This window comes from Gossypium raimondii, chromosome 5, assembly GCF_025698545.1.
Source record: "Gossypium raimondii isolate GPD5lz chromosome 5, ASM2569854v1, whole genome shotgun sequence".
In the NCBI taxonomy this organism is placed as follows: domain Eukaryota; kingdom Viridiplantae; phylum Streptophyta; class Magnoliopsida; order Malvales; family Malvaceae; genus Gossypium; species Gossypium raimondii.
The window spans coordinates 42,133,664-42,205,752 of NC_068569.1; the positions used below are offsets into that span (position 1 = coordinate 42,133,664).

General features: G+C 33.1%; 3 protein-coding genes across 8 annotated transcripts in view; 2 read left to right on the forward strand and 1 right to left on the reverse strand.

The window, feature by feature from the left end:
• Window positions 1–41,367: 41,367 nt before the first annotated feature.
• LOC105766123 (TORTIFOLIA1-like protein 4) lies at window positions 41,368–46,392 on the forward strand. Of its 4 annotated transcripts, none has more exons than XM_052631777.1 (6): window positions 41,368–42,334; window positions 42,447–42,552; window positions 42,792–43,372; window positions 43,928–44,126; window positions 44,232–44,446; window positions 45,895–46,392. In XM_052631777.1, exons 1-5 carry the CDS (start codon window positions 41,519–41,521, stop codon window positions 44,438–44,440), a joined length of 1,911 nt encoding a protein of 636 aa, XP_052487737.1. In that variant the 5' UTR covers window positions 41,368–41,518; the 3' UTR covers window positions 44,441–44,446; window positions 45,895–46,392. The 4 variants fall into 4 exon arrangements, with proteins under 4 accessions (XP_052487737.1, XP_052487738.1, XP_012440904.1 ...); XM_052631778.1 differs by having other exon boundaries at window positions 44,235–44,446; XM_012585450.2 differs by having other exon boundaries at window positions 41,369–42,334; window positions 42,798–43,372; window positions 43,928–44,446.
• Window positions 46,393–67,613: 21,221 nt separating this feature from the next.
• On the forward strand, window positions 67,614–69,893 carry LOC105766125 (glycosyltransferase family 92 protein RCOM_0530710). Its single transcript, XM_012585451.2, has one exon. It carries the CDS (start codon window positions 67,878–67,880, stop codon window positions 69,693–69,695), a length of 1,818 nt encoding a protein of 605 aa, XP_012440905.1. The 5' UTR covers window positions 67,614–67,877; the 3' UTR covers window positions 69,696–69,893.
• Window positions 69,894–70,408: 515 nt separating this feature from the next.
• The window catches only part of LOC105766127 (protein COFACTOR ASSEMBLY OF COMPLEX C SUBUNIT B CCB4, chloroplastic), a 5,805-nt gene continuing 4,124 nt past the window's right edge, over window positions 70,409–72,089 (reverse strand). Inside the window, exons 8-9 of one of the 3 annotated variants that reach the window (XM_012585455.2) lie at window positions 71,587–71,737; window positions 70,409–70,725 (exon numbers count right to left, since the gene is read on the reverse strand). In XM_012585455.2, the coding sequence (XP_012440909.1) occupies window positions 71,654–71,737 (84 nt within the window). In that variant the 3' untranslated portion in view covers window positions 70,409–70,725; window positions 71,587–71,653. The other 2 variants (XM_012585453.2, XM_012585459.2) reach the window with 2 other exon arrangements.

Consider the following 72,089-nt stretch of genomic DNA (forward strand, 5'->3'; position numbering starts at 1 on the left):
TTGGACAGGTCTGAGAATTTTCTTCTAATTACAAAACTGTCCAAATTGGGGACCAAGTCAACCCAATTTTCGGCTGTACATGATGTCATAAACCATTTTTTTGGTTTAATTATACAAAGTACTTGAAGAGTTAAAGAAATCAAAGATTTTCCCAAAGATTTGCTGATGATCGAGTCTTAGTCCTGAGTTGTTGTGGCACTCAAATTGACCAAAAATCAAGGAAAAATTAGCCACCTTTCCTCAATTCATGGCCAGCCACTCTTGGAGGAAGTTTCAAAGGATGGACACTCCTATTTTTAGAAATCTAGCTCCCTTGCCTCACCTATAAATAAGAGCTCATTTCTCACTTTTTCAATCATCCCTCATCCCATCATCTCTCACTCATTCATTATTCTCTCAACTCTTTTAGCTATCTTTCCCTTTCATCATCCTTGCATAAGGATTTTAGCAATTAAGCTTCTTAAAGAAACCTTGGTCTGCCACCTTGGAGAGCCATAAGCAAAGAAGCAATGCAAAGAAGCGAAGGAGCCTCGTCAGTCATAGTCTTGGGTAACAGCCACTCTGAATTGGGTTTAGTCTTTCTTTTCTTTAAATTTAATTTAAAGATGTTTGCTATGTGTTCTTTGTTCTTATTTACAACAATGATAGCTTAATTTTATTTAAGCTAGGATGATTATTTTGATTAAATAATATTTATTTGATTCATGTTTATAATGTTTGTGTCTCAATTGATCATGTTTTCAATTAAAATCAAGTCTGTATTTCGTTCATATGTGATTGAAATGCACCTAAATTAGCTGAGCTATCCTAACCAGACGACGACTAATGGACGCATAATTGAAATGTGCATGCTCAATTTAGATCCTAACTCAATTGAATTGTAGGTTGCATAACAACTCTAACCAAGCTCACACATCCCTGTTAGATTTGTGCGATTAAATTGTTTCAAACCTAAGACATCCCTGTTACCTCACACGAATTCTAAGAAGCCCTTAGTAAATAAGGATCAGTAAATGCGTATTTACTAAGGGTGGGTTTGGATGGGCGATTAGGTGCGGTGCGGTGCATTTAGTTTACACTAACTGCAGGTAAATGCACCGACCATCCAAACTCACCCTAAGTAAAGGATTCCAAAAGGACCTAATGTGGTTTCCAAACTCATGAAAGATCGAGTTGCCATGGAATGTTTTTCCGAATGTTATTAAGCATGTTGATAATAAATTGAGTTTAATTAAAGTAATTGTCCTAGTTTATTTGTGTTATAATTGTTGCAAATTGTGTTTAATTTTACTAAAATCTATTTCATTCATATAGTTTTCATACTTAGGATAATTTGCATTAGGGATCATTGCATTTAGTTTAATATATTTTAATCACCAATTCTCAACTATATTGTGTTTTTATTTACCAAATTGTTAATATAATTTTACAAATTAAGTGACTAGCACAAATACAATCCCTATGGAGATGATAACTCAATACTTACTTATTACTTGATAACGACTGTGTATACTTGCACAAACCCCAGCATTATAGGTGTATCAATGATTAACTTTTTGGTAGGGATTTCTTAGCGGATTAACTATTTAGGAAATGAAGAATTGAAACCCTAGGCTTGACGACTCTAGGAAGTAATCAAGGTGGGAATTATCCAAAATTTGGTATGGTCTATCCGTAAACACCTTAACCCTGAATCAGTCTGGACTATGAGGTCGAAAGATAAGTAGTTCTTACCAACTCAATATTTTAGTGGATGTATTGGAAGATCTTGTTGGGGTATTAACTAGTTGGTTTAACAAGAAAGCCCGAGATGACAGTTGATTATGATTACTGAAGCAAGCTAATCACCCATGCCTAGATTTGATACATATATTCGAATTTGATTTCCTGCTTTTAATGTATTTAATCTTATTTTATGTTTTTAGTATAGTTTATTAAAACCTTTCTTTTTATCTTTCGTACTATAATTTAAAAAGTATTATTAGATCTATGTATGTTTAAATTAGAATTAATTTAGTGTGCGCCTCTTTTGGGTACGATCCTCGAAGTACTTACCTACTCTGTTGTAATTATATTACAACTTGACCCTTATACTAGCAGATATCGCTTGTTTAGATCTTTTGTGCAAGATTTCTACTCTAGACATTGGTTCATCCGGAGGTAGTCAAGGACCTTCTCAAAGATCACATTCCATGAGTAATACTTTCTCTAGGATCTACCCTGGTGGGATAATGAAAAGTCTTAAAAACCCTTATTCATGTTATTTTCCTTGGCGAGGATTTGAAGGATTAGACATCTTTTTTCATCCCGATGAAGCAACTAGGAAATGTCTGGTTGGTTTCATCTAAACTGATTGAGAGTCCACCGATAATGTACCCTATGGATTTATTGAAAATCGTTAACAACCTGGAATATAAGAATTTTGCTCACCTGTAGTTGGGTAGATCTTTAAAGCATCAAGAAGTTCAACTGCAAAGTTTTAATAATAAAAGGAAAAAACTAGTTACTAAAGTTACCTCAAGGGAAGTTGTTTTGAAGGAAAAAGTTAAACCCTTTGAGGAATAAAATATAAAACTAAAGGAAGAGGCTGTGAAGCTGATAGCAAAAAATGAAAACTTGAAGAAAGAGGAATTAGAGTTCGAAGCTCGCATACAAAAGTTGACTTCAAAGCATGCGAATGAAATTGCTTCGTTGAAGAGATATCTTTGTCAAAGTTTCTCAACTAAAAGATAAACATAAGGAAAATATCGATACCATTAAGGAAGATATGAAGGAGAGCTTGCATAAAAAAGATGATAAAGTCAAATCTCTTCGAGCTGCCATTGAAACTTTGAAAAAGGAGAAAGATATTGATGTCACTCTGGTTAAGGCAGAGTAAAATAGAGCCATTGAGGAAGCCATAGCCACTGCAAAAGTTGAGGTCAAAAGTAAATTTTAAGGGGCTCAACATGGTGTTATAACTTCCATTAAAGTGGCCTATGGCCCACTCGATATTTATAATGTTCTGTTGGGAAACTTGTGCGATACTGCAGTGAACTTCAACATACTTAATCCAATTGGTCCTGAATAGGAAGCTTTTAGAGAGGATAAATGAGCTATTGTATTGCTTCCTCCTGGTACTCCTCCTAATTAAACCTTTGGAGAGCAAGAAACAAATGGTGGAGATGGAAAAGAGTCAGCTAGACCTACTCATGGGCCAGGCCATCGAGCCCAAAAGCTCGCCCAAAAAGTGGGAGGTTTTAGGATAAAACATAGGCCCAAAAAATAGGCTTAGGCAAAAAAAAGGCTCGTTTAAAAAACCAGTTGGGCCTCGGGTAAGGTATTTTTTTCCCGAGTTAAATTCACAAAAGGACAAAAAAATCTAATATTTTTTGTTGTTTTAATGTTATTTCCTTGTTGTTTTCTCCCTATTTTGCTACCATTTCACTATTATATTACTACTATTTTGTTGTTATTGTTCGGATATTGTATGACACTTGTTTTATTGTTAATTTTGTTATTATTTTAAAGGCATTTACTTGTTAAGTTGCATCTATCTTTGTGTTATTTAAATATAAATATTTTTAAAATTTATTTTCAATTTGTTGAGAAATTTTTATTTTAATGTTTTTAGTATTTTTTATGTATTATATATATTTAAAAATTATATAAAAAATTAATACGGGCAGGTCGGGTCGAGTTTTAGCCTTTTTATCTGGGCTAGGCATGGGCAAAATTTTAGGCCCATTTTTTGGGTCGAGCCTGGTCCTAGCAAACTGGCCTAAATTTTTGGTTGGGTCTGGCTCAACCCATGAGCACCTCTAGAGTCAGCTGTTGAGTGATATTATTATTAACTTTCGTTGTTATCTTTATAAGGCAATGTAATTTGTATTTCAATTTAATTAATAATTAATGTAATTTTTGTAACAACCCATTTTTCAATGGTGTCGAAAACAGTGGTTTCGAGACCACAATTACGACGAGTGAGTATGTAAATATTAAATAATAATATTTATAAGTCAAGTATTATAATAAAGTGAATTTTATTTGATAATTTTTATTTAATTGGATAATTAGTTAAGTGCAAGTGGGTTGTCCCTAAAATCAAGTGATTTTAAAAAATGAGATATCGGGACCTCGTTTCCATAAATTGAGCTCATAAATATTTTATTAAATATTTACGGAGTTATTGTATAGGTGTATTAAATTTTGGTCTTAAAATTTTAACGCTTGATAGTTAATTAAAGAAAAGGACTAAATTGTAAAGACGTAAAACCTAATTGCTATTGAATTATATTGATTAGATGGTTTAATTAATAAATATAAGAGGACTTACGAGGCAATTAGGCCGTTATCATGGTGGATGGACGATTAGTGGTGTTTTTGGATTAAATTATTTGTTAAAATTATATGTTTATAATAATAAGAAGAAGTAAAAAACATAATAACATTTCATCATCTTTTTCTTCTTCTTTGAAAATCAAAACATCGTGGATGAACATTCAAAAGCTTTCAATGATATTTTCTTACTTTGCATAGTATGAATCTTTGATCCGTTTCTTGTCATTTTTATGTTTTTGAGATCGTTGCAATTAGGTCTAGCTAACTTGTATCACTGTTTTCAAAACCTTTAAAGTTTATTAAAATTACCATTGATGAATTTTGGATGTTCTTGATATTAAATGGAAAATTTTGAAGCTTGGAAATGTTTTAGAACTATTTTGTTAAGTTAATTTTGTTAGTTTTGCATTTAAGGACTAATACCTAAATATGTTAAAATTAGCATGAAAATATTGTAATTTTCAAGTGATTGAAGGCTGATTATGGGTGGAATTAGAATCGGTTATGTGTATTGGGGATTAAATGTGAACTTTTTAATAGTTTCTGTTTTAGGGACTAAATTGAATAAAATGTAAAAGTTTAAGGGTAAATTTGTAAAATGTGATTAAAAAGGCTTAAAAGCATAAATTTTATTTTTTATGTGGTTTAAATTGATTTAATTGAATTAAACTATACTTTGCATGATCAAGAATCTCATCGATCGAAGGACGTACGAGGAAAAGGAAAAATTGTCGATTAGTCCATGATGGTTAAATTCCTTTAATAGGTAAGTTCATACTACTATCCTCGGTTATAATTCATTATTAAATGTTGTTAATTATATATTTAAACTACTGAAATGGAATTTGTTCTATGTGAAATAAATTGAATTCTCAGATAGTTTTGATGGATCGAGTAAAAGTTTCATACATGATATTTCTAAATGATTCTCATTCTGAATCGAGCTCCAACATTTGTTCCAGACTTAGATATACATGTGACACAAATTTAGCCTGGACTGGTAATCTGTAACCTTACATGTATACATATAGCTCTGGCCAGGCTATTTTTCTATGTTGTCAATGAATTAGCCCGGATGGGTAACCTAACACATATATTTTTGTACTCGACTAGCTCGAATGAGCATTACATGTTTCCCGTGCTCGTGTAATAAGTTCTTTTAGAAAGTTCCATAAAAAATCAAAGGATATACAGTGTGAAATTGTATCGTTAATGTGGATGAAATATGAACTTTGAATATCTGTATATTCATTATTTATTGACCCAGAATTGTTGAACTATGTCACGATATGAATTAAGTATGACAAAGATATATGATGCAATTTTTTAAAGGATGAAAGTGATGCAAAGTGATAAATTGGAAAACGGATTCATGGTGAATTTTGAGTTAAATTTGGTATTTTACCATTTGAAATTATATATGTGGTTTGGACTAAATCTCATATGGTTGATGTTTGAATCCTATGATAGGTGAATTTGTTCCATATTGATTCATGTAAATATCGAAAGGTTAAGGTAAGCTATTTGATTATATTGTATGAGCGTACTAAGTATTTTATATACTTACTCGGGTTACTACTTTTCTATAGATTTTGAACTGTTTGGAACGTGTCGATCGGATCAACAAGAAGGATACACCTTTTGTCTCCTAATTTGGTAGACTTTTGATGTTGCGAGCTTGGTTATTTGTAGCATGTAGTTAGGAGGATCAAATATTGAAATGTAATGCTTGTGTTTGTGGTTTGGCACGGTTGAGTTTGGATGAATTTAAGTATTTAAATATATACATATGGTAATTTATCATATAGATGATTATGGCAAAGACATGGATAGTATTAAGTATTTGTTCAAATGATAGCATGAAATGGCAATGGACTTTGATATGTTAGTTAAATGTTTACATTTGGTGTAATTGAGTTGTGATATGAAATGATTAAGTGTATTAGTAGTTATGGTATGTTTTGTTGATGAAATTGGTATAAAGTTTTAGGTTATATTTTAAACTTTGCCTATTGATATTCTAGTTAAAGAAATAATACTTGCATACGAATGTTTATGTATGATTAACTTGTCATGAATGGTAAAGTTTCCTTGTTGTTTAATGGTTGAATTATAGGTTCCAATAAGGGCATATTGGTTGCTTGTTTTTATGATTAGTAAATTGATGTTTTGGTATTGTAATGTACATACTTTGGAGTAGGTTTGAATGCTATTAAATGGCACTATAGGTCATTTGGTATGATTAGTATGCAAATTGCATTATTTATTCTGTACACGAGCTACCACACGGCCGTGTGTCACACATGGGTGGTTGACACAATCATATGTGCTACATGTTCATGGTAACTTTAGGTCCACATGGCATCAATTAGTTATACGGTCTTGAGACACGGCCGTGTGTCTCCTTTCACATGGTCAGAGATTTGTCACACGGTTGAGCCACACGAACATGTCCTTGCACCACACGATCCTTGCCTTGTCACATGGCTTGGCCACACGACCGTGTGACCCCTGTTTTCATTATTTTCCTATATTTTGTAACGGTTTTGTTTTAATCTAGAATCATTCCCAATTTGTTTTAAATGTTTTGTAAGTTCAACTTTGGTTCTGATATGATTGAATAACATGGAAATGATTATAATTTATTATGAATTGATCTTTTTGGTTATGTTTGAGCGATTGGTAACCCTTGTGTTGCATTCTTTTTTTTTTATTTTGTAAATGTTTTATATTGGTTTTGATTTAGTTCTGAGCTTGTTCAAAGGTTATCGTAAGCCCGACTAAGACTCAGTGTTGATTGTAATGCATGTTTAACATGGAATTAACTTGTATTTATTGATTATTGAATAATAATGAATAAATTGCTTGTGAATGTTCTGGCTTACTATTGTAGTATCCAATAACTTGGGTTCAATGACCAGACCGGGTATAGGGTGTTACAACTTTCTTCAATTGGCCTCTTTATTTTTTTCTTGAAGTAACATTTTTTTACCCTTTTAGGATAATAAAATTCTTTGAAGAAAACTTAGATAGCCCATTTCTTTAAAGCGGTTGTATCTCTTTAAGGTAATGCATTTCTTGAAAGTGAAATTAGATATAACATCAGTTTAAAGTGGTTTTACCTTTAAAGTAATGCACTTCTTGAAAGTGAACTTAGATAACACACTTCTTTAAAGTGGCTTTACCTTTTTAAGGTAACACATATCTTGAAAGTGAACTTAGATATTACACTTCTTTAAAGTGGAACTACCTTTTTAAGGTAATATGTTTCTTGAAAGCAAACTTAGATATTACACTTCTTTAAAAGAGTTAAAGTAATATGTTTCTGATTGAGAATTATTTATAAAATCAAACATAATATTTCTTTAAATGTCTCTCCTTCCATGTTTGAGGTACAACTTTATCATCCATTTCAACTATTGTAAAATCCCCAAAGGCTAGGACCTCTATGACTTTGTATGGTCTCTCCTAAGTTGGTGTCATTTCCCCCTTTTCCAATTGGTTTGCTTGCTTCTAAATTTTGCATGACCAAATCTCCAACTTGGAATTGTTTATTTCTCACTCTACAATTATAATATCAAGTTGTTTTTTTATTATTGGCCTCCAATTGAATCTCAGCTTGCTCTAAAGTTTCCTATAACATATCCAAATTCGCCCTCAACGACACATCATTTTCTGCAGTATCATAACACGTAACTTGATGTGTATGGAGTCCAATTTATGCTTGGATTATTACTTTTGTTTCAAAAAAAAATTAAATGGAGTTTCTCCTCTTTCGCAATAACATATCATAGAATTTCTAAAATCATTGACAATTTATTCAATAATTCTATATTACCAATAACTATGTGAAGCCATACCTTACTTATCCTAGTATGGGATGTGATTCTTAAGATCCACAATATACCTAGAAATTCATCCATCCATACTCCTTTGGCATCTCCTACTTTCTTCTTTATCCTTAAACTTTCCTTGAAACTATGTGTCATTATCAGTCATGAAGAGATTTGGAATTCTATAGCGACAAATAGTAGATTGCCAAATAAACTTTTCCATATGTTTTTATGTAGTTTTCGTTAATGCTTCAATTTCTATCAATTTGGTAAAGTATTCAATGGTGACAACTATAAAGTTCTTCTGAGCTATTGAAATTGGGAAAGGTCCCAAACTATCAATTCGCCAAGTTGAAAAGGGCAATGGACTAGTTATTTATTGGAGTGGTTCTAATGGTTGTCGTGGGATAGATGAAAACTTTTGACATGGTTTGCATTTTAAAACCAATTCCGCAACATCCCTCTGAATAGTTGGCCAATAGTATCCTTGGCACAAAACCCAACATTTGTAAACCTAGATGATGCCCGCATATCCCCTCATATATCTCCCTAAGCAAATAATATGCTTCTGATGGTGCGAGGCATCTTAAAAGGGGATGAGAATAACCCTTTCTATGTAAGATACTATCTATTAAGATGTATTTGTGCATTATTTTATCACTAAAGAAAAGCTTATCATAACTATGAATTAAACAACTTAAAGTTTATTATAGGCATACCTAACTAGTTTTTGTCGAAATTTTATTTGTGCCTTCTTGTCATTTAGGAGTTCTCTTTCTGCCAAATGTTTGAAAATAGGTGTCATCCAAGTCTTACAATAATCAATTTTGCTAGTTTGTTGTGCAAGCATGTAACTTGGATGCTCTCTGTATTCCAGCAAAAAAATCCTTTATTCTAGATTTCTAAGGATATGGCCAACTTAGAGAGAGAAAATGCTCAAATATTATCTATCATTGGTACTTGTTGTATCTCATAAGATTTGAGTTTAGATAATAGCCCTATAATATGCAAGAAACTTTTGAAGGTTAGATGAATAGGGTCACAAGATATACAATAACTATGTATTGTAAATTGAACTACCATTATATAGCTCATTAAAATTTGTATAAATAAATAAATTAGATTTAACCTGATACTAAGGTGCGATATTTCATCAAATTTGGATCACGAACTTTATACTCCCCGAACAATTGTTTGGTGACCAAATGAGAAACTGTGAATGTTTGGAGTTCGTTAACTGTCAATCTTTCTGCTAACTCTAGCCCTACCACCAACGCCTCTTTACCTTGGGAATCCACCAACAAAATTCCAGCTCTTACTCCACTGTTCTCCATAGAGCCATTTATATGCAATTTCTTTGTAATTACAAATCTTGTAAGTACAGGAGTACTTAGTGGGCTCATTATGACAATACCTTGATAGATTCTTTGCAATCTTGTATGAACTATTGGGTGCCAATTATTCTGTATCATTTATTTCGATAGATACCACCATAGAATACCTTAAACTCCAGATATCCTGCTCTTGTCATACTCCATCTTCTTATCTATCTAATTGAGGAATCATTCCAAACGTTTCATAAATCTCTTGTCCCATAATAATTTCTTAACAGTACATACCCTCAGAAACCACTTTAACTAATCCTCACCTTAACTCATACTCTTGTCTCAAACAGTTGTTCACCAACATTTATCATGGGCGGATACATATATGTTTGACGAATACTTACACAGAATATAATGCCATCAATTCATACTCAAACATACCCGATTCAGTGCCACAGATATCCATACTGATAAATCACTGCATAGACCAATCTGACGAATTTCATATCATGATATATCATAATCTCATAATTCAAGATAACATTAACTCAAACTCAGAATAATTCTAGAAGAAGATACAATACCCTTCACTTTCCATATTTACAAATCATCATAACGGATACCCTTCTTAACATACAAATACATATATATTTTTCAGGGAAACCCTTGAAACAGTCTCTCATAACCCAGAACATATCATATAATAATGTTTAGATTCAACTCTTACTAGACATTCCCGAAAGTTCATGCCACATAGGTCTAACAGAGCATCCCAAAACTGTCGTGTTTGCTATATGGATTTGTCTAAACTCACATTTTGTGAGGTTTTAAAATCATCGCCCTAGGAAACGCAAAGAAACCCATTAGATAAAATACAATTCAATAGTTCTTTTTTATAGTATGCCATGACCATGGAATTTTTCCTTTAGAGTTTCATATCAAAGTTCATGTTTACAATCCCGACGGACTTCCTTATTTACCACCACGGTGACTCAACTCACTTTATAAACTCTACATACTAGACAAATCCCAGACCCAAGATTTCATAGCACTTTTCATACATCCCATAAAACTTATTTTCAAGCAGTCTAACTTATCTCTTAATCTAACCATAACCTTATTCCTGTAGTTGTATAAGTATCATATTCATACTATACTATCCAAGATTTACATATTCTAGTTTGATCACTTTTATATAGATATACTTCATTATGAATAGTATACATGTAAGAGTTAGAGTAAAGGCTCACCTGATTCTCACCTACTGCAGTTCAAAACTCTAGATCCAGATTTCCATCTCGAACCAACAACAACACTGCTTAAAAATATAATTTCACTATTACTACTCTTGTACATACAAATTACTTATCATCTAAATCGTTGACAATCTCATGCAAAAACCTTATACATGCAGTCTTACTGTTCGATTACTACATACAGATTTACTCATTCAGAACTTAACATGCAGAGCTGAAATACTTACTCTGGTGTGAAATAACCAAAATCAATCTTATTTTCAAAATTAAAGGTATTTAAAACTCATTTTAAGAAATTGATTTAATTTCTAAAAACCATAGTAAAAAACATTATCGATAAACCATGTAACAAAATTTAGAACACTCTAAGGCTAAAATCCTTAAAATACCCCTAAAACTCTTAGGCCCTATTTTGCAAAAAAGACTAATATGTTGTCTATCGAGTCCAATTGGGGAGATTCCTTGTCGACATCGAAAGTGGATGACTCTCAGAAGATAGAGACATAAATGTGACTGGCTCAATTGACAGTACATCGGATAGGACCCAAATAGAGTAGATCCTAAATCTGTTTATGGATTTATTCAATTGTGACATTCATAGTGTGGCATACCTAAATATTGAGTGGATGGTGGACTATGTATGCGTGACTCGTACACTTTGTTGTAAATAAAAGCCTGAGTTCAAATAGATAAGGAACCAAAAGCTAGTGCGAAAAGTGTACGAATTTTGTAATATGTAGCTTCATTCACAATAGTGGAATTCATAGCCCAAAACATGGGTAAATGATATCTTTCAATTGGCATTACATGGTTGATGAAAAGTAAAAGTGGCCAATGGTTGTCCATCTTTATGAGGGATGACTTGATCACTATTTAATAATGACTGACTTTTCATGATTGAAGATGTAATTCTTACCATGAGAGAAAATAGGATCATATTAAGAGAATATATATTATCCCAAAGAGATCAAGGATATCCTATGAGGGTAACACACTTATGATAAGGTCATTAGACGAGCACTAAATAGTTGCTTTTGTAATGGTATATCGTTGGGGAGAGCTTAGTCACGATACTATAGTAGAATGATTTTGTGACAAAATGAGTTAATAATTAATAGGTGAAAATTTGAAACTCAATTATAAATCATTTGAGCCTCAACTACAGGTGTCTAATTGGTCCCTTCACTAGCTTGTTGAAACCAGAAATGAATTGTGTGTTTGAATAGAAATGAATGGAATGAATAGGAAAAGTGAAATGGGAAACAAATAGAAATGAATGGAATGAATAGGAAAAGTGAAATGGGAAACATTCATGAATGATTATGGTTTTCTCCAAAATTAAGAAACGAAATCATTTGGAAATGAATGTAGATTTATGTAAATGGAAATGGAACTGAAAATGAAAATGGAAATATCCATTTGCAATCCTATATGGATTACTTAAAAAATGATTGGAAGAATGAGTTAATATTTTTGGACTGTTCTAAAGCTCGAAAATGAAAATAAATCATTCGATCATAATGAACATGTTGAGTTGTGAAAAATTAAACATATTTTCTCAGAATTTTATCAAGGGAAAAATTGTCAAAATTTTACCAAGGGTAAAATCGTCAAAAAAACTTTGGGGGGAAAATAGACCGTGGACTATCATCTCCATGTCGAGTTATTTTTTATATAATTATTATTTTTTGCCAAGGTTGTAGTTATTAGGAAATAGACCGTAAACTATCATCTCCATGTAAGATTATTTTTTATTTATAAAATTCTTTTGAGCAAGAAACGAACATAGGACATAAATGTAATTTTTTCAAAAAGGAGCCCATGATGAGGAGAAGATGGAGTGATGACGGTCGGATACACAAGGAATTCTGTGTGGTGAAAAACTATGTAATTTTTTTGGTTTTTCATTTTTTTAGAGATAGAACAATGGAAACATTGGCTGGCAATTTTATTTTATTACCCATCTATTTATATATTTGTTTGATAATTATTTTGGATATAATTGTGATATATATATATGAGATGATCCACAGTTGATCCATTAAAGATAAGAAGTTTTGTAATAAGAAAACATGTGTTGTAATAAGAAATCACATGTGTTGTATTGTTCCATTCACTTCTTTAGGTTATTCGATTACTTTAAGAAGTATGGTAATGGGAAGGTGCATGTCTAGGATTGGATCTGGTAAGGAAATGCTTGGTTTTTAAGTGGTCAAATAAGACTCACCTCCCTATCTTAGGAACCTACCTGGTGCACGATTCACATTCACTTATTCGATTTTTCCCTTAAAAGAAAAATTATGGATAATCAAAATTGTTTTATTGACTCTTATGAATAATTATATGTACTAGTCATGATCCACCAAAATTACATGATTGATCATACATGTACTAGTCATGCATATATTGATCATACTAATTGAAATCGAAAATTATAAAACCTTGCATATTTTTAAAATATTGAGTCGGCATAAATAAGACTTACGGCCTCCATCAATGATCTTTTGTGATAGCATGGCAAGTGCACTACCCCAAGGTAGGATTGCTATGTAGATTTCACTAAGGAGATTTCCTGAAAGTAAGAAGAATTCTCTTGTGATTATTGGACTGGTCCTTGTGGTAGGTATTATCATGTTATAGGTCAAGAAATTCTATCTTTAAAAGAGGAAAACTAGTCAAATCATGCTACTCGGTGATATTATCCCACGATGACTCATTTGTAGTGCATGATGCTACAGGTGTTGAGTTGATGGTTATACACTCAAGATTTTTTAGTTAAGTAACTCCCACGGAGCTCTGTTTAAGTTAAAATGATGGTCAAACGTTACATGATTATTAGCACATGTGAATGCCTAAGGAATTAAGTTCCTATACTAATTGGATGGAAATTCATGTTTTTACTAGTTGATCATGATCACCCCATGATGACTTGATTCAATGGGTATGGGAATTATCGTTGTAACTACTTACAAATGTTTCCAAGGTTTAATGTAAGACACATGCATCATCTTAATTCATATTATAATGTTATAAAACATTTTCAAACGTTTGTTTAATACAAAGATGTTAATATATGAATGTTTTTATTTTTAGTTTGAAAATGGCACGAACTCCCTTACTGAACATACTCACCAAAAAAAAACTAACCGAAAACAACTATAAAGAATGGGAAAAGTACCTGATAATTGTCTTGAGCTATGAGAAGCTTAAAATTCTTGATACTAAGTGTCCTCCAACCACTCAAACTGAGGCTAGAAAATGCTGGAAAGAGTTTGATGAGATAGATTCTTGTTATATGCTGGCAAGAGTGAACAGCACTCTGTATAAGCAATTGGAGAGTTGTAAGACTATTAACGCGATTCTAGATAAGTTAGAAGACATGTTTGGAGGCCAAGCTGCCTTGGCTCAACAGTTTGTTATAACTAGCTTAATGAATGCCCAGCAAAAGCCTGACACTCCAGTCAAAAACCATATGATCGCTCTTATGGGTTACCTTACCAAAGCCGTGAAAAATGATGCAAATAAATATGGTTTTCAGAAGCTTTTCCAACAATTTTTTTGGTTTTTGAGCCACATATAACCTTGAGAAAAAAACCTGATGCTTACACAACTCATGAAGGAGCTACAATCCTATAAGTTGATGTTGAACAGGGGTCAACCAGTCCGAAGAGTAGAAGCAAATATAGTTACTATTTCTTCCTCAAAAAGGAAGGGAAAACGTGCCAAGAAAGGCAAGGCTACAGTCTCTAGGCTACCACAAGTGGAAAGGAAGAGAACCAGAAAGCTTAAAGACTTATCTAAGTTTAAATGTTTCTTCTATAGCAAGAAAAGACATTTCAAGGAAAATTTTAAAGAGTGGAAAGTGTAACAGCTCGAATTTTGGGCTAGTCGGAATAGTGGTTTCGGGACCACAAATTCGACGAGAAAAAAATTTTATTTTCATTATAATTTTATGTTCTACGATTTCACAAAATGATTTCATCAAAATTTCGTTGGAAAATGTTGACGTTTGGGCACTCAATTTAGTCAAAAGGACTAAATTGTAAAAAGTGCAAAAGTTGAGTTCGACATGTTAGAAGTGCACAATTGTTATGAAATCTTAAATTGGAGGTCCTTAAATGGTAATTAGACCATTGGTTAACTTGTTGGACAAAAATGGATAAGAGATAAGTGAAATAGGAAATTTTTAAGTTGGGGGCATTTTGGTCATTTAGTAATTAAAAGAATTAAAAAGGTCAAAATAGCCAAAAATTTATCCATCTTCCCCATGGTGAACGAAATCAGCAAGGGGGAAGCCATATTTAGGGTTTTGAAGCTTCCAAGCTCCATAGTAAGTGATTCCAACCCCCCGTTTTTAATGTCCTTTACGTTTTTGGAGTCCCGATAACTTGATTTAGCTTATTCTAGCAATAATTTAATCTAGGGTTCATATTTGGAAAAATACTCATAGGTGAAATATGTTTATTTTGATGTTTTATGGTAGAATATGAAGCTTGAAATTATGTTAAATAACTTTTTCTAGCCGATTTTAAGTGAAAACGAATAAATTGACATAATCAGTAAAAATACCTAATGTTCATAAGTAAGTGTTAGAGTGAGAATTTGATGTTTCCATAGATGGGAAAAATGTTCAGCATGTCATAAAACATAAGAAAAAGGAATAAAGTTTAATTTCCGAGCCTAGGGGAAAAATCATAATTTTGTGAAACTTTAGGGGCAAAAATGTAATTTTGTCAAAATGTGATTTTTGGACTGGATTGAATAATGTGAGTGTTAAATAAGTTAAATGTGTTATTATAAGTCAAGAAAGACAAGGAATTGACTTTGATTAGTGAAAAAGGAAAAAAATGAGAAAAAGTGAGAAATTTCCCGATTGAACATTCGGAATAAAAAGGGATACGAATGAAGTGACAGAAATGATCATATGTGTGGCATGGACTATGTGTAGGCCACTATGTGAAAGTGAGAGTGATGGTCACATGTGTAGTACTATGTGCAGGCTACTACGTGTACCAGAATGATAGGTCGCATGTGTAGTACTATGTGCAGGCTACTATGCCTACCGGATAGCTTCGATCACGTGTGTAGTACTATGTGCAGGCTACTACGTGTATCGGATAGTGATGGTCACATGTGTAGTACTATGTGCAGGCTACTATGTGAACCGATATCATTAATTATAAGGTGGTTGCTATGTGCTAATCCCACCGGATATCATTGATTACAAAGGGTGGTTGTTGTGTGCTGAATCCACCGTGTATATGTTATTATTCCGAAGTATTCACCGAGAAATTGACTAAGTGAAAATACATGAGATCATGTAACGATTAAGTGTGATTGAATGATGAATATGTGTGGAATTGAATTGAATAATGATTGAAAGTGAAAAAGTGAAATTATGAAAAAGTAAAATTAGCAAGAAAACAGTTTTGGACAAGAACAATAGTGTGACTTTGAAAAATCACCAAACATGGTGGAAATTGAATTAGAGAGTGAATAAGATATTAAATGAAATCTTAATGAGTCTATTTTACATAAAATAAATAGAACAATCTAAAGAGTTATATATTTTGAGATATTTGAATTTTAGTGAGGCGGGTCGGATTGATTTTAGAATCCCTTTTTTGACTTTGTAAAATAATTAAAATTGTAAAAAATAATTATGAGTTATAATTTATATTCTTGGAATACCTAATGAGTCTATTTTCAAAGGAAATAAACAGAAATATCATCCAAATTCGTACAATGAGATAATTCATTTTAGTGAAGAGAGGTCAGAGATGTTGAATAGTGAAACAAGGGTGACTTTAAAGAATAAACTGTACTAATTGGCTAAGAAAAAAATTCTTAAAATTTTATGGTAAGAAGATATGTAAGTCTAGTTTTGGATAAAATTAACAGAACTTAATTTGGAGCTCTGTAGCTCTAGATAAAAATAATTTAGTGACTGTAACTTGACTTGACAGCTTTGAATTTAAATATAAGTGAATAGTAAAATTATGTATAATGCTATTTAAGCATGTTATATACATAAAGGATGTGGGATGGAGAGGAGGAGGACAGTAAAGTATATGAATGAATTTTTTATAATTGGTTAAATTTTTTATTATAATCGATAAATGTTGAAATAGGAGTGATGCTTATATTGGTGTATTAATGGTCATGGTAAGCTCATGAGAGAAAATAGAGTTTCATAGCATATGCGTGTGGTATATTTGGCATGAAATGATGTCATGAGTGGCTCATGAATTAACTCATGTTGGTAAGTTGATGCATAATTATAGTATTCAAATATATACATATTTGTAATATTTTGCTATGTGATTCGGAAAAAGGGAATAAATAGCATACTGAAAATTCGGCCATGGTGCTAGTTTATGTTAAAGGAGTGTTTTATGGCATATCTTAAGTAATGGAAGGTTATGAATTTTGAGATTAATTTTCTAGTCAAATAAATGACAAATGAATTGATTACATATTCGTAATTTTGACATATGCTTGGTATATGAAACGTAATAATATATGCTTGAATAAACTTTAAGTATTCGAATGACATGGATTTGATGGTGATAAGATTCGAACATTGAATTCATGAAGCACAGGTGATGTATTATTGTTGTGTGATAGCTTGGTTCGAGAAATTGGTTAGGTAAATAGTAAGTGAAAGCATTTATGGATATAGAAGAAAATTTGGAGTGAATATGAAATTTAGCTCAATTAAATGATTTCATCAATTAAACATTGTGTATACCGAATGTGTTAGTGAATTACATATTCTAAATTGACATTCAAAGTTCAGTTAATGATATATGAAAATAACATGAAAAGATTTATGATTGTGATTAATATTGATTCCAACTTAAAGTGGATTCTTCAATATTGGATTGATTTAACGAATATATTGAGCATATGAATAGGTATGTATTGGGCCTCGTAAACCCTAATTAGTGACTCAAAGATAATAATTTGAAAGTTTTTAATTTGGATGAAATTTTATAACTCGTTTTAATATGTTTATAAGTGTATTTATTCTGGTAATGCCTCGTACCCTATTCCAGCATAGAATACGGGTAAGGGGTGTTACAATGTGACATCACTAGATTCGGCCCTAATGTTTAGGACGGGTTTGGGGTGTTACAGAAAGAATACGTAGCTACCAAAAGCAAAGGTATGGAACTCTTGATGATAAAACCTTGTATAGTGGAAGACTCAATAGACCACTGGGTCATTGATTTGGGAGCCACTAATCATGTTTGTGTTTCTCTATAGGAGTTTGAGGAGATGAAAGATCTTAGAGATAATATCTTATCATTGCAAACCGAGAACTAGAAAAATGTGGCAGCTGAAGCAGTGGGAGATGTATATCTTTGTTTTGATAATTTTAGGAAGATTATTTTAACAGACGTTTTCTATGTACCAAATTTTAAAAGAAACTTAATTTTCGTTGCATATTTATATAAAGACGGCTTGGCCGTGACTTTTAATAATGGAATTGCAATATTTAGAAATCACAAATGGATGTAAAATAATATCTATTTTATCAAACCAAAGTTGTAAACACTACTTGAGACTGAAATATCGAATAAAAGACTTAAAACTTCTCACTCTAATGAGGTGTACATTTAGCATTTGAGACTCAGTCATATTAACTGAGAAAGAATCACTAGACTTGTTAAAGACAGCATATTAAGTTCACTTAAAGAAGTTGATCTTCCACAATGTGAATCTTGTTTAGAAGGTAAGATGACAAAGCGATCTTTTAATGCAAAAGGAACGAGGGCCAAAAAAACCTTTAGAAGTTGTGCACACTGACGTATGTGGCCCCATGAGCATTAGTGCAAGAGGTGGTTATGATTATTATGTAACTTTTATTGATGACTATTCCAGATATTGGTATGTATACAAATTCAAAGATTTTTTTGTGGAAGTGGAGAAACAACTAGGTTTACCCATAAAGGCACCTCGGCCTAATCGAGGTGGGGAATATTTATCTGACAAGTTCCTAGAGTACCTCATAGAGAATGGGATTCTATCCCAATTAACTGTTCCAAGCACTCCACAACAGAATGTCGTGGTAAAGAGAAGAAATTGAACATTTTTAGACAAGGTACGTTCGATGTTAAGTTACTCAAAGCTGTCAATCTATTTTTGGGGATACGTTGTACAAATGGTTTGCTATATTCTAAATGATGTCTAGCTAAGCCAGCATAAAAAGCCCCATGTGAATTGTGGCATTGTAATAAGCCACCTTAATCATTTTAGGATTTAGGGATGCCCGACCCACGGACATAATTGTGCATGTCTGTATGATTCCAAAGGAAACAAAAGGTGGTTTTTTTTTATAACCCGAAAGAGCAAACTGTTATAGTTTCAACTCATGCTACTTTACTTGAAGAAATTTACATGAATGACTTCAAACCTCGGAGTAAAGAGGTATTCGAGGAGCTTTCTGGAAATATACAAAACCCTATAAAAATGGTTCCAAAACCAACTCCTAAAAGTATACCTACAAACGATCAGTAGCATAGGAGCCTCATCATAGTGGGAAGGTCTCTCGTAAGCTTGCATTCTTCCAATTTGGCACAAGTGTTTTTAACATTCAGTCTGTCGGACAAAAAAGATGATAGCCCACTCACATATGACGAAGTGGTGCAGAGCGTTGATTCCAAGCTCTGAGAAATAGCTATGAAATTTAAGATGGACTCTATGTATTCCAACTCAATTTAGGAACCTATAGACTTACTGGAAGGGATAAAACCTATAAGGTATAAGTGGATCTACAAGAGGAAAAGAAATACGGATGGAAAAATTGAAACTTATAAAACCGGACTTGTAGCAAAAGTTTATTCTTAGGAAATAGGTATCGATTACGAAAAAACCTTATCTCTGGTTACCATGCTTAATTCAATCCTCATATTACTATCCATTGCTACGGTTCTCGATTCCTACTTATCTACATAATTCAACCCACGGGATATATAGCTAAAGGAAATGAGTATAAAGTATGCAAACTACTTAGATCCATATATGGACTTAAGCAGGCGTCCCGCTTGTGGAATCAAAGATTCGATCAAGCATTCAAGACTTTTGGATTTGAGTAAAACGTAGATGAACCTTGTGTTTATAAATGTTTAGGGGATGGAAAGGTAGTTTTTCTCGTTCTGTATGTCAATGATATTCTACTCATTGGGAATGATGTGTGGACATTGTCATCAGTAAAACTATAGTTAACCCAACAGTTTAGCATGAACGACATAGGAGAAGCTAATTTTGTTCTAGGTATTCGAATCCTAAAGGATTGAAAGAACAAAGTGATAGCATTAGGCTTCATACGTAGACAAGATATTGGAGCGTTATGCAATGACCGATTCGAGGAAGAGAAATCAACCCTCTTAATCATAATTTCATCTCTCTTTAGAGGATTGTCCTAATACAGTAGAAGAAAGACAGAACATGAGAAACTTTCCTTATGCTTTGGCAGTAGGCAGTCTCATGTATGCTATGTTATGCACATGCCCAAATATTTGTTTTATAGTGAGGTTGATAAGTCGAAAATAGGCAAATCCAAGACCAAGACATTGGCAAGTAATTAAGTATATACTCAAGTATTTATGGAGAACGAGTGATTATATGTTCATGTATTCCAGAAGAGATCTTACTTCTATCTGATACACTTATTCTGACTTCCAAATGTGTCAGGATTCAAGGAAAATGACATCAGGTTGTGCTTTTGTCCTAAATAACGGGTCCATAGTGTGAATAATTGTCAAGCAAGGTTACATTACTAACTTCACTATGGAGGGCCAAATATGAGGTATGGAAAAGCTATGGCACTATAATAGTGCGGATGTAGCTAAACCTAAAAGAAACCACATAAGGACAAAACCCATTAAGGGAGATTGGAGTGTTTCACGGATTAGTGGATTTAGTCAAAAATCGCATTTGAGGACAAACCTGGGGAGTTTTTTAACGAAGACTCTTATCGCTAGATATCTCTTTAGGAAACATATGAAGGGCATAGTAATGCAAAACATAACTCATCTACTTCATTAGGGCAAGTGAGAGACTGTTGGATTTGGTGCACTAACTGTAGCATTTTTGTCTAAGTACAATTTTAATTTTTTTTGAACAGATTGGCTAATAAAACTATTCATAAATTACATTAATACTTTGTTTATTGTCCTCACATGGTTTTTTCACGCAAATAAAAATGGAAGCAAATGTTGCTTATTGGTTGTCTAATGTTTAATTGATACTAAGCGGTATTACGAGGTCAGATCGTAATTCAAAAAGACAACTTGTACTAGTAGATGAACCCAAACATGTCCTTAGTCTAATAAAAAATAAGCAAACTAATTGAAAGACTAATATGTCGTCTATTAAGTCCAATTTGGGAGATGTATTGTCTTGGTTTCGGAGCGGATGACTCCTAAAAGATAGAGACATAGACGTAACTAACTGAATTGGTAGTACATCGGACTAGAACCAAGAAGAATAGATCCTAATTCTGTTTATGGGATTTCACTTGTGGTGTAAATAGTGTGGCATACCTAAATACTGAGTGGATGGTGGACTATGTATGCGTGACTCGTACACTTTGATGTAAGTAAAAGCCCGAGTTCAAATAGATTTCAAACCGAAAGCTGGTGCATTGGGTGTACAACTTCTGTAGTATGTAGTGTCATTCACAATAGTGAAATTCATATTCCAAAACATGTGTAAATGATATCATCTAATTGGCATTACATGGTTGATGAAAAGTAAAAGTGACCAAGGGTCGTCCGTCTTCATGATAGATGACTTGATCATTATTTGATAGTGACTGACTTTTCATGAAGGAACATGTAATGGTTATCTTGAGAGACAATAGGATCATATTGGGAGAATAGATATTATCCCAAAAAGACCAATGATATCTTATGAGGTTAACACACTTATGACAAGGTCATTGGACAAGCACTGAGTAGTCGTTTTCATAATGGTATGTCATTGGGGAGAGATCAATCACGATACTATAATGGAATGACTTTACGACTAAATGAGTTTATAATTCATAGGAAAAAATTCAAAACTGAATTGTAAATCATTTGAGCCTCAACTACATATGTCCAATCGGTCCCTTCGCTAGCTCGTTGAAACCAGAAATGAATTGTGTGTTTGAATAAAAATAATTGACATGAATAGGAAAAGAGAAATGGAAAACATTCAGGAATGATTATGGTTTTTTTTTCTAAAATAGAGAAATAGAATCATTTGGAAATGGAAATGATCCATTCACAATCATATATGGATTACTTAAAAAATGATTTGAAGAATGAGTTTATGTTTTTTTTACTGTTTTGAAGCCTGAAAATGAAAATAAATCATTCAATCACTCTGAACATGTTGAGTTGTGAAATCTTGAACATATTTTCTTAAAATTTTACCAGGGGCAAAATAGTCAAAATTTTACCATGTGTAAAAAAATTGTCAAAATTTTGGTGGGGGTAACATAGGGATGAGAAAATTGCCTTATATATAAATATTAAAGTTATTTTTGGAAATAGAAAAATTGAATCGAATTGGATCACATTACAGAGTACTGGGTCAAAAAGGCCTAGGAAGTACTCGTAATTGAACCTAATGTGAGAGAGGCTGAAAAACCCCTCATGGACATGAAGAGGGTGGAAACCCTAGTAGGAATACTAGGGTGTGTCGTCCATCCTATACCTATTCTAATTAGGATAGTTTTTTTTCTATTTGAAATAAATCACTACAACTCAACAAGGGTCCTACCTTCTATTCCTATAAATAGATGGCATCGGTAGAGCTATTAACACAACTTTTGAGAAATTGTTATTCTGTCAAAAAATAGAGAAAATTTATTCTCAACTATTACATATATTTTTTTTGGAATAACAATTATAACGGTTTTTATTAAGAAGAGAGAATTTTTGTTTTCACCCCAAAAGGAGAGAAAACTTTTTCTAGTTTTGTGTTTCAATTCAATTGGTTCTAGCCCAATTTGAAGAGGTCGCGATACGAGAATAGAGGAGAAAATTGTGAGGTTGAAAGTCGGGAACAAAAAACATCCGCTAAGTCGAAAAAATTAGTACAAATTCGATTAAGGTTTATTGCTATAAATATCACAAATCGGGTCAGTTTTCAAAATTTTAATTTTCGTTGTGCAAGAAAATTATTTTCAAACTTGGATTTTTTGAACAGTAACACCATACCACCATGGTCTAACTCAGTATTGTCCCCATATTTAACGTCCTGATAGGCTATCTGTTCTTATGTCCTAACGAACTCATTTGGTTTCCTTAGCCGAGCTAAGGTCTTACACTTTTGTCACCACGTTCCATGGTCCTGGCGAACCATCCAGTGTTTAATGTCCCGGAAGACTATCTGTTCTATGTTTACTATCCCAGCGGATTTTCTATTCTGTGTTTACTATCCCAGCAGCTTATCTGTATGGATGTCATTGAGTCTTTCGTCATGGGCTTACACCGATCTACAATCCTGGCGTACTACCATATGATGTCATGGAGTCTTTCATCTATGGTCTTACACTTTTACCTTATACATTGTACCATGATGCCATAACATCTTTCATCCATGGCCTTATGCTATGTACCTCATACTAGATTGCCATAGCGTCTTTCATCTATGGTCTTACGCCATATACCATCGTCACAGTGTCGACCCGAAGGACTAATTGATACCTCTGTCGTGATAAATACATTTCCATGATTTTTATTTCTTGAATCATCCTCCCATTACCTCATTTACGCCACATAACATTGATGCTCGAACACCGCAATGTTCCATCTGTAAGGCCTAGAGCTTCGTCTGTGGCGGTAACTAACAAGTCGAATGCTAGTGTCTCCTTAGACTTAGTAGCAGTCCCTCCATTTTTTTCTCCTTCTTGGACATCCATGCCTACGACTGCTGCAACATGCAAAGCCTCCCATGGTTACAACCTTTTCTTCTTCAAAATGATTGAAGAAGAATATAATGATTTTGAAGAGAAGAATGTGTAAACAGGATAAAGGAATCCCCCTTCTCTCGTCCTCCTATCTATATATATACCTTCATGGCGTAATCTTTACAGACTGTCACCACCACACAGTTCTAATTATTATGTTTCCCACTATGTAACTAGTTGGTCTCAATCTACCCAAAACAAATTTGGAGTCTAAATTTCTCCTAACCAGCCACTTAATTTTCTAAATTTCTCGCTAGTACCCCCAAATTTTCCATTCCTATTCAATCAACTCCCGACTCCTCCTTGAGTTTGGGTATTTTGGAAATTCGAGTGTGACAAAAAGTGTGATTAAATAGTATATGTATGAAAGGTGAGAGTGAGATTGAATTACAAAGAATAGTGAATTTCAAGATAAAAAGGACTAAATTGAAATAAGTTCAAAGTATGCAAATTTTGTTCTAAAAATGAGAAAATGAAATTAAATCTAATGTGGTTGCCCAAGTAGACAAGATATGAACTAATAGGATAGGTGGCATGACATTAAGGAAAAACGTAGTGGGCTCTCTATTCTGATTACGCATTTCAGTGTTGTCTTGTTCTAACATAGCACTCCAGTGCTACTCTGTTATGTTATTGCACTTTGGTGCATTACTGTACTATTTTCATATATTATATGCATTATGTTAAGTCTACGTTGCGCCTCTATTGAATAATAAAATATAATTATAAAATAAAAAGTTATGGTAAGTAAGTTCTAATGAAAATTTCCTATTACACAGTGATATGACAGGTAAAGGATTCTGATAGTAATTTTCGTTAACCTTTGAAGTGATAATGTAGTAAATTAGACTGGTAAAAGCTTTGTTCCGGTTAATCCATGAAAAGATAAAAGTAGTGAATTATGGTAATAATGAATTCTATAAATACAAAATGATTTGTTAATTATTAAAGTATACTCTCTTGATTATTAAGATAAATTCAAGAATTATAATAGTAGTAATATATTTATATATAGCATTCAAGGTAAAAAAAATGAGATTTGGATTCCTAGGTACATACTAAGCTTTCACGAGCTTAATGCGTGTTTTAAACTTGTAGTTGAAAATTTTAATTGAAGCTCTAGTTTCAGGTTAGGATTTCAATGCATCTCATCACATCACCAAGGCTTGAAGAGGGTACGAATTTGAATTTTTGGTTATAGAATATGGCATGTACATAAGTTATTGCAAGTGTTTTCATATAATTTAATTTTATAGAGATTAATTGACGTGAAATTGCCGAAGTCGCTATGGAACCGAATATAACATCCTAGTGCTTTGGCTCGATGTTCGGGGTGGGTATGGGGGTGTTACACAACATGCAAATTCCATTCTATTTGCATGTTACAAGTTATCCACGAATAGATCAAGTGATTAGACAACATTCTCAAGTGGAGCCTGAACTACTTATTTTCCTTTTGTAATGACTTTTATGTTTTTAGAAGAATATGGCATAGATTTAGGTCATAAGTTGGATTTTGAGATATTTGTTTAAGTATTGGTGTTGTTTTTGGTTATTTGATGTTTTAATACATGTTGACACAGAAATGTGGAACACTTTTATGATGAATTCATGTCAAGGATTGAATGATATGCAAATATGCTTTAGCCTTCGCATTTGACTTGTATAGTCAATTTATGATTTAATTAGTTATTGGTTGTGGAATTGCATGTTTTGAACTTATTTTGAAGTGTAAATTTTTCTTATAAAACTTTGATATCATGTTTTACATGTTTAGGAGTGTTTAGAGGCATGATTGTATGACTTACAATATTATTTTTCAGCATTTCTAATTTCATATCTCAAGACAGGAAGAACAAAATTATTTAGTTATGCTTTCTTATGTGCATGTCAGAAGACATTCCATGTTTGTCACCCCATGTCTCGAGACATACAACTTTGAAGATAAAATTTGAAAAATAGGGGAGGCATGACACTGCATGTTGATATTTTAGCCCAATATTCGCAACCGGGCCCCATATTTGACCCTAAAACATTGTAATTGGATCTATTTGAGTTCGATTTTAATCTATCATGATCTATAAACATTCAATAAATCGATTAGCATGTTGTAACTTTAAAATATTGTGTAAAACGATTATGATCATTTGTATGCGTTGTTTTGGAAACAAATGTGGTGTTTTACATCTGATCGCCTCTTGAGCTAGGTATAGGGTGCTACATCTACGTTAGCTTTAAGAAAAAGATAGGGATTGTAAATGTTATTATTTATGTAACAACTCGTTTTTTAATGGTGTCAAAAATAATGGTTTTAGGACCACAATTTCGACTGGTGAATCAGTATTTTTGATTTATTTAATATTTACAGGGTTATTATTGTGTCATATAAAATTTGATTAGAAAATTTTAACGTTTAGATAGTTAATTAAGTAAAAAGGACTAAATCGTAAAAACTACAAAATTCAATCGTTATTAGTTTAATTGTACTAAATGGCTATGGAACCATGAATTGAGGGTTTTATTTATTAATTAGACTATTTAGGTTGTGGTGGACGGCTAGTGGGTTTTAATTATGAAATTTTGGTTGTTTTTAAATGTTAAAATAGTAAATTAATTAATAAATCATAAAGGAAAAAAAAAGGTATGTGGTCATCTTCATTCTTCATTACCATCGAAATTAAGAGTGAAAAACACTATTGTTGCATCCATAAGGTTCGGCCAAGCTATATTCATTTGCATGGTATGGATTTTTGATCCGTTTTTAGTAATTTTTATGTGTTTGAGATCGTTGTAGCTTAACCTAGCTAACCCGTAGACTAATTCGTAAAAATGTTAAATGCTTAGAATTTTTCCCTGGATGAATTTGTGATGTCTTTGAAGTTCGATGATAGATTATTAAGTTTAATAGTTAAATAAGACTATTTTGTAAAGTAATTTTTGTTAATTTTAAAGTTTAAGGACTAAGTTGTTAAAATAGTAAAATAACAAAAATTCTTGTAATTTATCAATAATTATCAGTTGTTTATGCTTAGAGAAAATTTCAGCTGGCCTTGTTTAAGTGAATTTGTTATTTAATTGGTAGTTTCGGGTTTAGTAATTAAATTGAATAAAATGTAAAAGTTTAGGGTAAAAGGGTAAAATTTTGTTAAAGGGTCAAAATGCAAATTTAAATGTTTTATGATATTGAATTGGTTAATTGAATAAAATTATTATATTTAGATCAAGAAACGGATCAATCTGTTGATAAACGGTGTAAAGGAAAAGTCGTCGTGTAATCGTCGACACGTGTAGTTAGCTATTGTATTTTGGTAAATTCGTATTACCTTTATTATGTTGTTAATGTTTTAACTTATTTCGTGTTTGATAATGTGAAATTTGAATGATGTTATGTTTTATTGGATGATTAATGAAATGGAAGAATAAAGTTGATTATAAATGTCTTGGAGAAATAGAATAAGCCCGTGTGAACTTAGTGAATAACTAGGATACAAATGACATGTCATTAGGGTGTAGTAGGCTTTATGCCAGTGTATATCTAGCAGGCTTTGTGCTAGTGCATATTTAGCAGGCTTTGTGTCGGTGTATAATTTAGCAGCCATTAGTTTTCGATGTTTTATTTAGCAGGGTACTATGTACCGGTGATGGATATTGTACCGATGGCTTCAGGTCTTGCATGTGTTGCAAATTCTCCAAAGTTTGTATGAGCAGCATCGCATATCGGTTAATATCCTTATGTTAGCTCATATGAATGTTTCCCTCTCGTGTATCCAAACTTGATTTACGATTGTTCTTTGGACAAAATAGTTAACTATTATGATGGAAATTGATTAAGATGATGCGATGAATTATATCTTGGTACATGATTATTTGACATGTTTTGTTTTCATTATATGAATCATCCAGGTTTAATTGTTTCGAGTAATTGTAATAATGAGATACGATAAAGGAATTATTAGTTTCATTGTTATGTACGATTTATATTTAATTTGATAGATATGATATGTTTGATTTTACGAGCTTACTAAGCTTTATGAAAGCTTACTTTGTTTAGTTTTTTTTCTTTGTAGATTTTCTGACTTTCACTGTCGATTGGAACATTATAGGAGATCACACTATCCGATAACTTATTCGGTAGCTATTTTTTTTATTTTGGCTCAGTTATAAGTGGCATGTACATAGGGTTTTAGATATGTAAATTATAAGTATTATGGTCAAATGGTGTGCACTTTGAAGATTATGGTGTATATGTTGATGTAAATCCTATTTGGTAAATTGGTTGGTTGTGGTTTGTGATGGTGAATACATGAATTGATATCTAGATACATTTAAATGGTTGTTTTGGTATGTTGAGGTTAATAGGCAATCTTGGAATGCTTTGAGTTTGATGAATGGTCAAATTGGTTATGTTAGGTTATGCATTTAGAATATTATATATGAACATTTAATGGTTTAGTTTATGGATGAACTTTGGTAGTTGCTATCTAAAGTTTGAATGATGTTTGAATGAAGCTAATTTGTGGTACGTTTTTTGATTGAATGGTTGTTGTATAAATGTTTGAATTGTGGTGCCGATGAGGGCATATTAGTTAGGCACATAGGTTGATTATGAATTGGTATATTTTGGCTTATTTTGGCACATTTTGAATAGGTTTGAATGTTTAGCTTGGTGTATAAGTTTTGGTATGTGAAATAGCTTTGTTAAAAGGTGTTTTTGGGCACACATTGCCTGGGACATGGTTTTCCACACGGCTGTGTGTCCTATACTGTTGCATGACACAGCCATGTGGCCTCTTTAATTTTTTGGTGCATGACTGTCTACACGGTCTGGCGACATGGTCGTGTGACCTTGAGTTACACAAGTAAAAATTATTACACGGTTTTGTCACACGACCGTGTTCTTGTGCCACACCGGGCTGTACCCTGCCATACAGTCATGAAACCCCTATTTTCTTTTTTTACTCAAAATTAATTAAAAGTTTCATTTTAATCCAAAATTATTTTTGGTATGTTTTAAATGTTTCGTAAGCTCAATTTAGGTCACGAGTTGATTGAATAGTATAGAATTCAATAGTTACAAGTTATTTGTTTGTTTTTGAATAATTTTATGAAAGATGTTCAAATTTTATTGTCGTAACACCTTATAACTTGAATCGGGGGACCGAACTGGGTATAGGGTGTTACATTTAGTGGTATCAGAGTTACGGTTTAGTCGATTCTAGGACTGAACATAGCATGTATTGAGTCAGTAATACATGCCACTTTATAACATGTGATATGTGATGACTCCTAATCGGTTTGACTTATTTTCTTATAGATTAAAGATGTCAATTAATTCCAATTGTTCAAATTCCGACGATACCTAGAGTAATATTCCCGCCACCAATTAAAGGGCTGCTCATAACGTACCTAAGTTTCAAGAGCCAATAGAAGAGGCTCCCAATGCCTTTATCCATATAATGCAAGATATGTTTAATACGTACATGAGAGCTAATCTCGTAGCTTGACAACCTCCACCCCCTCATCCTCAAAGTCCTATACGACCGAACATGTAAATAATTTCTATTGATAAAGTTCGAAAGTATGAAGTTGAAAAGTTCCGTAGTAAGGTGGGTGATGATCCAGCCAAAGCTGAATACTGGTTAGAGCATACTCAATAGGTTTTGGATGAGATGTTGTGTCATCTAGATGATTGTTTGAGATGTGTTGTGTCATTGTTAAAAGATGAATTTTTTTACTGATGGACGACTCTAATTACGATTGTACCTAAGGAACGAGTGAACTGGGAATTCTTCAAAACTAAGTTTCGAAATAAATACGTTAGTAAAATATATCTTGATAAGAAGAAAAATGTAATCCTCGAGTTGAAACAGGGTAACAAATCAATTGCAGATTATGAGCATGAGTTTGTTCAACTCAGTAAATATGCTTGTTAAATGGTATCTTCTGAGGAAGAAATGTGTATATGGTTTGAAGATGGTTCAAATGACGAAATCAAGTTGTTAGTTAGTGCTATAGAAATCAAAGAATTTATGGTATTATCTGATAGAGCTCAGAAAATGGAAGAAGTTTACAATCACAAGAAACAAAAAGAGACGAAAGCTCGTGACTTCCATAAACTAACTCAACCAGAACAATTTCTGCTACCCCCACAAAAAAAGATGAGAGAATCGAGTAGTCTTTTCTCAGCACCATTTAGGTTTTTGGGCAGAGATCAATTCAAATAGAACAGCATGAGATCACCAACGCCTTCGATTGCCAAAGCAAGCAACGTTCAAAATGTAAGCAAACCTGAATGAAATCAATGTGGTCGATATCACTTTGGAGAATGTACGTTGAAAGTTGGAATCTACTTTATTTATGAAGCTCCCGATCATTACAAAAGAGATTATCTGAAATGAACTTAGCCAAAAAGAGATCAGAATGCAAAACCTGTTGTTACTTCTACCGGAGACAAACGGCTAGGAAATAGTTGTGCTACAGGAGTCAGCAAAAGTGGGACCAAGGATTCAGTGGATCAATTTCAAGCTCGAGCTCCTGCTAAAGCTTATGCAATTCGTGCACGTGAGGAGGCTTCAACTCCTAATGTTATTGGTGGTACTTTTTCTATCTTTGATGTTACTATGTATACATTAGTTGACCCTATATCGACACATTCATATATATGCACTATGTTAGTAACTGAAAAGAATTTACTAGTTAAGTCTACCGAATATATCATTAAAGTAACAAACCCATTAAGCCAAAGTGTCGTAGTTGATTCGATATGCAAACAGTGTCCACTGAAAATTCATGGTTATGATATTCCTGCTAATTTGATGTCACTGCCATTTAACGAATTCGAAATTATCATGGGAATGGATTGGTTGTCTATTCATGATGTTGTTGTGAATTGCCGTAAAAAATGGATTGATTTGAAATGTTAGAATGGTGAATTGATTTCTGTTGAATCCACAAAGTCTAATTGTGTTTCAAATATAATTTCAGATATTTCAGCATAGAAATTGATCCAAAAAGGCTATGATGCATTTTTAGCTTATATTCTGGATTCCAGAGTATCAGAAAAGAAAGTTGATCAGGTGCCGAGAATATGCAAATTTACAGATGTTTTTCCTAAGGAATTGTTAGGTTTACCACCAGAGCGAGAACTTGAATTTCTTCTTGATTTAAAGCCAGGGAGTGTTTCGATTTCGACCGCTTCATACCGAATGGCTCCAACCAAACTAAAAGAACTAAAAGATTAGTTGCCAGAACTAATTGACAAAGGTTTTATTCGACTAAGTACACCACCTTGGGGTGCACCTATTTTGTTTGTGAAAAAGAAAGATGGGTCAATAAGGTTGTGTATAGATTATCAGTAATTAAACAAAGTCACAATAAAGAAGAAATATTTGTTGCCTCGTATTGATGCTTTATTCGATTAGCTGAAAGGAGCCACAGTGTTTTTGAATATCAATCTTAGATCTAGTTACCATCAGTTGTGAGTGACAGATGTCGACATGCTGAAAATAGGGTTTAGAACCCATTACGAACACTATGAGTTTCTAGTCATGCCTTTTGAATTGACAAATACCCCGACAGTGTTTATGGATCTGATGAGTCGAGTTTTTCAACCACACCTCAACAGGTTCGTTGTTGTTTTCATTGACGATATTCTGATTTATTCTAGAAATGAATTTGAACATGCTCAACATTTAAGGATCGTATTACAGACCTTGCGTGAGAAGTAATTGTACGCAAAGTTTAGTAAATGTGAATTTTGGCTCAAAGAAGTCAAATTTTTCAGTCATGTGATTTCGGTTGAAGGGATTCGAGTTGACCCGAGCAAGATTTATGCTAGTTTAAACTGGAAACCACCACAAAACATTTCTAAGGTATGTAGTTTCCTAGGACTAGCTGAATATTATCAACGATTTGTTAAGAACTTTTCAATAATAGCATTACCTATGAAGAAATTGTTACAGAAAGATGTTAGCTTTGTATGGTTGAGAAATGTGAGCAAAGTTTTGATCACTTGAAAAATATGTTGACAGAGGCGCTACTGTTAAATAGCCTGAATCCAAGAAAGAATTTATTGTTTATAATAATACTTCTTTGGAAGGTTTGGGATGTGTTCTGATGCAGGAAGGCAAGGTGATTGCATATGTTTCTCGACAGCTTAAAACTCACAAAAAGAATTACCCAACACATGATCTTGAGTTAGTTGCGGTTGTTTTTGCATTGAAAATTTGGTGTTCTTATCTATACAATGAGAAATGCCATGTTTATACTGATCACAAAAGTTTGAAATACTTAATGACAAAAAAAGAGTTGAATCTGCATTAACAGAGGTGGCTAGAGTTGCTAAAAGATTACGATTTGATAATAAACTATCATCCGGGAAAAGCAAATGTTGTTGTCGATACTTTGAGTCACAAATCTCTTTTTGCTCTTCTATCGATGAATGCTCAACTTCAGTCAGAGGTGATGGCTCTATTTTAGCCGAGTTGAGGGCTAAACCTTTGATTTTAAGAATATTCGGGAGTTGCAATTTGATGATCCGAATTTGTTAGCTAAATGGAAAATGGTCAAAAATGGTCAGATAGCTTATTTTAGTATTAGTATGGATAGCAGTTTATATTTCTATAACTGGTTGTGTGTACCTGATGATTCATAATTGAAACAGAACATTTTAAATGAAGCTCACAATGGTTACACCTGGGAACCACAAAAATGTATGATTTGAAAAAAAATGTATTGGTGGTCACGAATGAAACGTGAAATTTCTAAATTTGTATCTAAATGTCTTGTGTGTCAATAGGTAAAAGCGAGCATCAGGTTCCATCTAGGTTTTTACAGCCTATTATGGTTCCCGAGTGGAAATGGGAGTGTATTAGTATGGACTTTATATCAGGGTTACCGTTAACGCTGAAAAAGAAAGATGCAATCTGGGTTATAGTTGATCGGTTAACGAAGTCTGCACATTATATACCCATATGTACGAATTACTCACTTGATCAATTGGCATAGTTGTATGTTTCGAAAATAGTCCGCTTACACGATGTTCCACTATCTATTATTTCTGATTGTGATCCGAGGTTTACTTCTAGGTTTTGGGGTAAGTTACATGAGGCTCTAGGTACCAAACTGAAATTCAATACAACTTTTCATCTGCAAACAGATAGAAAATCAAAATGGGTAATTCAAGTACTTGAAGATATGCTCCGATGTTGTATATTTGAGTTTGAATGTAGCTAGCAAAATTTTATTCCATTAGTTGAATTTGCTTATAATAGCAGTTACCAGTCGAATATTAAAATGGCACCGTACGAAGCTTTGTATGGACAAAAATGCAAAACTCCATTGTACTGGACTGAGTTAAGTGATAGAAATATTTCTTGTACAGATTTTATCCGCGAGACCGAAGATAAAGTCGAGATTATTCGAGATTGTTTGAAAGTTACTTCAAATTCTCAGAAATCGTATGCCTATGTAAAAAGAAAAGACATCGAATTTTAGGTTGGCAAGAAAGTATTCTTGAAAGTTTCACCTTAAAAGAAGGTTCTTCGTTTCGGTCGGAAAGGAAAACTCAACCCAAGATTTATTGGTCCATACGAAGTTATTGAAAAAATAGGTCCAGTAGCTTACTGTTTAGCATTACCAGCAAAACTTGAAAAGATTCATAATTTTTTTCATGTATCGATGTTATCCTTCGCATGTGGTTTCTCTGGTTGACAGAGAATTGCGTCTTGATTTACCTATAGTGAAGAACCAGTTAAGATTTTAGCTTAGGAAGTTAAAGAACTTCGAAACAAATAGATATCATTGGTGAAAGTTCTATGGCAGTGTCAAGGTGTTGAGGAAGCCACCTAGGAACCCGAGGAGACTATGAAAATTTAATACTCGAACCTCTTTTCTGGTAAGATTTTCGAAGACGAAAATTCCTTTAGAGGAGAGTTGTAACAGCACATTTTTCAGTAGTGTCGAAAATAGTGGTTTCAAGACCACAATTCTAACCAGCAAGTCAATGATTTTTATTTATTTAATATTTATAGGGTTATTATAGTATCTTATTAAAATTTGATTAGAAAATTTTAACATTTAAATAGTTAATTAAGTAAAAGGACTAAATCGTAAAAGTCGCAAAAGTTAATCGTTATTATTTTAATTGTATTAAATGGCTATGAAACCATGAATTGAGGGTTTTTAGTAATTAAACCTATGAAACCATGGTTGTTTTTAATTATGAAATTTTGGTTTTGAGATAGTTATAACTTAATCTAGCTAACTCATGGACTAATTCCTAAAATGTTAAATTTTAGAATTTTTCCATTGATAAATTTGTGATTTTCTTGAAGTTTGATGATATATTATTAAGTTTGATATTTAAATAGGACTATTTTGTCCAAGAATTTTTGTTAATTTTAAAGTTTAAGGACTAAGTTGTTAAAATTATAAAATAACATGAAATTCTTGTAATTTATAAATAATTATTGGATTTTTATACATAGAGGAAAATTCAGCTAGCCTTATTTGAGTGAATTTATGATTTAATTGGAAGTTTTGATTTAGGGATTAAATTGAATAAAATGTAAAAATTTAGGGTAAAAGCGTAAAATATTGTTAAAGGGTCAAAATGAAAATTTAAATGTTTTATGATATTGAATTGGTTAATTGAATAAAATTAGTATATTTAGATTAAGAAATGATCATCTGTTGATAAAAGGAGTAAAGGAAAAGTCGTCGAGTAGTGTCGTTAGCTATCATATTTTGGTAAATTCATATTACCTTTATTATGTTGTTAATGTTTTAATTTATTTCGTGTTTGATAATGTGAAAATTGAATGATGTTATGTTCTATTGGATGATTAATGAAATGGAAGAATAAAGTTGAGTATGAATGTCTCGGAGAAATAAAATAAGCCCGTGTGCACTTAGTAAATAGCTAGTATACAAATGACATGTCATTAGGGCGTAATAGGCTTTATGTTGGTGTATATTTAGCAAGCTTTGTTTCGGTGTATATTTAGTAGGCTTTGTGCCGGTGTATATTTAGCAGGCATTAGTTGTCGGTGTTTTATTTAGTAGGTACTATGTACTAGTAATGGATATTGTACCAATGGCTTCAGGTTCTACATGTGTTGCAGATTCTTTGAAGCTTGTGTGAGCAGCATCGCATATCAATTAATGTCCTTATATTAGATCATATGAATATTACCCTCCCGTGTATCCGAAGTTGGTTCACTATTATTCTCTGGGCAAAATAGTTAACTATTATGATGGAAATGGATTAAGATGATGCAATGAATTATATCTTGGTACATGATTATTTGACATACTATGTTTTGATTATATGAATCATCCAGATTTAATTATTTTGGGTAGTTGGAATGATGAGATATGATAAAGAAATTATTAATTTCATTGTTATGTACGATTTATATTTAAATTGGCAGGTATGATATGTTTGATTTTATGGACTTACTAAGCTTTATGAAAGCTTACTTTATTTGGTTTTATTTCTTTGTATATTGTCGGACTTTCACTATCGATTGGAACGTTGTAGGAGATTACACTATCCAACAACTTATTTGGTAGCTATTTGTTATTTTGGCCCAGTTATAAGCGGCATGTAAATAGGGCTTTGGATATGTAAATTATAAGCATTATGGTCAAATGTTGTGCACTTTGAAGATTATGGTGTATGTGTTTATGTAAATCCTATTTGGTAAATTGGTTGGTTGTGGTTTGTAATGGTGAATCCATGAATTGATATCTAGATGCATTTAAATGGTTGTTTTGGTATGTTTAGGTTAATAGGCAATCTTGGAATGCTTTGAGTTTGATGAATGGTCAAATTGGTTATGTTAGGTTATGCATTTAGAATAATACATATGAGCATTTAATGGTTTAGTTTATGGATGAAATTTGGTAATTGCTATCTAAAGTTTGAATGATGTTTGAATGACGCTAATTTGTGGTACATGCTTGGATTGAATGGTTGTTGTATAAATGTTTGAATTGTGGTGTCAATGAGGGCATGTTGGTTAGGCACATACGTTGATTATGAATTGGTATATTTTGGCTTGTTTTGGCACATTTTGAATAGGTTTGAAAGTTTGTTGTTGCATAGCTTGGTGTATAAGTTTTGGTAAGTGAAGTGGCTTGTGTTAGAAGGTGTTTTTGGGCACACACGGCCTGGGACACGGTCTGGCGACACAGCCGTGTGACTCTGAGTTACACAAATAAAAATTATTACACAGTTTGGCGACACGGACTGAGCCCTGTCACACAGCCTAGCCACACGGCCGTGTGACCCATATTTTCACTTTTTACTCAAAATTAATTAAAATTTTCATTCTAATCCAGAATTGTTTTTGGTATGATTTAAATGTTCCGTAAGCTCGATTTAGGTTTCGAGTTGATTGAATAGTATAGAATTGAAGGGTTATGAGTTATTTATTTGTTTTTGAATGATTTTATGAAATATGTACAAAGTTTATTATTGTAACGCCTTATAGCTCGGGTTGGGCGACTAGACAGCGTATAGTGTGTTACAATTTATCATTGATAAGTATCAATTCAATAGAGTGGTGTTGGGATCGACCCGATTAAGCAACAAGTAACAAAAAATAGTGGAATAAATTGAGAAATTGAACAAACAAATTTAACGTTGAAAAACCCCTCCAAAGAAGATAAAAAAACCACAAGAAAAGATAATTTTATTATAATGGAAAAAGAACGAAGAGTACAAAAGATGGAGATAAAAACTAAACCCCGAAAATAATGAACCCTCAAAATGTAAACACAAAATTCTCTAAATGTGTTATGAGTTCTAATCTCTAATGGGTGTATTTTCTAAGGTTGTAAAATAGTCTATTTATAGGCTAAATTCAAATGTCAAATAATAATAAAATAATCTAGACTAATCAGAGTTTGATTGAAACAAATAAACAAAGTTTAACTAAAAGATTATTTCTCAAATTTGACTGAAATAGGAGTCATACTCAACAAATCTCCACCTTGACTCATATTTCCACAATGCCATCTTTTCCAAAGCCTGCCATAGGCCTATCTTGAACTATGCAGAGAATTAGTTGAGTCGAATCTGTGCTTAAAAACTAGAAGACTTCTAGCCTTCGACTTGTACACTGCCAACGAGTCTAATTTTCACGAACACAGTGCCCTAACTTTTCAAAACCTGCATCCAAAAAAGAACCACTTTTCAACGAGACGGTCATACCTTTTTCCCTCCTATGACCAAGTTGCCTCCGCTCCAAATGAGTTAAATTCGACTCCGTAATGGACAAGGGACATCCAATTTCATCGGTCACTGTAGAACCTTCCAGAATATAAAGACTGTCGGTTCTTTTACCTTTTAACAAAATAAGAGCTCTATGAGATACTTTAATGTCACTCGACTCGATGTTGATTCTGCATTCTTTCAAGTCTAAAATACCCAAGGAGATGAGATTCTTTCGTAAATCAGGTACATACTGACATCTGAGAGTGTCCTAATCATCCCATCGTGTATCCTAATTTTAACAGTACCAATACCAATTATCTTACTAGATGAATCGTTTCTCATGCACACAACTCCACCTTTAAACGAAATGTATGTGAAGAACCATTCTCAATTGGGACACATGTGGAAAGAACATCCCGAATCTAGGATCCACTCGGACGTGAGCTTAGAGTTATCTCTCGTTGACACTAACATGAAATCATCACCGCTTTCATCGGCCAAATTATCACCAGCTACATCTTCCTCGTTACTCTCAGCAGCTCTTTTATTTCGCAATTTATAACAATCTGCTTTGACGTGACCTAACTTTTTACAATAGCGACACATTTTGTCTCGTTTCTTTGATGCTACCAAAATGGAAGCTTGCCTATCTGCCTTGCTATCCAAACCAAACTCATTGTCAAGTTTGTCTTTACTCAGAAATGACCCTTCACATCTTCGAACGAGAGTTTGTCTCTGTCATAAATCAGGGTCTCCCTGAAAGACTTATATAAATGGGGTAAAGAGCACAATAATAATATAGTATGATCTTCATCGTCAATATGAACCCCAACGTTCTTTAAATCATTTAAAAGTGTAATGAATTGACTGATGTGATCTCTAAGAAACTCACATTCGTTCATGCGAAACGTAAATAGACGTTGTTTCAACGCTAAACGGTTAGCCAGAGACTTAGTCGCATAAAGAGTTTCTAACTTTTCCACAAGGCGGATGAGGTCTTCTCCATCAATATCTCCTGCAATATCGTATTCGGGAGGCACAACTGGATTGCAGACAAGGCCTTTTCATCAAGCTCTTGCCATTCTGTTTGATTTAGCTTCTCAGACTTTTTCCCAGTAACAACCTTTTTCAAGCTGGTTTGAACTAGAATTGCCATCATCCGAATCGACCCGATTAAGCAACAAGTAACAAAAAATAGTGGAATAAATTGAGAAATTGAACACACAAATTTAACGTTGAAAAACCCCTCCAAAGAGGATAAAAAACCATGGGTAAAGATAATTTTATTATAATGGCAAAAGAACGAAGAGTACAAAAGATGGAGATAAAAACTAAACCCCGAAAATAAAGAACCCTCAAAACGTAAACACAAAATTCTCTAAATGTGTTATGAGTTCTAATCTCTAATGGGTGTATTTTCTAAGGTTGTAAAAGAGCTTATTTATAGGCTAAATTCATAGGTCAAATAATAATAAAATAATCTAGACTAATCAGAGTTTGATTGAAACAAATAAACAAAGTTTAACTGAAAGATTATTTCTCAAATTTGACTAAAATAGGAGTCATGCTCAACAAGTGGTTTGAGAAAATCCTTGATTAAAGTATACCAAGATAATGGAAGTATGCAATTGAGACCGAATCACTATATATTGATTTGTCCAAACTTTCTCACTTCTCCTTTTAATTTAAAAAGGAAAATTTTAAAATCCCAATTCATTTTTCTTGGTTGGTATTTTTGCAAATCTAACTACAACCTTACATTTATGCATTTCAAGGTTACGAAGAAGGTAAAAAAATATATTTTGGTAGTGAAAGAATCAAACTAGTAGCATTACAATAAAATCGTAGAGCAAGAAAATAGGTCAAAGGGCCAAGACTGTGAAACAAAAGGTCATAGAAGATGTCACTTAAAACTCTAACCTGAATGTCAGCTGAAATTTTGATCCTCAATCGCTAAATCGATAATCACAGTTTCTTTTATAAAGATTTAATTAATATAAATTTCATTTCTTCTTAAATTTGAATAATTTCGATGACAAATTAAAATTGATATATTTGAATCAAATATTGAAAGGTGTGCTTATCATGTGTCTCTAGATTTAGTGCATTCAATAAACCTATCTTCAACTGTCACGTGATTGGCTGTTCAAAACTTCATCTCATCACTTTATTGTACTCGTAAGTCATAAGGAGGTTTCCCATTTCATATTTTTAAATATATAATAAAGAGAAATAATAATACAAATAGATTTTAAAATTCTATTTATAAATTAATTTTTATTACAATATAATTTCTTACATTGTAAAAGAAATTTAAATTACATAATATAAGAATGTGTTAAGAAAGTAGAAAAGAGTTGAAAAAGATAAGGTTGGGATATTATTCACACAACTAGTTTTGTAAATCAACCACCATGTGCCTCTAAAATTCTCTCCTATTGATTCCTGAATTATGAAGTTGTTGCATAAGTGCACATAATCTTAATGTAATATGTAGGTTTATAGGTAAGAATTAAATGTTAGAGGATAAGGTTGTTTGAGTTTTTTTTAATTCGTAATAGATGATGGGAATTTAAGATTATGTATAATGTATTATTTATTTAGTTGAAATTTAAGATTCGAGTGTTTAGTTGATGAAATGTAAAATTATCTACAAACATGTTTTATCAAATCATCCTTGTTATAATTTTTTAGTTATTTTATTATTTTTAATCTCAATTTTCTTTAAAAGTGTGATAAATTATTATGATTTGTATATTAATAAATGAATATATGATGTTAAAATAAATTTATAAACCATAATTATAATAATTCATGAAAAGTGATTGCATTACTAGCCATAATTAATATATTAATAAATAAATTATTATAGTAAATATAATATTAGGGTTTCATTGTTAAAAGAAAAAGAGAAATATTTTAATTAGTTTTAAATTTTAGGGTAACCTATACTAGTAGTCACCCAACTATTAGTAAATTTCTTTTTGGTCATCCAATTATGAAAAGTTAATGATTTCCCCCAACTATTAGTAAATTTTTTTCTCCTAAGTATGAAAAGTTACAAAATGGTAGCCCCACTATTCAATTTTATCTCTTTTTTTGTCACTAACTGGCTAACGTAAAAATGGGAACGTCTAATATTTCAAGATAGTTGAGTGACCATAAAAGACAAAATTGAATAGTTGAGTGATCATTTTCTAACTTTTCATAGTTGAGTGACCAAAAAAGAAATTTACTAATAGTTGAGTGACTACTAGTGTAGTTTACCTTAAATTTTATTTGAGGGGAAAAACCTAAATTTATTAAAATTAAATTAAAAAAAACAAAGGTAAAATGCTTCAAAATTTAATATTACACTTGTAATCTAAGATAACACCCTATACTATGACCTCATGATACTATTTGGGAATGTAAGATTACGGGGTGATGAAATGTTGAAAATCCAAACAACGTGATCGTATTCTGGAATGTAACATCATAAGTCGTAATGTAATATTCGACCAGCACAACATACCCTAAGTGTAAATGTACGGAGATTAGAAGTTGAACTTAGAATTTGTATCAATTGAACTACATATTTAGATATAGGTGTGCGTTTGAAAATAACATGTAATAAATAATTAAAACATAATATTTGAAACTAATTAATAATAACACATTCAATATGTACAAAGTTAAAATGAAAAAATTATATTAATTTATGAATAAAATGAAATTTAGACACGTAAATACATCGGATTAAGAATATTAAATGGACTATAATTATTCATAATAATGTTGTCATCAATATTGAGTTTATGTCGAGTTGCCTTATAACACCAATTCAATCCATAGCATTATTAGTATATACAATTAATGGAAGTAATAAAGCGCATACGATAAAATTAAAATGTACAAAATATTTTAAGATAAGCTTTGGCGGAGCGATAAAGTTAAAGTTTTATTTATTAAAATATCATGTGTTCAAATTTTATCATATATAAATTATTCTTTAAAACATATTTTAAAAATAAAGTATTTTAAAATAATATTATTTATTTTAAATAAAAATATTTCATAATTTCTCTAATTGATTTGACACGCAATTGTTTTTGTAACCAACTCAATTGAAAGCATTGAAACCATATAAATAATTTTTTATTTATTGTAATTGAGAAAATTAAATATTATTTTAACATTAATCTCATTATAAATTCTTATCATATTTTTTATACAATACCTAAAATCACCCATAACTCCTCCACAGTTCTTAAAATAAGAGAATAATACGTTTTAGCATATTTAAATCCAAGTCCTCCCGTGCTAACACAAGGTTGATATCAATCTAAAACAAAAAAATTATTTTAAAAAAAATATTTATTTATTTTTTTCACCAAATAATAATTTAATATGAAAACGTAAAAAGAAAAGAAGAAAATTGTAATTAATGGAAAAAGGCTCCTGCAAGCTTCATTTATTATTTTTTATGACTATAATAACTGACAACCATCGCCTCCCTTCCGCTGCCGCCATTTCCCAAAACCACCAAAACTCACCGCTTCTCTCTATTTCCCCAAAATTTATCTGAAAATACATAACTTACCGCCAAAACAACAATGTCTTTCAAGAACCGATCTCCGACGACGATTCTTCAACCGCAACCGCAGGATCTCAAACAACGCGTTTATACTTGCCTCAACAAACTCGCTGACCGCGACACTCTTGCCGTCGCTTCCGCCGAGCTCGACTCCATCGCTCGCAACCTCACTTCAGATTCCATCTCTCCCTTCCTTAACTGCCTCTACGGCACCGATTCTTCGTCCAAGTCTCCGGTTCGGAGACAATGCGTTTGCCTTTTGACGTTGTTGTCTCGTTCGCATGGCAACGCACTGTCTCCTCACCTTTCTAAGATGGTTTCCACGCTTTCACGTCGACTACGAGACCCTGACTCCGCCGTCCGATCCGCCTGTGTCGAGGCAACCGCCGCAATGTCGTCTCACATCACTAAACCTCCGTTTTCGGTTTTGTCGAAGCCGTTGATCGAAATGCTCGTTGTGGAACAAGACGTGAACTCGCAGGTCGGAGCCGCGATGTGTTTGGCGGCGGCGATCGATGCGGCGCCGGATCCTGAGTCGGAGCAGCTTCGGAAGGTGTTACCGAAGTTAGGGAAGTTAGTTAGGAACGAAAGTTTCAAGGCGAAAGCAGCAGTGTTTGGAGTTATAGGAAGCGTCGCTAGTGTTGGCGGTGCCGGAAGTAAAGGTGTTTTGGATTGGTTGGTGCCTTGTGCGGTGGATGCTTTGAGTAGCGAAGATTGGGCAACGAGAAAGGCGGCAGCGGAGGCGTTGGGGAAAGTGGCGATGGCGGAGAAAGAGCTGACAGCGGAGTATAAATCGGCGTGTGTGGTGGCTCTAGAAAATAAGAGGTTTGATAAGGTGCATCCTTGTGTATCTTTACTCAGTAATTATTTAATAATTAATCGATTTTTCCCAAGAAGGAAAAGTAAGAAGAGTGCTTTATCCTTTTGTGAAAATTTTGCTGCTGCAGGTAAAGATTGTACGAGAAACTTTCAATCGTAGTTTGGATTTATGGAAGGAAGTTCCTGGAGTTTGTGAGGTCTCAGCTCCTTCTCAGTCCGACTCACCTTCAGTAGGTATAATAAAGAAATATTCAATTTTGTTTATCTTGTTTTTTTGTGAAGTTTGGAAGTTAATCATGTCCAAACCCAGAAAATTTGGCATTAAATGGACAGCATGTTTACATTTCTTTTTAGTTTAAAAACAGGAAAATTCTATTGTCACTATTATTCTGCTGCTGTAAATTTTTATGCTCGGTGACTACTGCTGCAACTATTTCTTTTATCATTTATATGCTTTTGTGCTTTGCCCGTAGAAGCAGGTAATGGTAGCTTTGGATGCTTTCCTTCAGTTACAAAAAGTGTCGATGATGCTGGTTTTAGAACTCCACAATCAAAGAAAGTAGTCCCCACAAGCAGGTCGCCTCCATTGGATGCTTCAACCGAGCCCACTGCCAAGAAAGAGACTCCCCTGAGGAGTAATAATAGGAATTGGAATATATCGGATTTCAGTAAGTTGGACCGCACAAAACCCTCTGATTGTAAGACTGAAATTGCTGAGCCGAGGAAGTCTCTGTTTTTCAAGGCCTATGATAATATCAAGAATAGTGACCTCGGAGTAATGGAGTCGAGAGAAATTGGGGACAGCGGAGATTCTAGGTTGGAGACAAAACGTATACTCTTTGCTAAGGTCTGTGATGAAAATGTTCAGAAATATGGAGGTTTGAAATCTGGGTCTCGGGTGGTTCCATTTCATGATGAGAATTTAGATTTTGATGACAAAAATGCAGCTGTAGAAGTTGATGAGAACCCCAAAGAGGTTGAAGATCTTTCTTTGATACGTGAACAGCTTGCTCAGATTGAAGACCAGCAATCCAATCTATTAAATCTCCTCCAGGTAGTTTACTGGAGCTGAATATCCTCTCTCTCTTTACGTAGGTTTTTTTTTTCAGTTTTTCACTTACCCTGGAATGCTTTTAGTGATTTCTTATCCGGAAGTTACTATTTTTGACTCTGTTTTTAATGGTTTTATCAATGAATTCCTTGGCTGCTTGTCTTTGTGATATTCCCTAGTACATTATGTGATTCTTTAAAAGCCTACTAGTGCTTGCTTCTATTATTTAGCCATTCTTTGGAGGATAATTTGGGGTATTCATTCTAGAGTATATCCCAAGAATTAATTATTAATGTTTTCCTTTGTTTTAAGAAGAATAATGAATGATTAGTGTGTTCTTACGACCAAGGAAGTTGGACTTAGTATATACATTGTCTATGCAATACACTCATCTTTCTCAGAATCCTCTTCATCTTTTTTTTTACCCTTTTAGAGTACCATTTGGAGTTTATTTAAGGTGGATATAATCCACTTTGTTCCATACTTCGGTGATGTTAAACTGTTTTAATTTTAATTTAAGTATTGACATGTTTATAACGTTTCTTCTTTTGATTCCAGAAATTCATTGGGAGCTCCCAAAGTGGGATCAATTCTCTGGAGACACGTGTGAATGGCCTGGAGATGGCTCTGGATGAAATATCTTATGATTTGTCTCTTTCAAATGGAAGGATTCCAAACATGGATTCTGCAGATAAAAGGTGTTGCAAGCTGCCTGGTACAGAATTTTTGAGTCCCAAGTTCTGGAGGAAAACTGAAGGTCGGTTTTCTACTTCTAGGTTATCTTCTTCTGGGCGCATGCTTTCCCTAAATGCTGCACATAACATACCTGATAAAGATTCTGGCGCTGAAACGTATATACCAGCAGTCAGCCAAAGGCATCAGCATCAAGGTTGCGGCGGATTTATAATGAATCCAGTGGCTGATGGTTGCAACGGTATAACTGATAATTCAGGGTCCTCGAATAGATTGTCAAAGAATACCATTCAAAATGCTGAGAGGGTTCAGCTTGGAAATGCTAGCGGTCCTGATGGGACGACTTTGGTTCGTTGTACTGCACCAATGAAACCTTAGAAGCAGGTAATGTAATTTCCCTGTATTTTATTATATAATTCTTTATTCAGATCAATAAATGCTCTTTGAATTTGCTATAGTTTATGGCTGTCTAGAGGCTTTGTGCACTTGAGTCAGTTACTTTATTAAAGTGGCAACATGTGTTGCTTGTTATCAAACCCTTTTAACTAATCTTACTATTGAAAAAGAAAATTTCGACATTTTAGTCTTGGTTTGGTTGGTGGCTTTGTTTCATGGCTTTTCTATTTACTTTTATGTCTTTAAAGAAATTGCTAGAAAGCAAAAGGTAAAAGGTAGGGGTGTGCAAATTTCGGGTAAAACCGAATTAATTTGGTTAACCGACCGAATTCGGTTAATCGGTTGGTTAACCAAATTAATTCGGTCGGGGTCAGTTAATAATTTTTGGAAGTTCGGTTAACGGTTAATTCAGTTCGAAATCGGTCAGTTAACCGAATTAACCGAATTTAATAAATAATATTATAATGTATAAGTATTTAGTCGGTTTGGTTAATTTTTTGGAAATATAAATTAATCGGTCGGTTAAGTCGGTTAATTTTTTATATGTTTTATATTTGTTTTAACAAAAACTAAAAAAATATATAAATTTCGATTAATTTGGTTAACTGACCGAATTAATCGAAATAGTTCGGTTCGATTAATTTTTTTTGAAAAAATTTTGTTTCGGTTAACGGTTAAGGGTTTAAAAGGGTCAGTTAATTCGGTTAATGGTAGTTCGGGTTGGTTAACCGCTCGGTTAACCGATTGAACACCTCTAGTAAGAAGTAATAGGATTGCTGATCTGAAATGAAAAGAAAAAAAGTGTAGAAGTGTAGTTATGTATTTTTTGTATAAAAAAATTTACATGTATTTGCATATGATCCTTTTTCTTGTCATCCAAATACATGCTTGCTTTGGTACTTTTAAAGTAAAGACAACTAACAAAAGTATCAACCAAATACAGCCTTAGTTTATATAATTCCCTATATATTGTTTCTCACCTTTTTTCAGATTATAAAATAGTTAAATTTGATAAATAATTCCAATATCTTACTTTAATTTACATCTATAGGGGTTTTGAAGGAGATGGACATTAATGTAGTATTGCAAACTGGCTTACATCCACAAAATAGGAAAACCTATTAAGACCATAGAAAATTTACGAAGTTATTAGAGCACAGAGCATTGGAGGTTTGAAAGCCAGCACCTTAAAAACCTCAACCCCTACAAAATGTGTGTTAGGCCACATCGGAATTTGAGCCCTGAAATATTAAGGTCATGTACACCTGGCAATTTGTGTAGTCAACTTTGTGTATAGATGTTGATAGTGCATAATAATTGAAAGAGTGGAGCTAATGTTACATTCCATCATATTTTCATCTTTCTGCAAAAGAGGCAAAAGCAAGTGTTTGATTCAATAAATCAATTGTTTGATCTGTTTTCTGTTTGTCTATCAGATCTCTTCAACTCAAGAGCTATTTCAAGAACCAGCCTCAAAGGTGTCTCGGATGATAAAACACAATGAATCAAGTTGTAGAGATGCGAAGGGGTTTGGCCGGTTACACGAGACAGTAGTCAGTAACTGCAATATTAGAGCCAAGGGTTTGCAAATATGGTGTCTTCCTTGCCTCCATTACTGACCTGTCTTTTAGCAATAGCCAATAGGCTAATAGAGAGGCTCCATCCATGTACATAGAAGGAGATTTCAGCTTGGCATTAATCAGTTTATATTTTTATGATTGCATCATGCATTTAACTTTTTCAATCTTAATGAAGAATTTCATCAAGAGAAAAACACAGATGTTTCCTTGCTGTCGGGTTGAGCTGCCTCGGCCTAAATTATACTCATTATGAAGATGAACAAGAATTCATTTGAAGTTTCTCAATTAAACATGAAGAATACATATTCAATCATTTATATTTAAGAATGAATAATTTAAAGCTTGCTTACTGAATCTTTTCTAATTTGATATACAGATATAATCTTTTGTATGTGAACATAGCTCAGGCATTTTCTGTTTCTTTTTCCTATGAAGGAAAATATTTGCTAAGACCATTACATTTATTACCGTAGTCTGGCTAGAAAAGGCTTATTTTGCGTATGCAGCCCAAGATAAACCAAATTCTTGTAACACCCTTCCCACAAACATCTGCAACGAAATTAGAGAATGACAGGAGAAGCAAAAGAGCAGAAATTTAGAATAGAATTATTGTGTATTTATTCTATCAAAGAAGCATATATATTTAAGTTACTGCTTGTTCTGTAAGTAAAGAAAATATAATCTAATTAAATTTAAGTCCCTACAAATCTACTACAAAATTTCCTATAAATTTATCTAAATAAATATTAGATATTATTAGAGATGTGCTGGAGCATAGATATTGATTATGTCCAACTTGTTATAAATATAATCAATTCACGGTCCATTCAAGGTTTTTGTAAAGATATCTCTCAATTGATCTCCTCTTTTGACACAACCTGCAACACAAGTTTTTGTTGAATCTTCTCATGAATAAAATGACAATCCACTTCAATATGGTTGGTCCATTCATGAAATAATGGATTATAAGATATATGAAGAGCAGCTTGGTTATCACACAATAGCTTCGCTGACACTAACGCTCAAAAGCCTAGTTCATTTAATAATTGTTGTAACTACATAGTCTCACACACAAACTTTGCCATTACTCTGTATTCTAATTCTACACTTGACCGCGATATTACATTTTCCTTCTTGCTTTTTCAAGAGATAAGATTTCCTCCAACAAAGACCCAATATCTTGTAGTAGACTTCTTATCCATATTGGTCATGCCTAATCTACATCTGTAAAGCACTTAATGATTGTGTGCCCATTATTCTTATGCAAAAGACCACAACTTGGACCTTTTTTTAGATAGCACAAGATTTGTTCCAACATTGTCTAATGTTTAACTGTTGGTGAAGACATAAATTGATTCACAACACTCATAGAATACACAATATCAGGACGAGTAATTGTGATATAATTTAGTTTCCCAACTGGTCTTCTATACCTCTCAAGGTCCTCAAACAGATCACTATCTTCGTTCATAAGTTGCAAACTGGAATCCATTTGTGTGTTGTATGGCTTACATCCCGATTTTCCAATTTTTGCTAATAAGTCAATAGCATATTTCCTCTTAGACAAGAATATACATTTCTTACTTTTGGTAACTTCAACTCCAATAAAATATTTCAAATGTTTCAAGTCTTTTGTTTGGAACCAAGTATGAATGGAGGATTTAAATGCCAAAATACTTGCATCATCACTCCTATTAATGACAATATCATCAACATAAACCACTAATAAGATCATGCCAGCCTCTGAATGCTTGTAGAAAACCAAGTGGTCATAACTGCTTTTCTGTATAACCAAATTCTTGGACCACCTCACTAAACCATCCAAACCAAGCCCGCAGACTCAGTTTCAAGCTATACAAATATTTTAGAAGACAACAAACCTTCCCACTCTACATTTATGCAACAAACCCTGGTAGTTGCTCCTTATAGACTTCCTCTTTAAAGATCTCCATGTAGAAAGGCATTCTTTATGTCAAGCTAGTGTAAAGGCCAATCATACGAAGCTGCCATAGATATAAACAAGCCAACTAAAGCCAACGTAGCCATTAAAGAGAAAGTATCAAAATAATCAGTACCATAAGCCTGAGAATAACCTTTACCAACAAGTTGGGCCTTTAGACGTACAACAGACTCATCAGGATTAACTTTGACAGTAAACACCCACTTACACCCAATAGCATTTTCACCAGTAGGTAGATCCACCAATTCCCAAGTACCATTACCATATAAAGCAATCATTTACTCTATCGTTGCATCTCTTGCCAGCCAGAATGAGGCAAGGCCTCTCTAACAATTCTAAAAATCAAAATAGACTCTAAAAATGCAATAAAAGAACTAGTCATAGGTGACAAATGGTCATAAGAAACAAAGGATGAAATGGGATAAGGACATTTCCAGTTACCTTTTTGAAGGGGAATAGGAAGAGCAATACTATGTTAGATCTGGTGCCCTAAGTGTAAGAATTCATTTGTAAACTTGTAATTTTTTTGAACAGATTTGTCAATAAAATAATTCATGGATTACATTAATATACTTTGTATAATGTCCTTATGTGGTTTTTGCATGCAAAACAAAATAGAAGCAAATATTGACTCACTGGTTGTCTAATGTTTAAATTAATACTAAGCAATATTTCATGGTCAGATCGTAATACGAAAAGACAACTTGGATTAGTAGATGAACCTAAACATGTCCTTAATTTAATAAAAAATGAGCTAATCGATTGAAAGACTAATATGCCATCTATCAAGTCCAATTAGGGAGATGCCTTATCTTGGGCATCGAAGCAGATGTGTAACACCCCTTACGCATCTCCGTCACTGGATCAGGGTTACAGGATGCTACCAAATAGAAATGAGCTATCATAGTTCAATTTTCTTTAAAGATAATGTAATAATCAAACATATAATCAAAATCATGATAATCATACATTATTAAGGTTAGTTTGAGCTAACGAAAGTCTTAAAACAATTGAAAATGAAGCAATGACTAATTTGAAGCATTTAAGAAAAACATGGCAAGAATGCAAAACAGGGGTCACACGGTCGTGTGATAACCTGAGGCCGTGATTCATCCTACACCTAAATTGAACAGACTACATGGTTGTGTCTTGCACCCGTGTATGGCATACGGCCGTGTGGCAGATCGTGTCATTGGTCGTGTGTGCCTAAAATACCTTCAACAATAAGTCAAATTTGACCAAAGATCTCTAAAATCGCAAACCAATGCATTAGACCCTCGAACAACATGATACAAGACACCAAAACATACCAAATTCAACTTAATTTACTCAACCTAAGTGTCTAACCAATATGCCTTAGTTGACACCACAATTCAACTCATGAAACAACAACCATTCACTACTATTCATGCCTAAATATACTCATACAATCATCATTTCTTTAACTGAGATATTAATAAGCAAAGTTCAATAAGTGACCAAAAACATAAGAATTTATTTTCACAATTTAAGCATACCTTATTTAACCATGCCTTTAACCATTTCATACCATTCAAGTCATTCACTCCAAACATTAACAATTACCAACATTTAATATCAAGTCATGTCATTACCTAAGCATACACATAATGCCATTCAAATATTGGCTAACATCATCAACTTACTAAGAGTCAATTAAGTATCAAGCACTTAATACATCAAGGTTAATTATAATCTAATTCATTACCAAAGTACCAAAACATGATCATTAGCTTGCATAGTGAACATCCTATATACATGTCAAAATATCATATATCTCTCTTTCAACCAACTAATCTAACTTTCCACCATTTAGCATCAAAACATTTCAAATTTACCAAGTCTTTTATCCATACCATGACATCATATTACCTATGTAATTGCATATTCAAAATGCCCTTCCAAATAATAAGTGCACAATTCAATCTATCCACTTATGTTTTCAACTAAGCATATTCCTTGTCACACAAACCAACAAGATTTTCAAGTCATATCAATATACTAGTGAACCAACATAACTTCTAAGTACATACCACACATAACTGAGCCTTAATACGATCAAAAGACTACCAAACCAATACCGAGATAGTGTGAGCTTCTTAACGATCCGCCTAACACGTTCCACAAGTTGCAAACCTACAAGGAAAAGGAAACAGGGGAGGGTAAGCATTACAAATGCTTAGTAAGTTCACAGGTGTAATAGCCTAATTTTCAGTGGTGACAGAACAGTAGTTCAGGACCACAAATTTCTATCGTGTCGACTTGTAAATATTATTTTTAGAATATTTATGAAGTCATTAGATTCATATTAAAATTTGGTTCGAAATTATTAACGTTTGGATAATTAATTAAAGAAAAAAGATTAAATTGTAAAAGGTACAAAAGTTAGTAATTAGTTCAATTAAATGATTAAATAGCTTATTAACTATATGAAGAGGGGCCAATATAATAATTAGTCCCTAATAGATAGCGTTGGACGGAAAAAGGAATTAAAATGATACGACAATATTAAGTTTTAATAGTAAAATGGTAATTATAATGAAATTAAATAACAAATAGTAAAACAATACCTTTCTTCTTCATTTTCACTTCTTCCATAACCAAAATTGTCTTGAAATTATGGCTTGAGAATCGGCTAAGCATAGAAACCTTGCATGTAAGTGAAATCCTTGCTCGTTTCTTGTAATTTTTATGTTTTTGATATTGTTGCAACTAGGTCCAACTAGCTCGTACCTGCGTTTTTTATTCTGTTAAAATTTTTTGAAGTTTCCATTGATGAATATTGAATGTTTGTGATGAATATCATGTATATTGAGCTTTGATTGGGTTGTTTGATGATTATGTAAAGTGATTTTTGTTAGATTTTGATTTTAGGATTAAATTGTGAAAATGGAAAAATATTAGGGTTTGATATTGAAATTAATATTCATTAGGGATTTTTAAGGGCCTAGTATATTTGGATGGAATATTAACTTGATAAAATGGTTAATTTGATGAATTTCTAGTTAAGGAACTAATTGCAAAAATTGTAAAAGTTTAGGGTAATTATGTAAATTCAAAGAATAAAAGGGTATTAATTGTAAAATGGATTGAAATGTGAAATGTAAGCTGATAATAGAGAATTTTATATTTTTAGATCAAGATCTCATAGATACTCGTGGAAAAAGAAAAATAGAGGAATAGTCCCTGAACTTCTGCAACTACTACAATTCTATCTAGGTAAGTTCGTACGGTTATAATTTAACATCTATATGAATTGTTGAATAGTATAACATAATATAATATATATATATATATGTTCAATTGTTGATAATGAGTTATTATTTGAGTTATGATATAGAAATTGATTACTCGGATTGGATTGAACGCGGGATAGAGTACAGTCGTGATATGACATGTTGTAGGGGATTGGAGTGGAGATGGATTGGAGGTAGTTATATATTTATTTCCTGAGTAAATCGAGGTTCAACATTTTTTGCGAACTCTTATGTTATACTCTCTGTCTGACGTGTTTTGGTTGGATTAGCTCTTACGAGCATTGGCGTGTTTCAGTTGGATTAGCTCTTATGAGAATTGGCGTGTTACGGTTGGATTAGCTCTTATGATCACTGGTGTGTTTCGGTTGGATTAGCTCTTATGAGCATTTCCATGTTACGGTTGGATTAGCTCTTATGAGCATTGGTGTGTTACGGTTGGATTAGCTCCTATGAGCACTAGCATGTTTCGGTTGGATTAGCTCTTATGAACATCAGCGTGTTATGGTTGGACTGACGATGTACTTCTATCCGTAAGTCACTTTTCGAATGGAAAATCTCGGTAAGGTAATTTTTTAATGAATTTGAAAGATTTGTTATATAATGAGTATTGATTTGAACATAAATGAATTTATCGATTGAAATTGTGGATGACAGGGAATTCTCATAGTTGATTATTATTGTTTGAATTGTTGTATTTACTTCGGTAAGAGTTATTGTTTAATATGTCAAACTTACTAAGCTTCATTAAGCTTACTTGTGTTATTTAATGTCCTTGTAGATACGTAGAAGGTTGGACGTTCGGATCGACACTCAAGTCACACTATCCAACTCAATTCGGTAGTTTTTGAAACGTTTAATTCAGATTATATGGCATGTATGGCATATGGCAGTTGTGATTTTTAAATATTAATATGTATCTACATTTCAATTATACATTTGTAATCTCTTATCTTTAAATATTCGGATTATAGAAATACCATTGAGTTTTACTCAGCTTACGGTTTTGTTTTTCCGTGTGCAGGTTAGATACTTCTCTTTTGATTGCCGATTCGACATCCAAAAATGATCCCGAAATCAAATGTGGTGATGTTTACCTTTTGTGTCAGCATATACCTAGGGTGTCTAAATAATATTTAATTTGTGGATTGATTGTAAATGAGGTTATAATTTTAATATCGGTTTGGTATATATATAAACATGTGTTTGTTTTTGAAGCCATATTATGTCATGGCAAATTGAACCAAATCTAGATATGTACATGTGACTTTAAGTTAGTGTTTAAGTGCTTATGAACTAGGCAAAATGAATTGAATTTGGTATGTTTATAATTTGGATTTGAATGATGCTTTGATGATATATTTTGATGATATAAATGTGGTACCAATGAGGGTACATTGGTTAGGCACCTAGGATGATTTTTTTAGCATGTTTTGAATGTGTTTGATCGTGTTTTGAACTGGTTAAATGAATGGTTTTTGAGTTGATTAATGTCCAAGAATGTAGGGAATGGTAAATTTTTTGTTTAAGGCACATTTTAAGTCCACACGGCCAGACACACTGGCGTGTAACGGGCATATGAGACACACGGCTAGCACATGGGCATGCGACGCCATTTTGAAAGGGTATATGGCCTGGCACAAAGGCATGTGGCTTGGCCGTGTGACCCAAGTTAGAGAGTTACATTGGCACAGACACGAGCTGGAACACGGCCGTGTGTCCCTACTTCGAATGCCCACACGGCCAGACACACGGCCGTGTGACCCCTGCAGCTTTGAAAATTTTTAATGTATTCTGAAAAATTCTCTGAGTTTTCGAATTAGTCTCGACTTGTTTCTAACGCGTATTTTGGGCCTCGAGGACTCGAATAAGAGACAATATGTATGAGTTTGATTGGTTTCTGACCTGAATATTATATGATATGAAATGTTTAAAATTTCTGTCTATTTGATCTGTAAACTCCCGTAATGCTCTATAACCCAGTTCCGACGATGGATACGAGTTAGGGGTGTTACATTTAGTGGTATCAGAGCTTTACAGGTTTAGCCAATTCTCGAACCAAATCGAGCTTGAAATTGAGTCTAGAGGTACATGCCATAATTGAGTCAAATTGAATCGGGATTTGGATGCTGATATATTTATTTTTGTTTTATAGTTAAAAATGTCGAATGATTATAATGACGATATTGATCAAGATATGTATATCGAAAATGATATCTCCAATGAGTTAGATGAAACCGAATCGGTAACACCGTGTGTTAATCCAGTTAGTACTCAACAACCTAATGTTGAGCGAGTTAATATCGAGGAAAGAGATGATTCACAGTTACTGAGAGCTATCACTGATGCTCTTCAGTATGTGGCGGGAACCACATCCGCTATGGCATCTGTACCTACTATTTGTCAAGCTCCGGTTAAAGAGTTACATAGATATGGTGCAGCTGAATTCTTAGGATTGAAAGGAGTTGATCCTTCTACAGTTGAATTTTGGATTGAATCCACTAAACGCATCTTGCAACAACTTGAATGCAACTCGCGTGAAAGTGTAATATGTGTTGTTTCTCTACTGCAAGGAGAAACATATACCTGGTGGCAATCAGTGATACGTCATATATCTACAGATCAGGCTAATTGGGAATTCTTTCAAAAGGAATTCCAAAAGAAATATGTTGGCGAATTGTATGTCAAAGATAGAAGACGAGTTTTTTATGCTGAAACAAGGTGGGATGTCTGTGATTGATTATGAACGAAAGAAAGTTTTTGCGACTTAATAGGTACGCTATTGAGTTTGTACCGACTGAAATTGATAGTTGCAACCGATTCTATATGGTTTACGCGATGAGTTGCGAGTACAGTTGGTATCGCACAAAATTACTAAGTTTGCAGATCTAGTTGAACAGGCAAGAATGGTAAAACAAGTTCTGAGTATTGATAAAAAGACTGAGTGTAACATCCCAAAATAGGGCCTAAATAGAATAGTGGTTGCGAAACCACCAATTAGAGATAGAAAATTTTATTGTGATTAATTTTTATGATTTACCGATTGATTGGATGCATATGTTAGAATAATGATAAGAAATTTCAGCGATTGCATGTCTGAATTGCATATTAGGGTTTAAATGCAAAAGTGGGTAAATATGAGCTTTGGATGATAAAAGATTTAATTGAAGTGCATAAATGAAGTAGAGGTCCTTAAATGGTAATTAGACCATTAGATCTTCATGGACAAAAATGGACATGAGATAAGTGAAATAGGATATTTTTAAGTTAGGGGCATTTTAGTCATTTGGTAACTAAATGAATTAAAAAGGGAAATAAGGCCAAAATGTGCTCATATTTCTTCCACCATAGCCGAAACTTACAAGTTCTCCATAGCTAGGGTTTTGGCCACTTTCAAGCTTGATTGTAAGTACATCCAAGCCCCGTTTTTAATATTTTTTACGTTTTTAGAGTCCTCGTAGCTCGATTTAGCTTATTCTATCATTAACTCATGTTAGGGTTCATATTTGGAAAAATAACCATATGTGAAATGTGTTTATTTTGATGTTTTATGATATAATATGAAGTTTGAAATTATGTTAAACAACTTTTGCTAGGAGATTTTAAGTGAAAATGAGTAAAACGACATAATTAGTAAAAATACCTAATGTTCATAAGTAAATGTTAGAGTGGGAATTTGATGTTTCCATAGAAGGAAAAAATGTTCAGAATGTCATAAAATATAAGAATAAGGGATCAAGTTTAATTTCCGATCTTTAGGGCAAAAGTGTAAATATGTAAAAGTTTAGGGGCAAAATCATAATTTTGTCAAAGCTCGAGTCAATGACTATTTTGATAAATGTAGGTATTAAATAAGCTAAATTTGCTATTATAGATCAAGAGGAACGAAATTTGGAGTTAGACTGGGGAAAGAAAAAGGTTAAGGATTAAGTTGTTAGATTTGATCGTATTTTGTACCGAGGTAAGTTTACGGTAAATAAATGCAATATTTCAATAATTATTATTAATGTTGTTTTTTTCCAGCAATTATGTACTTATTTTATGAAATTATTTAATGTTGACTCAAGTATGAGATGATAGAGAATCAGTGTTAAAAAGTCTCGTTGAAACATTAGGAATGTATCGGATATAAATGTCATGACATTAAGGGAACGAGATCCCATGTAAGACCATGTCGGGGGCATGGCATTGGCATTATCGAGGTTATGAGAGGTCCCACATAAGACCATGTCTGGGACATGGCGTTGGCACCGAGATGAGAGGTCCGCCGTAAGACCATGTCTAGGACATGACATGGGCACCGATATGAGAACTCCCATGTAAGACTATATCTGGGATATGGCATTGGCGGTACAGGAAACATCCCATGTAAGACCATGTTTGGGACATGGCTTTGGCATGTTATTATCAGACAAGAGACCCAAGTATACTTAGTATTCCAAGTGGTTCAATGGGTTAGTAAACAGACTATGTTACATGAAAGTTCAGGTAAAAGCATAAGAAATAGATTCATGTGAGTTATAAAGGTTAAGAATATTTCAGTTATCAGTTGAGAAAGAAATTTTAGCAAGGGATGAGTAAGTTATAATCATGAATTATTTAAGTAAGCAAGTAAGTAAACAAGTAAGAGAGTAAGTAAAGAAGAAAGTAAAGACCATGATACTTGATGATAATTTATTAGTACAATTATTTATGATAAATGTTGTTATTTACTTGTTTGTAAACTTACTAAGCTTCACGCTTACCCTCTTTATTTTCCTTCTTTTTTTATAGTATCGCCAAGCCAATTAGGGGATCGTAAGGGCGTCAGAGATCGTTTCACAATATCAACAGACCAACTCAGTATTTTGAGATTGAAACATTTTAAGTTATGACATGTATAGGGACTTAGTCATTTTGTGTGTGTGTCTTTATGATATGGCTAATGAATAGCATGTAAATATTCGATAATGATTAGCTATTGAAATGGCTATTTAAGAACGTGTTTTGGTGTTATGTATGCCTAAATGATAGTTAATACGAAGAAATTATAAAAGAGTAAAAATTTGCAATGGAACAGTTTTTGGACAGCAGCATTGACATGATTTTGAATAATCACCAAAAATAGTAGCAATGGAATTAGAGAGTGAATGAGATATAGAATTAAATCCTATCAATTCTATTTACACATGAAAGAAACGGTGTAGGAAAAGGAATTCTATATTGTGAGATCTTTAAATTTTAGTGAGACAGGGTCAGAATGGTTTTTAAAGTCCCCTGTTCTGAATTTAGAAAATCATTAAAAATTGTACATAAATAATTATGAGTCATAATTTATATTTCTAGATTCCTTAGTGAGTCTATTTTCAAAATAAAAAAATGAGAATGTTATCTGAATTCTGTACAATGAGATAATTAATTTTTAGTGAATAGAGGTCAGAACTGTCGGATAGTGAAATAAGGGAGACTTTAACGAATAAACTGTACTTATTGGCTAAGCCAAAAATTCTAAAAATTTTATGGTAAGAATATATATGAGTCTAGTTTTAGGTAAAATTTAAGGATCTAAATTTTGAGTTTTGTAACTCAAGTTATAATTAAATTAGTGACTATTATGCAAGTGGATAGTTTTATTGTGAATAGTGAAATAAATTATTTTGATTAGTTTAAGTATTCGGAAAATTTTTAATGTTCCCGGTTTGGACCCGAACCATTTTTGTTACATGTTTTAGGGTCTCAAGGGTTCTTTTTAGGATATATTGAATGAACATGAGTTAATTAATTTTTTTTAAAAAGTAATTTTTTATGCTCCGAATTAGTAAGTTAAGTCAGATAACGCCTAGTGCTCGACTCCGGCAACAGTCTCAGGTAAGAGGTGTTACACTGAGAATACCCGTACTATTGGAAAGTGTCCTAGAGCTGCAAGTTCAAATGCACAATTGAAGAGATCAAAAGAATATCGTGGTAGCTGGAGATTAAATTTTAAGTCAGATAGAACTGATAGAAATCGTGATCAACAACTGATTGTGTCTACAGGTAGTGTGTGAGGTCCATCCAGGGATACTGATATTTCAAATTGTGAGCACTGCAGGAAAAAGCACCATGGTGAATGTTGGAAGTTAACTCAATTCTGTTTTCGCTGTGGATCTACGGAACATTTTATTAGAGAGTGTCCGAAGAATGAGAAAGCTACACTTGTTACTTCTCAGAGATCTATGTCTGCTCCTAGGGGTCGCGGGTCGAGTCAAAGTGGTTCATTTTTGAGTGGGGGTGCTAGAAAGGGAAATGATGTTGTTACTCATCAGTCGGAGGCCAGAACGCCAGCTTGAGCTTATGTTGTGTAGACTTGTGAGGATGGTGATGCTAATGACGTTGTGATATGTATCTTTTTATTACATTCAAAACATGTTTATGCTTTAATAGATCCGAGATCTTCACATTCATATGTTAATACTGAATTGGTTAAGTCGGGAAGTTTAAAATCTGAGATGTCTAGAGTATCGGTAGTAGTGTCTAGTCCATTGGGACAATCTATGTTAGTGGATCAAGTGTGTAGGAGATGTCAGTTAGTGATACAAAATATAACATTCCCTGTTGATTTGTTAATAATGCCATTTGGCAATTTTGATATGATTTTGGGTATGGATTGACTTACTGAGCACGGGGTGATTCTGGATTGTTGTAAAAAGAAGTTTGTTGTTCAAAGTGAAAGCAATAATATGATTTAGGTGAATGGTATTCGAACGAGTGGTTCAACCCGTATCACTTCAGCAATTCGAACTGATAAACTTCTTGATCAAGGTTGTGAAGCTTTTCTAACCTATGTTATTAACTCGAATTCTGGTGATAGTCAGTGCAGTAAAATTTGAACTGTTTGTGAATTCCTTAATGTGTTTCCTAAGGAATTACCAAGATGATCACTAGATCGGGAGGTTGAGTTCACAATTGAAGTGTTTTTTGGTACGGCTCCAGTGTCAATGTCCCCCTATCGTATGTCACCGACGGAGTTAAAGGAATTAAAAGTACAATTGCAAGACTTATTGGATCGCAGCTTTATACTCCCTAGTATATCGCCTTGGGGAGCTTTAGTTCTTTTCGTCAAAAAGAAAGATGGTTTGATACGGCTTTGTATTGACTATCGACAATTGAATAAGTTGACGATTAAGAATCGATACCAGAAAATCATCATGAGGAAGATGAGCAAGTGGAATTTGCAGAATCTTTTAAGCATCATCTTTAGAAAAGGTATTCAAAATCAACTCAGTTCTCCATGATCTAGTAATACTGTCAATAAGATCCGCAACCTTTATAATAATCTGCTTACTAACCATTTGTATGATCAATAGGCCTTCAACATTCAGAACCCAAACATCGTCTTCGATTCTAATGTCACGACCAGTGCCCACCCTCCAGTACAGTTCAGATAGCAGGAGTCCTTTCGCAACCCATATACTTTTCCAAGTATATGAAGGTAAGTTCCCTAACTCTGAATTTAAGAAATCAGAATTTGGATGATATTTGTCTTTCAACGTTTATGCTAAAAGGGACTTGAGATTGTCAATTAATCTCCAGCCTTACTTTCCGAGAAGGGCCAAATTAAAATTTGCTAAATTACGATAACCAAGATCACCACACTCCTTTAATTCGTATAATTTGCTCCATGAACACCAATGGATCCCACGTCTCCCATAACCCTTTTGCCATAAAAATTTGCTATAATTTGTTCCATCTCTTCGCATATTGATTTCGGCAATAGAAAGCATGCCATTGTGTATGTTGGGATTGCTTGTAAAACGGCTTTTATGAAAACCTCTTTTCCTCATTACGATAATAAATGTGTACTCCAGCTATTGATCTTCATCTTTATGCGATCCTTTAAGTGTTGGAACGCCAGACGTTTCTTCCTGCCCACCATATTTGGTAGGCCGAAATATTTCTCGGAATTGTTGGACCTTTGATCCCTAACCTATTCGATATGGTAACACAGACTGTATCAATGGTATTTGAACTGAAAAACACAGTCGACTTCCCATAATTGACACATTGGCCTGAGTAAACTTCATACTCTTTTAGAACCTTTTCAAATGTCACAGTACTTTTATCGGCTACTTCCCCGAATAAAATACAGTCATCGGCAAAAAGAAGGTGGGAAATCTGAGGCCCCCTTCCGCTTGCCTTCACCCCTCTCAAACTCCTTTCCTCATTTGCGAGCCTTAATAAAGTTGAAAGCCCTTTACTACAAATGAGAAATAAGAAAGGGCTTAAAGGATCACCTTGACGCAAACCTCTTTCTAGGGTAAAGACCATCCCTGGTACACCATTTAAAACAACCGAATACAAAACAGTGCTAATACATTGTATGATAAGATCAACCCATAAATCATCAAAACCTATTTTGGTCATTATTTGTTTCAAAAACTCCCATTCAATCCGATAGTATGCCTTGCTCATGTCGATCTTAAATGTCATAAGACATTTTTTCCCCACCCTTTTATTTCACAAGGTATGAAGAATTTCATAGGCAAGAAGTATGTTATTGGTTATTAATCTTCCCGATACGAACGCACTTTGAGCTGAATCGATACAGAGATCAAGTACTTTTTGAAATATATTTGTTATAATTTTTTAGATGATTTTATAGAACACCGTGCAGAGACTAATTGGTCTAAAGTTTGTAGGGTTTTTCGGATGGGCATTCTTTGGAAGCAACACAATATTTGCGTGATTCAAAGGTTTTATAGACTTACCTTTATTAAGGACCTCCAAGCAGAAATTACTTACCTCCCTCCCCACAATGTGTCAAAATTTCTGGAAGAAAATGGCTGAAAACTCATCAGGTCTAGAAGCTTTGGTTGGCCCTGTACTGTTGAGCGCTTCAACTATTTCCTCCTCTATATATTTTGCTATTAATAACTGATTCATATTTTCATTGATACACCGTTTAACATCGAAAGGAGATGATTTGTCTCGCCGACCCCACTTGATTGGAAAAGCCCCATAAAATAATCTATTATGATATTCTCCATGTCTCCGTCTTCTATTTTAAGGATACTATTAATATTTTCCAATCCCCGTATTTTGTCCGTCCTATATCTTTGAGGTGCTTTACTATGAAAGAAAGCCGTATTTTTATCCCTTTGGTGCAACCAATTAGCTCTGGCTCTCTGTTCCAATACATTTCCTCCTTCTCCATCTCCCAATTTAATTCCAATTTCACATCAATTATTTCAGCTAAAGTATCATCATTCCTAACCATGCCATCAAGTTCAACCAATATTTTCCGGAGATTCTTCGTTCTCCTATCGCGCTTTCCCTTGATATTTTTCCCCCATCTCTGTAGACCAACCCGAAGATATTCTAAATTATCCAAAACATCTCCTAACTTCTCATCCCATAGTTTCTTAATGACTTCTTCACATGAATCCTCAAGTATCCACCAAGACTCAAATTTAAACCGATTTCTACCAAAATGTTTTACATTTGTCCCTGTTTGAATGAAAATTGGGTAGTGATCGGAGCAAGAGTGAGGGAGATATTGTACCAAAAAATTAGTAACAAATTTAACCACTCAGTATTCGCCACTACCCTGTCGAGTCTTTCTCTAATATTTGTATCTACAAAATTTCCCCTTTCCCAAGTGAGCTTCTGTCCTATGAAACCCATATCGATCAAATCACAATCTGCCAAAGCTTTCCAAAACTCCTCAATTTGCCTTTCGTCTTTTGTTGCCCCTCCTATTTTTTCATGTGCATACATAATCTCGTCAAAATCCTCACAAACACACCACGATAATGAACAGCTGCTTCGTAACTTTCGAAGAAGATTCCAAGATTCTTATCGATTGGATTGTCTTGGATTTCCATAAAAACCAGTAAATCTCCATTTGTTTGAGTTGTTTTCTTCACTAATTTCTACGTCAATATGGTTATTTGAATAACTGCAAACTTGGATCAAATAATTCCCATTCCAGGCAAGGCTTAATCCACCTTGTGAACCAGAAGTTGAAACATCCAACCCATTATGAAAACCACAGTGTTTTCGAACACGTTCCATTCGAGTATGATCCAGTTTTGTCTCCATTAAGAAGACCATTTGGGGTTTGTAAAGCTTTAACGTGTGTTGAAGCCTCCTAGTAGCCTGAGGATTCTCTAGTCGCTGGACATTCCAACATAAGAGCTTCCTTGTTTCCGGTCATCTTGCCATTTGGCAGTCACTAATATAATTTGTGAAGAATCTAAGTCATCCTTCGAAATAGGCCACGAAGGCTCAATTATTGTGAGAACTTCTGAATATCCACTGTTAGATTTTACCCTTTTCGCTATGCCTTCAACAGAGGAATATGGTTCAATATCATCTGACTCCTCTTGACTAAATTTTTGCTTTCCCATTATCGTCTCAAACATGTTTGTGTCGAATATATCTCTATTGACTAAGCGGCGCTAACTTCTTTTTGTGTGACCCAATTGTTGGGCCTCTATTAAATTGGTAGACCCCTCCAGCTCAGAGTTTCCTTTTAAGTTTTCTACCTCAACACATTGATTCTTGTTAGACTTATCTTCCACGTCTATAGGTATAATTTGAGGAGATAAATTAGCTTTGATATCCCTATAATTTTGCCACATTTTTATAGTTTTTAAAAAACTAGAATTCTTCTCTGAGTAACCTTCCTTCACCGTCCGATGTATCTGTTTCGTAGAATCTAGTAAAAAACCTTCATCTCTACTCATTGCTTCCATACCTGTGTAATAACATTGTTTCATTGTTCTTTTCATTAAGGAACCAAACAATAAACTTTCTTTTCCTATTATGGATGATTTAGCCTTGAGCGCTAATAAATAAGGTAGATCATCTTCCACCTTAACTCAATTTCCAAACAGTATCTCCGTACAATCCTTAACCCTATGACCCACTCGACCACACCCAAAACAAAAAGTCGGGAGATTCTCATATTTGAAAGAGAGCCAGATTTTTCCTTGTCCATTCGAAGAAACAAAAATACCTCTTTGTAACGGTTTTTGAACATCCAAATTAATTCTAATTCGACAAAACTCACATTTAATCTCTGATCAAATTACACCCCCAAAAGTGGATCCAATAGCATGCATCAAGTCCTTATCACATTCGGGTGGACACGGGCCAAACTTAAGCCAAAACGGAGAATAAACTAGTTGAATCTTGTTCCGCTCAACTAACTTCAGTAGCCGGTCGAAAATAATTAATTGTTTTCTAAAAAACCATGTACGCCCTTCCATAATATGCTCTAAATCATCCTCATCTTTGAAAGATATTATGAACAAGTTCTGCCCTGCAATAAAGATCTCAAACTTGTTTTTTATTTTCCAGATGCTTCTCAATTGTGATCTCAAACTGTCCAGATTGTAGGTTTTCCTCGTCTAAACAGAGTAGATCAACGTTGGATTTTCAGATAGAACTACTAATGAACTTTTCACCGTTAGTTGGACCAACTCTTCTTCTAGGAGGGCTAACTCATTCCCATCTTCCATAGCCCCGAAGTCGCCACTCGTCTTCTTCCCAACCACAGTATCCACTATTTCTTCAAGAGACCTAAGAGAGCACTCTTGACTTCTTTAAATTTTGCTAATCTTGATTTTATTATATAAGTAGTTTATTTTTGTTTTTAAATTAAAATATAAAAATAATAAAATGGTTTTTTTATAAATTATTTATGCATTTTATAATTCTATAATGAATCTAGACAAATGGGTGTTCAGATTGAAATGAACCTAGATAATCTTTGTCCCTATTCATTGTGTACTTTTCTTAGAAATAAGTATAAAAAAATTTATTGTTTGATTCTTTTTTAATTTTTTGCTAACATGGTACTGCCACATCAGCACTCAACGATGATGTGGCATCTATTAAACAACCACGTTAGCATAGTCATTAAATACTAATGGTCAATATTGGTCAAAAGGCCTATCTTGCTAGTTCATGACTTAATTGGGTGCAAAAAGTTGAAAGCAGCTTAATTGATTTTTTTTCAAAAATGATTGAGGGCTTATTTTACCAACAAACCTAAAAATAAAGAAATATATGTACATGATTGAAAGAAATTGAAGTGTTAATGTTTTCCTTTCCTTTGATCAAAACTAGTATGATTCCCCCGCTTCACGTTGGGTTGAATTTTTGTTTGTGTCAAATTATGGAGTATAAATTTGAAGGTTAAAATATACTTTAGTTCTACTTTTAGTTTTAGAAATTTAAACCCTCTACTTTTTTAGTTTAAAAATTTAGGTTAAAATTTTTCTATAAAACTCATTAATGTGACATTTTAAATTTAAAAAATGACTTGGTAATCATGTAAAAATAAAATTAACATTAAAAATATTTATATGGATTTTTCTTAAAACATTTGTTCGAACTCGTTATGATAAAATAAATTTTTTGTTGGAATATTGTTCCTAAGAAAATTGACGTCAACATTTTAATTAAAATAATTAAAATATTAAATATATAAACTAATTAATGACATTATAAAAGTAGAAAGATAAAATGATGTCAAAAATAAAATATATAAATTAAATCTCAAGTTTCAACATAATATAAGGCTAAAACTGAAGTTTGCTCAATGTCTTATAATGTCAAAAAAAAAAAAGCAAGACAAACTTAAAATAAATAGAAAGCTACGTATTTGTCTCTAAGTCCCTTAGGACATTCAAATTGTATATAATCACGTAATATTTTAATTGAAAAAGTAATGATATTAATTATTTGGACTAATTAATAATATTATAAAACCTAGGGATCAAATTATATTAGAAATTAAAATTCAAATTTAGGCATAATAGAGGGACCAAAAGTGAAATATAATCATTTTTCTAAAACTACAAGAAAAAGGGTAAGACCAACACAACCCAAAAAGAAATAGGAAATCACGTGTCGGGTCTCTAAGATTCTTAGGGTATTCAAATTATATATAACCACATAATGCTTTAACCGAAAAGTTAATGATGTTACCTATTTGGACTAATTAATAGTATTATAAAATATAAGGACCAATTGATGCTAAAATTAAAGTATAGAGATTAATTCTCAAATCTAGACATATTAGAGGATCAAAACTGAAATTTAACCATTTTTGATAAAATGCAAAAAAAACAAAAACAAAAAACAAAAACAAAAAAAGAGTGCCATCCAATTGTTAACATGTTGAAATTCTTTTATTAAATTTGTTGGTGTGTCATTTTAAAATTTTAAAAATGCTCACTCTATAATCATGTGAAAAAAGACATTGTAATGGATCTCAATTTAACAAAAAATTAACGATGCTAACAATTCTACAAGTTTACGCAAGCATTTTAATTAGAATAAAATACTTAAACTAACTAATGACATTATAAATATTGAGGTACCAAATTATGTCAAAATTAAAGTATAAATAATAAATCTCAAATTTGAGCATAGTATAGGGATCGAAATTGAAATGTGGTCATTTTATATAATCTAAAAATAGAGAGACCATAATTGCAATTTAACCATTATTGTTAATAATGTAAAAAAGAAGAAAGAAAGGACATGTTATCAAAGAAGGAAGGTCTTAGGGCCTTCTTTATATATACATATATATATATATATATAATCTAAAAATAGAGGTACCATAATTGCAATTCAATCATTATTATTAATAATATAAGAAAGAAAGAAAGAAAGGACATATGTCAAAGAAGGAAGGCCTTAAGAAGTAGTATAAATATGGAAAAGAAAATACAAAAATTGGGAAAGAATATTTCTTATCCTTGAGAAATAAGAATATTTCACATGTTTGATTTATGAATGGAAAATTAAAGCATAAATTGGACCAAATTGGTATGCAAGGAGCCAAACTTGGTGCAGCTAAGCCAGCTATGATCCACCAACATATGCCATTTTCATTCATTATTCACTTCTTAAATATAACACTACATAATAATAGAATATAATTAAGTACATGTCTACTGATAGCTTTTTGGCTCAATGGCAACGCATTATCTTATAAATATAGCAACTTGAGTTCGATTCCAAGAATTTTCATTCCCTTTTCTGTTAAATATATTCAATTTTTCTTTCACTTATGTATTTTTAAATCACATTAAGAATAAATACCCATTTTATCTCAAATCATTCTCAAATTTCTATTGTTTTTTCCTTTATTCTTTTATAGAAAATGAAATTATTTTAATCAAAATATCATTGATTGAGTATTGCAATTAAATTTATCCATGGCGGAGTCTAAAATAAAAATTTATAATTTAATTTTCAATTAGCCTGATTAATAAAAATACTTTAAATATTTTAAAGTTCTGAATAATAAAATAAATTTCATTTAACTGATCATTAAAAGTGTTCACGAGCTAAATTAAATAAACCTCAGTGAGAGCCTGAACCTAACTTATCCATATAATTCATTGACTTAATAAAAAACCAAAAAAAGAAATTGTTTTAACATTTTTATATTTGATAATTAAATTACAAATAAAATTTTTAATTTAAATTTGGGCCGGACCATACTAACCTGAAATAATAATAATAATAATAAAAGGACTAAAATCACCATCTAAGCACATCAACGTTACGGTGTTATTCTCTCGTTATCAACAAGAATAAAGAACAGTGGAAAAGCTAATGTCAAAAAATCTAACCTTTATTTTGTTTTTCAAATATTGAAAGGGAAAGAAAACGTAGTTGGTAGCAAGACTTTGTTGGACTCTTTCTTTATCACATGATGAGAAAGTCATTATTGTTATATAAAAAGAATACATCGATCTTATGTCATTACTTCCCAAACATTATTAAATATATTAATGAATTAACAAGATATGGTTAGACCACCATATGGCAGGATATTGTATTGAGAAATAAGTGTAAAAAGAAAGTTTTTATTTTTTGAATTTTCAATTGGACCCTCTCTCATGATAAAATAGATTTATTTTCATAATGATTAATTAATAGTTTTTTCAAATTATGTAAATTAAATTATATAATGAGAAACTTTAATACTGAATAAAAGAATTACTTCATCCCTTATTTCCCAAGCTTTTTGCCTTTGTTGAGTAAAATGGAAGGAAACTTTTTTTCTTTTTTGAGAAACTTCATAACAAACATAAAACGACAAATTAGTAAATATATTTTGTACTGAAAGAAGAAAGAAAGAAACGTGTAAAGAATGCGTGTAAGGGTATGCTTTTACCCACTTTAATGTTTAAATACCAAATATGCTTAAAAGTGTTGTCATTTCATATTTTTTTATTAAAATTTATATTTAAACTGCATAATTCTATAACTTATTTAAAATAAATGAATTTTTATTATTTAATTTGTTATTAGTGTATACGGTTAATACATTAAATATTAGATTTGTATCGTATTTAAAACTATAACTCCATAATAAATTATATATTTCAATTTATACTAATAAATTAAAACCTGAAATGTGGTATATTATCAAGCATTATATATATATATATATAAATTCTTTTATGCAATAAAATAAAATTGACAGCTTAAGTAAGCCTTTTTATCTCGTATGTCTTTTAAGTGTCCCATAAATATTATAATAACTTCATTTAAAAAGTAATTTTTACCTAAAATTCTTGTCTTTTAACTCTATCATAAAAGATAATAAGAATAGTAAATATCTTATTAAGAAAGTATTTTAAAATTAAAGCTTAATGTACAAAATTTAGTCTTCAATGTTACATTTTTCATTAATTTGACTCTTATACTTTTTAATTAAATTTGACTTTTAACATTTTAAAATAGTTAAATAATTTTTTAAACAAAAATGTTGACTAAAACATTAACTTTTTAATGATGTTAAGGTAAGTTGACAACTTACATAACAATCCACGATACCTTCAAACTAATATAACACTATTTGTCTCATATACCATAAATAATTAAAAATATAAAAATACTTAAATTTTAAAATATTCATAAAAATTAAAAATTTTGACATGAAATATATGTTGATTACCATTCAAGTTGTCACCTTTAAAAATTTAATATTTTAATAAATATTTTTGCTTAAAAAGTAATAATTTAACACTTTCTAAAAGCTTGATAATCAAATTAAACTTTTTTGAAAAATTGAGGACTAAACTTAACTCCGAAAAAGAATTAAAGAAATCTTAAAAGACAAAATTTGATTAATAATTAAATAATATAAACCAAAATTAATTTATAAACACGAATAAAATAAATTTAAAAAGATTCTATAAAAAGAATATAAAAACAAAAATAAAAATAAAAAGAGGAGAAAGAAAAGAAAAGGAAGTCCAACACAGCACATCACCTTTGAACATCTACGATTGAGCATAACCACCTGTCCATTGTCTTAGACCAAATAAATAAATAAACCGTGTATTAAAACGAAATTCATAGCAAACCAAATAGAAAAAGAAAGCGAAAAAGAAAAAGAAAAAGAAAAAGCTTACCTCTCTGTCTGTCTCCCCCACTCAGCGCTTTGACGGCTACCATTAACGCGTGTCGCTACTGCTTCAGGCAAGGCCCCTTCCAGATCTGAGCCCTCCCAAGAACTCCACTCAATCATTTACTTACATCTCTCTTTTTTATTATTATTCTTTCTTGGCTTCGGATTTGGATTTTGGATTTTGGATTTCTGAAAAAATATGGAGTCGGAGCAGCGTCTGAAGCGGAAGAGGATCTACAGGCCCTACTCCCGAGCTCAGTTTTTGTCACGGAGGTCCTTAATCTTGTGCCTTTCTTTCTTCGTTTTCCTCATGTTCTTGTCTTCGGAGAGGTTCCCGATCCGAACGGTGTCGTTTCACCCAGTTGTGAGCGTCCCCAGTCTTTCTATCCTCTCCAAAAATTCCCTTCAAGATTCTTTTCATGCTAAGTTACGGTTTCCTTTGAGCGTCGAAGACCGAGTTTTGTTCCCCGATCACTTGCTCCTGCTTGTATCCGACAAGATCGATGAAGCTGAAAAGTTGGACTGTGTTTACCACAAGGTTTTGAATCATAAGGATGTTGTTCGTCAACGGGTTTTGTCTGTGGATGAATTCGATGGATTTCGATCGGTTGTTAGGTGCCCTCTTCCACCATGGAATTACTCGGCTGCTGCGGGTTTGATGTGGCGAGGACATGGGGTTGATTATAGTTTGTCTCTGAGGAGTAATCGGACGGTTCATTCGTGGGATAGATTGGTTTATGAAGCGGCATTCGATGGGAAAACTGCCGTTGTTTTCGCTAAAGGGTTGAATCTTCGACCGCATAAAGAATCTGATCCGAATAGGTTCATGTGCCAATTTGGTTTGAAGAATTCGGATGAAGAAGATGAAGGGTTTGTGGTAATGACTGAAGCAATAGTGGCTGCACAGGAGGTTGTTAGGTGTTCATTGCCCAGCAGTATAAGAAATAATCGGGACTTGGCTCAGGGGATTCGAGTTACAGTTGTTCTTGCCAGCAGGAATGATGTCGAACATGTACAGATGCCATCTGCAGTTAGATTTCGCAATTCCAGATCCTATGATCACAGGAGGAATCGGATGAGGCAAAAGGAGAACATTGCTGTGCCTTCTGTAGCTAAACTATACAATTCGAAGTCTTACCAGACAAAAAGGAATGATGGGAAATTCGAGCTCTGTGCCTGCACTATGCTCTGGAACCAGGCACCAGCACTGCGGGAGTGGATTATGTACCATACCTGGCTCGGAGTTGAACGTTGGTTCATTTATGACAATAATAGTGATGATGGAATTCAAGATGTTATCGAAGAACTTGATTTTCAAGACTATAATGTTAGCAGACATACCTGGCCATGGATTAAAACTCAAGAGGCAGGTTTTTCACATTGTGCTTTGAGAGCAAGAAATGAGTGTAAATGGGTAGGATTCTTTGATGTCGATGAGTTCTACTACTTCCCTCGTCATCACCGGAGAGGGTTACCAGGTCAGAATTTACTAAGATCGCTAGTAGCAAATTACTCGTCATCACGGACGATTGCAGAGATAAGAACAGCTTGTCACAGCTTTGGACCATCCGGATTGAGCTCACCGCCATTGCAAGGAGTAACTGTAGGTTACACTTGCCGGCTCCAAAGCCCTGAGCGACACAAGTCCATTGTGCGCCCTGATTTGCTCAACGAAACTCTTCTCAATGTGGTGCACCACTTCCAGCTGAAAAAGGGATTCAGGTACCTGAATGTACCCGAAAGTTCTATCATAATAAACCACTACAAGTACCAGGTATGGGAGACCTTTAGAGCAAAGTTCTTCAGAAGGGTTGCAACATATGTTGTTGACTGGCAAGAAAACCAGAACCAGGGGTCAAAAGACCGAGCCCCAGGGCTAGGAACCGAGGCCATTGAACCACCAAACTGGCGAAAACAATTCTGCGAAGTCTGGGACACTGGTCTGAGAGACTTTGTCCTAGCAAATTTAGCTGATCCTGCCACAGGAAGCTTACCCTGGGAGAAGTCTCTTTTGTAACGATACCAAATATGATTGCTTCCAAGCTTGGTGCCCATGGGAAACAGTGTAATGACAACAACAAAACACATTCTTTTCATTTTTTTTCTTTTGCATTTTTATCTGATTTTTTTAGACATGAGATCTATTGATTATAGGTTCTTACACGGCTGTAAATTTTGTGATGATGGAATAACATTTTTTCCCCTCTTTCATTTCTATCCTAGCTAATGAGTGTTTATTGATGATTGACTGATACTACATCTACATGTTTTTCCTACAAATAAGATGACGATTAAGGTAGGAAATAAGATGAAGACTAGGGCACTACCAAACAATTCAATGAATTTAAAGGGAGCAATTCAAATAAAAGTAGGAAAAGCTCACAATTCTATTATATTAACAATAGTAGTAATAACAGGAGGGTGAACTTGAATGCATGAAGTAAAACGTTTTCAATTATCTTAAAAGTAGAGAATAACTGCATTCTCTCTATATTAAATGGACAATGCATGGTTCTTTTGAGTGTATTACTTAAAGTAGAAGATAACTGGCAGTTTTGGAAGTTTAGCCTATAACAAGCACCTGTATTACTTAGACCTGCGTGTCAGTGTCAAATACGGACATAAGCGTCTGGTGATCAATTCTTTCTTAAGTTTTTTAATACATGGTAGGGTCATATTCTAGTACTCATGTTCAGATATGAGTTGGACACAGCAGTCAAATGAGGGGACTTCCAAAAACATAAGAGTCAGATCAACATAAATATGTAGAGGATATACTCAACATTCATACACGGCACATTATTCTTTAGGGCTAGAAACATGCCATTGTAGATTTTACGCGAATACTAGGTTAGCATATGTTTTTGTTTAAATAAGAAATTTTCAACTGCATATTCAAGAATGTTCGACGTAAAGTGTCAGAAATTATCAATAGCAATAGTTTCAGGACCAGAGCAATATTGAATTATCAATTACATGGCAGCATTGTGGCTCCGGTCCGGACATCTTCTGCCCTCAGTTTCAAGAAACATCACTGCCTGGGAAACCTAAAAATATGAAAACAAGAACAAACACCTTAAAACTCAAACAGACGGAGAGAGGGATAATAAAATTCACAAAGTAGGGGAAACAAACAACCAAAATAGCATCTTAGAAACTTTCAAAAGGACCAAAAGGGCATGCAGTTTATGTTCTCATGTCTACAGTTGTTGAGCGGGATCCATATTTGTGAACCAAGATGTTGCAGATATTGCAGTCAATACAAATTTATCTCATGTCCATCTCCTGATAAACTTTCAATAGAATGTTGCAAAGTTGTGAACATTTAATACAAGCAAGAAGTATTACACTGTTGTCGAAAAGCATGACTGAAACTATGACCAAAATATCCAGGTACCATCAAATCTGGATGGTTTTCAGGAAGGCTAAATATCCAGATACCATCAATTGTCCTTAATAATATCATGGTAGTATTCTCTGCATGTCATATGATATGTGCCTATTACCAGGTCTTATCAGCAACTAAACAGAGTATGGTGCAAGTTAATGAGGAAATTTGAGTGAAGTATTAAGTAAAGGTAAAAGAAGTGACGGCAATATGTTGCATTTTTATCATTGGTGTTTACCAGCAGAATATCCTAAATTTCTTCAACAAAATTGATGTCTACAGTTGTCAAAGATGCCTTCAGATGAAATTCAACACTCCAGAAAGGAAGTGGGAAAGGGAGAAGCTCCATTTTATGTCATTAAGGTTTTTTTTTTTTTGTCTGATCAGTCGATGTCTCACCAAAATAAGTCTTTTAAGTAAAAGGACAAAAATGACCCCTTTTTCTATTCTACAAGAAATACACATTTTTTAAAAAGTGTTTCATAATGTTGAATTGCGCAAGAATGGAAAAAAGAATTACCTTAAACAAAGTCCGCAGCTGATGTTAAGAGCAAGATATGAATGCTCATAGCTTGATTTGATCAAACTCACTCTTGAACCACTGATGGCATGCTACTCATGTACTTTGCAAGCGTGGCATCCAATTTCTCTCCAATATAAGAAATCCATGTCTGAAAATAAATAAATCAGGTCAATAAGATTATTCTTTCTAGAAACAAAAAGCGAGGAAGAAAAATTAACAGAGAACACCCAAGCATTTGACTCAGTGTTGAATGTTATTCCCCGGGCCTTCCAGCATAGTTTGAATCCCCCTTTCCCCAAATCAAAGAAAAATTAAGAGAAGACAGTGGATAACCAGCAAGACAATGTCTTAGAAATTAAGAAAATATTTTATCCACAAGAGACAAAGTTCGATGGAAAATAACCATAGCATCTGTAAGAAAAAAGTAGGGTAATATGTCACGCTTAAAACTTTGCATCTTTCAGGGATGAGAATGAATGAAAAAATTAATCATTATTAAT

Coding starts and splice junctions, on each gene's coding strand:
- LOC105766125 (XM_012585451.2), top strand. CDS start 67,878: ATGGAGTCGGAGCAGCGTCTGAAGCGGAAGAGGATCTACAGGCCCTAC.
- LOC105766123 (XM_012585449.2), top strand. CDS start 41,519: ATGTCTTTCAAGAACCGATCTCCGACGACGATTCTTCAACCGCAACCG. Junction 42,335..42,446: donor AAAATAAGAGGTTTGATAAG/GTGCATCCTTGT, acceptor TTGCTGCTGCAG/GTAAAGATTGTACGAGAAAC. Junction 42,553..42,791: donor GTCCGACTCACCTTCAGTAG/GTATAATAAAGA, acceptor CTTTGCCCGTAG/AAGCAGGTAATGGTAGCTTT.